The sequence below is a fragment of the Quercus robur genome, chromosome 2 (genome assembly GCF_932294415.1).
Source record: "Quercus robur chromosome 2, dhQueRobu3.1, whole genome shotgun sequence".
In the NCBI taxonomy this organism is placed as follows: Eukaryota; Viridiplantae; Streptophyta; class Magnoliopsida; order Fagales; family Fagaceae; genus Quercus; species Quercus robur.
Window position 1 is genome coordinate 9598196 of NC_065535.1, and position 58228 is coordinate 9656423.

The 58228-nt window shown below is 34.3% G+C and overlaps 6 protein-coding genes, 1 long non-coding RNA gene and 1 pseudogene across 8 annotated transcripts; 1 reads left to right on the forward strand and 7 right to left on the reverse strand.

Annotated features, from left to right (window-relative positions):
* Nucleotides 1-419: 419 nt before the first annotated feature.
* LOC126694560 (uncharacterized) lies at nt 420-1468 on the reverse strand. Its single transcript, XM_050390911.1, has 2 exons — nt 1254-1468; nt 420-1161 (listed from the first exon to the last, which is right to left on the reverse strand). The coding sequence occupies exons 1-2, from the start codon at nt 1466-1468 to the stop codon at nt 420-422; spliced, it is 957 nt and encodes a 318-aa protein (XP_050246868.1).
* A 10000-nt stretch (nt 1469-11468) lies between these two features.
* LOC126694569 (uncharacterized) lies at nt 11469-12049 on the reverse strand. Its single transcript, XM_050390922.1, has 2 exons — nt 11929-12049; nt 11469-11869 (listed from the first exon to the last, which is right to left on the reverse strand). Exons 1-2 carry the CDS (start codon nt 12047-12049, stop codon nt 11469-11471), a joined length of 522 nt encoding a protein of 173 aa, XP_050246879.1.
* A 5859-nt stretch (nt 12050-17908) lies between these two features.
* Nucleotides 17909-19174, reverse strand: LOC126712245 (uncharacterized). The gene is made up of 2 exons (XR_007651089.1): nt 18978-19174; nt 17909-18273 (listed from the first exon to the last, which is right to left on the reverse strand). It is a non-coding gene; the product is annotated as an uncharacterized LOC126712245 (long non-coding RNA).
* A 1668-nt stretch (nt 19175-20842) lies between these two features.
* On the reverse strand, nt 20843-26440 carry LOC126694578 (uncharacterized). The gene is made up of 2 exons (XM_050390933.1): nt 26376-26440; nt 20843-21353 (listed from the first exon to the last, which is right to left on the reverse strand). Exons 1-2 carry the CDS (start codon nt 26438-26440, stop codon nt 20843-20845), a joined length of 576 nt encoding a protein of 191 aa, XP_050246890.1.
* A 9323-nt stretch (nt 26441-35763) lies between these two features.
* On the forward strand, nt 35764-36505 carry LOC126700382 (uncharacterized; annotated as a pseudogene).
* A 1052-nt stretch (nt 36506-37557) lies between these two features.
* On the reverse strand, nt 37558-38323 carry LOC126700388 (uncharacterized). The gene has a single exon (XM_050398518.1). The coding sequence runs from the start codon at nt 38137-38139 to the stop codon at nt 37726-37728; it is 414 nt and encodes a 137-aa protein (XP_050254475.1). The 5' UTR covers nt 38140-38323; the 3' UTR covers nt 37558-37725.
* Nucleotides 38324-42749: 4426 nt separating this feature from the next.
* Nucleotides 42750-44928, reverse strand: LOC126712248 (probable rRNA-processing protein EBP2 homolog). 2 transcript variants are annotated; one of them, XM_050411508.1, is made up of 2 exons: nt 44775-44928; nt 42750-43818 (listed from the first exon to the last, which is right to left on the reverse strand). In XM_050411508.1, exon 2 carries the CDS (start codon nt 43807-43809, stop codon nt 42934-42936), a length of 876 nt encoding a protein of 291 aa, XP_050267465.1. In that variant the 5' UTR covers nt 43810-43818; nt 44775-44928; the 3' UTR covers nt 42750-42933. The 2 variants fall into 2 exon arrangements, with proteins under 2 accessions (XP_050267465.1, XP_050267466.1); XM_050411509.1 differs by having other exon boundaries at nt 44762-44912.
* Nucleotides 44929-48671: 3743 nt separating this feature from the next.
* LOC126712249 (probable LRR receptor-like serine/threonine-protein kinase At2g16250) lies at nt 48672-54701 on the reverse strand. The gene is made up of 4 exons (XM_050411510.1): nt 52201-54701; nt 50969-51094; nt 50267-50289; nt 48672-49797 (listed from the first exon to the last, which is right to left on the reverse strand). Exons 1-4 carry the CDS (start codon nt 54012-54014, stop codon nt 49205-49207), a joined length of 2556 nt encoding a protein of 851 aa, XP_050267467.1. The 5' UTR covers nt 54015-54701; the 3' UTR covers nt 48672-49204.
* Nucleotides 54702-58228: the final 3527 nt, after the last annotated feature.

Here is a 58228-nt window from a genome sequence, read left to right on the forward strand (position 1 = left end):
TGTTGTGGTGCAAAGTGTAACAAGGGTCATAGCTTAGGGTGCAAAACGTGCAGTTGAAATGTTTATGGTGCAAAGTATAATATAGGGTATGGTTTAGGGTGGTAAAGTACAATTTCCGTACCAAAATATTTCATTTCTTTAACTACTATGGCCTTTGGTATGGTATTGACTACTTTGATGCAATATACTGTGAATTTATGAGAGAGAGAGAGAGAGAGAGAGAGAGAGAGAGAGAGAGAGAGAGAGAGAGAGAGAGAGAGAGAGAGAGCGACCAAATACTAAGAATAAGGTTTATAATTCATTAGACCATAGAAATAATGGTATGTGCTAAGAATGTAGAGTTTGAGCAAGAGGTGACATTTGGGTAATAGTTATTTTGTGGACAAATAAAAGGCTTAGTTCTTAGAGATCCAACATTCTTAGACCTTAATTGGAATAAAACCATGAGGAGGGGCAGGAGGGTCGGGCGTTCCCTTAATAGGCCCACATAGAGGATAGTGGCCATTATTGGGCAAAGCATGAGGAGGAGAAGGAGGAGGGTCGGACATTCCCTTGCTAGGCCCAGATGGAGGATAGTGGCCATTATTGGGCAAACCATAAGGAGGAGGAGGGACGTCAGACGTACCCTTGCTAGGCCCAGATGGAGGGTAGTGGCCATTTTTTGGCAAACCATGAGGAGGTGGAGGAGGGTCAAAGGTTACCTTGCTAGGCCCAGATGGAGGATAATGGCCATTATTGGGCAAACCATGAGGAGGAGGAGGATCAAACGTTCCCTTGTTAGGCCTAGATAGAGGATAGTGGTCATTTTTGGGTAAACCATGAGGAAGAGGAGGAGGAGGGCTAGACGTTCCCTTGCTAGGCCTAAATGGAGGATATTGGACATTATTGGGCAAACCATGAAGAGGAGGAGGAGGAGGGTCAGACTTTCCCTTACTAGGCCCAAATGGAGGGTAGTGGCCATTTTTTGGCAAACTATGAGGAGGTGGAGGAGGGTCAGAGGTTCCCTTGCTAGGCCCAAATGGAGGATAGTGGCTATTATTGGGCAAACCATGAGGAGGAGGAGGAGAAGGATCAAACGTTCCCTTGCTAGACCTAGATGGAGGATAATGGCCATTTTTAGGCAAACCAAGAGGAGGTGGAGGAGGGTCAGACGTTCCCTTGCTAGTCCAAATGGAGGAACATGACCATTTTTTGGCAACATCTCAAAATTGTTCCTTCCAAAATCTATATTCTCAAACTTTGATGGAACAAACAGAGAAGGGGGCTCGTTAGGCGCAGATGGAGGGACATGACCTTTTGCCAACAGTCCAAATTTCACCCTCTCAAAAAGAGGTATTTTCCATTTTTCAACTTGCACTAAGTTAGAAGAAACCTTTTCTCCATATGTTGAAAGCCTTCTAGCTTCAATAGGGAAAGCGAGGACAATCACAAAGGTCAACCATACCAATTTTTGAGTGGTTAGCACCATCTTGTTCAATGCTCACATTTCTATCTAATTTGAGACTCTTTATGACCTATTAAATAATGATTGACCCTCTCTTCATTAAATGATGATAATAAATTTTCTTTATATTACAAGAGAGTGCAATTAATATTTTTGTGTGGTTTGCAATTAATATTTTTTTGTGGAGTTGATTATGCAACTATTATTCTTAGAGATAATAATTGCATAATATTAAAGGAGTTAGCAATTAATATTTTTGTGTGGAGGTTTTTTTTTAATTTTTTTTTTATTCTTAGAGATAATAATTGCATAATATTAAAGGAGTTAGCAATTAATATTTTTGTGTGGAGGTTTTTTTTTTTTTTTTTTTTTTTTTTTTTTTTTTTTTTTTTAAGATAGTTTCAACCTATGACATCCACTTCATATTATGCAATTCTTATGCTTAGAGATGTATATGAATTTAAATTTTTAAAACTCTTCATTAGATCTTGTTAAATCATATTTTTCATTAAATTGTAGAATAGATTGTTTCACATACTGTCTCAATCGTAATAAAATTTTATTAATAATTACTGTACTTAACAAATTTCATCTTTACACGAAAAAGATAAAAGATAGAAAAAATCATCTTTTGTTAAACTTTCTCGTGCCTTGCACAAGCAACCGTCTATATGATTATTGGTTGACCTTATGATATTGTGCTACATAAGTTTTTGGAACCTTACACTTTTACATGTTATTATTATTATTTTTAAATGAATTAAAATTCTATTCTATATTCAAACCCACCTTAGAATCTTGGCACATCATATTTTCTTTAAATGATAAAATATATAGTTTCATATTCAAACACAATTATAAACTAAAATATATAATTCCATATACAAACACAATTATAATCAATTCCTATTAATAACTATCATAATTATCAAATTGCATATTTTGACAAAAAATAAAAGAGAGAAAAGATCATTTTATATTAAACTTTCTATGCATTATACAAGTTACCAACTAGTGTATGTATGTATATGAGTTCAAGTTATACCTATTTGTGTGTGTATATATATATGGGTTCGATCTTAAACTTAGATTTGAAGTTGACTCATTTGCTAAATAAACAAATATAAATTACAAGTTTTTTTTGCAAGTTAAGCCCAAATTGTTCATAAATAATTTGATTTATTGACAGCTCTTTTTTATAAACTTCTCGTGTAATAATAATTTAGTAGATCTCATATATATATATATAAAAGAATAGTTTACCAAATTTGAAGAAAAGGACCAATTCAATCAACACTAGTTTCTGTGAACATCTCCAAAGCCTTGGAATTCATCAACTTTGATGTCGTTAATCGTTATCCAACCAAACAATGTTATTTTGCTAGCACATTCAACTATTCAAGTGTTCTACCCCATTTTGTTCAATTCTGTCCAATTAGGTCTATTTTAGTCCAATTTGTTCCACTTGGTTTAATTTGGTCCATTTGGTCAATTTTGGTCCCCCTTTAGTCCATTTTAGACTAATTGGGCCTTAAATTGATTCTTTTTGGGACAAAGTTTAAAATTTAGTTACAAAATTGGTTGTAGCCTTGGACTACAACCTTACTTAATATCTTTTAAATGGAGGTGAATTTTGACAAATCTACTATTGGATTACATCTTCTTCTTATATCCTCCATGCTTGCAAAATTTATAGAAAATTAAAGATCAATAGCTATGTCATCAATAAATTATTTAAATTGCTAATTTTTGTAGTTTAAAATCATGCATTAAATATAAGCATATATATCATATAGTAAATAACATTTGATTGATACAAAATTTGACATGTGTGTTAAGAGCATAAAAAGCATACAATTTAATAGCTAGATTTTCAAAATATGTAATAATATTTATTTTATTTGGTCCATCTCAAAGCAATTAAATATTGTTTACTTGAATTTTTTTTTCAAGGATCATTTTGGTCCTTCTCTAACTCCAAAGTTCAATATATAAAGCAATAGCAAAATGATTTTATTATACAATGTAAAAAGATTCTTATTGTAAATGGAAAAGTGTGAGGCAACAAACTGAAACACAAATTATATAATGTTCTTGATATAGAGTTGATATATGAAGTAACTTCAATTTCTGTTTTGACTGCATTCTTGTCACTAGGGTTCAAGCTTATCAGATGTTTCTCTAGCTCGGGCAGTTTCTGATATACAGTAGACATAGTAAGAGTTGAGCATCATAATCTCAAGTAAACTGATAATGGACCATTTTTCAACATCTTGAATTAACTCCAGCTTCAATTTGTTATCATAGGCATACGTGTACCATTAATACATATGGCATTTGGAATTAGCAATTCATGGAATGAGAAACTTATTGAAGCTTAATTCAATAGAGATGCCGTCATGATTGTTAAAAGTTCGTCATCATCATAGACAATATGGAAACGAATAAAAATCTCTCTAAAAGTCATGTATACAAAGTTATAGTCACTCTGAAAGTCATATATACATATTGTAACATCAGCTTTTAGAAGGTTTTGATGAAGCCACTACATATCTGATGCACACCAGATAGGGTCCACATTTCATGTCAGTTACATACCCACTGATAAAATTAGATAAGCATTACTGACTAGTAAATATCTAGCCGAAGGTTACAAGACAAAGAAATCATGGTGAACAAGAGACTAGCCAATTGCATAAAAGTTTCTAATAAGCATCATATTAAATTCTACTGTTCCACATGTTTAAATTCCCTAGAACTGTTTCAAAATATCTAAGCATTCAATCCACTTCAAATACACAATTATCTCTACAAGTGCCTTCACTTTTGCACACTTATCCAAAAGAAATTTCGTTCACTTACGCACTTGTGCATTCTTATAGAACTTTGTAATTCTTCTGGATGTCTCACTTGTAGCAGCCATATCTCAACAAGTGAAATTTCATCAGAATTATTATCTTCATATATCTTTACCTCCCTTCCTTCATATCTGTATGGATTATTCCTAATCTCTCCCCCCCCCCCCCCCCACAATAGTAAAGGGCGATTGTAAAGTCAAAGTTGTCCATCCCTACAACAAGAGCAAGGAAGTTATTCTAAAATTTCAATACATATTTAGAAGTGATGGAAGTAGTATAATAGGATAATTAGTGTCTAAGTGTGAAGATTAGCAACAATGCCTTTTGATCCATGAATTTCTTGTGATCCATGAGTCTCTCACCCAACTACCAATAAGGTGAGTATACGAATAATAAGCATAAGAAAATATCAGTAAGTGCTTAAAAATTTGGAATGCAACTTTTAATTTTCATTCAAGCATAGTATTAAATATCAAATCACCCTTCATGTCAGTACAAAAAAATGGTTTCCTTGCTCTTGTAAACACCTAAAGGTATGCCAAAAGGAGAAAACTCATTTCATTAAATCACTTGATATATTCATGTTATAATCATTTCATGCCCTGCAATTTGGTTAATCAAAAGGTTCATATGGAGGTCTCCTTTCTTTATTGTTCCCCTACGAATTGGAGACCAGAGAAATTTACGTTGAAATTGAAATTGGGCATTTTATTTTATTTTTTCTGAAAATTAGATTCATCCATCAGAACCAAATCTGTTTCTCCTACCATTGAATTTCATATTCACAATCTAACAACACAAAAAAAAAAAAAAAAAAAAAAAAAAAAAAAAAAAAAATCTTACATGGACCTAATCAAAGGTGAGGTAAGGTACCAAATCTAAAATGGAATTGGGTTGCACAACCATAGGAAGTGTAATACTTGAGATGGGAGGAGGAGTGAGGTCACCATGGCAATGGCTGTTGCTTGGAGAAGAAACATTGGTGTGATGGAAGAGGCCACTGTCTCTAATGGAGGGCGGCGGCTAGGCTTGGGTTTGTTCAATCCCTCTTTCTCGTGGGTTTGTGAACCTCACATCAGATTGTAAATTGCAAATTGCAAAATGAGTTTTGATTTTGAACCGGGTTAGGATTAGGATTGAATTTGAAATGGGTCTTCATTGTTTCTTACATGTAAATTTAATTTTTTAATAAAAAGAAATGACACATCATTAAAAAAATGCCAGGTCATTATTCCGTTGGCCACATAAGCAACATCACTAACAGAAGTTAATAAAATGACTTATATCGCTCATTTTGAAAACTTGAGGGACCAATTATGCTCACTTGAAACTTAAGGGACTAATTGCACTCGCAGGGTAAACTTGAGGGATCAATATTGTAGTTTAGCCTTTTTTTAGTAATAAAGACAATCTAATTAGATTAGGGGTATTTTTAACAATTTAGATAATGATAACTAACTTTCTGAATCCTCTTAATATGTAGAGATACATTGATACACATTGACTTGAGCATATTGGTTTAATAAGTGTAATTTTAAAATTGCGTAAAGGCAATAACTAACTTTCTCTATTCTCTTAATGTATCAACAAAATGAAAGTTGAAAAAGAATAACAAAATTAGTGCACCAAATTTAAAGGACCACTAACATGTGAATTGTTCACCAAATTTGAAGGAACACTATGCATGCTTAGCTTCAAATGTTTAGATAGGTCATAAGTGATACTAGCTTGTTTGCACACGCTATGTGCGTGCTCAGAGGATTTTTTGTTATATAAAAAAAAATTGTTTCATCTTAATTCAAGGTTTATGCAGTTATAAGTGAAATTATTGCATTTTCCAATCACCAAACTTATAGGAGTGTGATGAGATGTAGTTACGGGTGTGTTAATTTTATTTAATTATTTATTTTTACATCTCATCACACTCCCAAGAGTTTTGGTCATCCAAAAACGCATAAATTTCACTAACAAATGCCTAAACCCATAATTAAGATGAATCAATATATGAGGTTTAAGCCAACCTCAAAATGATACACCATTATTAATTAGTACCAAAATAGGAAAAATTACACTTTACCATCCTAAACTATATCCTGATTACACTCTGCACCCTAAAATTTTCGAATGCAGGTTTTGCACCCTGAAAGATGATCCTTGTTACACTTTGCACCCTGAAATCAAGTTTGCCATTAACTTGGATGGAAAAATATGGTTCCACGTGAAAAGTCCTAATTGCCTCTCTTCTGAAGCCTTTAAAAAAAAAAAAAGATAAATTACACTTTACTACCCTAAACTAAACTTCTAATTACACTTTTCACCCTAAACATTGAATTTCCATCCAAGTTAACAACAAACTTAATGTTGTGATGCAAAGTGTAACAAGTATCATAGCTTAGGGTGCAAAATGTGTATTCCAAATGTTTAAATTGCAAAGTATAATATGAAGTATAGTTTAGAGTAACAAAGTATAATTTTCACCAAAATATATTATTTCTCTAACCATCATGGCCTCCAATATGGTACTAACTACTTTGATGCATATACTGTGAATTTATGAGAGAGAGAGAGAGAGAGAGAGAGAGAGAGAGAGAGAGCAAACACTGTGAATAAGGTTTATAATTCATTACACCATAGCAATAATGGTATGTGCTAAGCAATGCAGAGTTTGAGCAAGAGGTGACATTTAGGTTGTTAACGTGTATTAGGGTATGTGGGCTTTAGGCCCACCTTGTTTACTTGTATAGCACACTTACTTGTACTGCACACTCTGCCTCCTATATAAAGGCACTTATGTATATTCTATTACTGAATGAAATGCAATACAATTATTCTGTATTTCTAACATGGTATCAGAGCCACTGCTCTAATCCTTTGGTGTGCTGCTCTTAAGCAGTCTTGTCTTCTTGGGTGTCCTCTGCAGCCGTTTTTGTGAGCAGCACCGCTGCCTTCACCACGACTCCAGTACATCAAAGACCACTGCCTTGCCGCCACCACCGCTTCCGCTTCTCCGATTAGACCACATATAGCATCATTGGAAAGTAGTCTCTCCGATCTGCCTTTCTGTGAAATTTCGTCTTCATCGGACCTTCCACGCGCCACCAAAGTTCTCGGCATCACTTGCACGCGCCACCACGCGCCGCCAAAACGCGTCACGCGCAGCCACGCGCCTCCTGTCTCAGTCACGCGCCGCCATGCGCTCCCACGCGCCGGAACTTGTTCGCTGACGTCATCATCCTGCCTGCTTACGTCAGCCCTAGTTGACGTCACCTACTTACGTCAGCGCCACATCATCTGCTGACGTAATCACCTGTTAGCCTGCTGACGTCATCCGTTGACTTTGACCAGGTTGACCGCTGACTTTTGACCAGAGTTGACTTTTTGCAGTCCGGGTCCTCCTTACCCAGTTTTTCGTGTAGATTTCATTTTTACGCTCCATTTTTGCATATTTTGCTTCTAAATGAGAAATAAGGACAGGTCTTCTTCTTGTTGCAATAATCGTTGCCAACAATCCAGCAAACGTCTTTGCAGTTTTTGCAAACGTTTTAGCCACAATATTGAGACTTGCTATCATCGCAACAAATCAGCTGTGTCTATATCCGCTGCTACTATTGCTAACACTGAGAGTGTCCAACCAATGGCTTCCGTCTCTGCACAGTCTAAGTCTTCAGGACGCACTTTCATCATGTCCACAGATGACCTTAAAAACATCATCGCCAATGTCATTCGTATGGTTGGTAATGCATCTTATTCCTCTTCTCTTTCAGCTTTATCTGGTATGTCTCCTTCCTCTTGGCTTATGGATTCTGCTTATTGCAATCACATGACTCCTCACTCGTCCTTATTTTCTGAACTTAAACCTGCACCACACCCTCTTAATATTCACACAGCAAATGGTTCCACTATGTCTGGTCATAATATAGGTTCCATTTCAACTGCCAATCTCTCGGTTCCTAGTGTCTTTAATGTTCTTGACCTTTCTTACAATTTATTTTTTGTGGGCCAATTAGTTGAGTTAGGTTATCGCATTATCTTTGATTATTCTGGGTGTATTGTGCATGATCCAAGGACGGGACAGGAGCTTGGACCGGTCCCAGAGTTGGGCGTATGTTTCCCGTGGACAACCTTCGTCTTCCACTTGTTGCTCCTGTTTCTGTTGTTGCAGCTGCTGCAGTTTCTTCTACTCCTTCCCTTGCACTTTGGCATGCTCGACTTGGTCATGCATCTTCCTCTCGTGTACAACAATTGGCTTCTAGAGGTTTGTTAGGTTCAGTGAATACAAAAAATTTTGATTGTATTTCATGTCAGTTAGGAAAACAACCAGCTTTGCCTTTCAATACTAGTGAATCAATATCTACTGATATCTTTGACCTTATTCATTCTGATGTTTGGGGGCCTTCCTTTGTCTCTAGTATTGGTGGGTCTCGATATTTTGTTGTCTTTGTTGATGATTACTCTCGCTATAGCTGGATTTTTAATATGAAACATCGTTCTGAGTTATTGCAAGTATATTCTAATTTTGCAAAAATGGTTGAAACTCAATTTTCAAAACGTATCAAAATTTTTCGATCTGATAATGCTCTTGAGTACACTCAATATGCCTTCCAAGCTGCTTTGCATTCCTATGGCACTGTTCATCAACTAACTTGTCCAGGTACCTCTCAGCAAAATGGTAGAGCCAAACGAAAACTTCGTCATATTCTTGACACTGTTCGTGCTATTCTTCTCTCTGCCAAAGTTCCGGCTCCTTTTTGGGGTGAAGCTGCCCTTTATGCTGTTCATGCTATTAATTGCATTCCAAGTCCTATTATTCTAAATCAAACTCCATATGAGCGCCTTTTTGGGTCACCTCCAGACTATCACCACCTTTGCTCCTTCGGTTCTGCTTGTTTCGTTCTTCTTCAGCCACATGGGCATAACAAACTTGAGCCTCAGTCAAGGTTTTGTTGTTTTCTTGGCTATGGCGAAACTCAAAAGGGGTATCGGTGTTATGATCCTGTCTCTCATTGTCTTTGTATCTCTCGCAATGTTGTCTTTTGGGAACATCGCTCCTTTGTCGAGCTCTCTCACTTCCGTGCCTTCCTATCTTCCTCCTCTGTTTTAGATCTTTTTCCAGATGAGGCACATATTCCTTCTGTAACTGCTCCTGATCCTCCTATAGTTGCTCCTGATCCACCTATAGACTTCTCTGTCCAACACCAGATACCTTTGATCCCTTTCCTAGTTCACCCTTTAATGAATAGGTGGAAGATGCACAGGTTGAAGACGAGCTACCCAACCCTGAGCTTGGGTCCCCTGCTCCTGCTCCGCCTGAAGATCTTGCACAAGACATTCCACCTCGTCACTTAACTCGGGTAAGATCCATTCCTACACATTTACTTGATTATCATTGTTACACTGCCCTTGCTACACTGCATGAGCCTCACACCTATCGTGAGGCTTCCACTGACCCTTTATGGCAGATTGCAATGAAAGAGGAACTTGATGCATTATCTAAAAACCATACTTGGGATTTGGTGAATCTCCCCCCTGGAAATCTGTGGTTGGTTGTAAGTGGATCTACAAGATTAAGACTCGCTCTGATGGGTCCATTAAGCGCTACAAATCTCGTCTTGTTGCAAAAGGTTTTACACAGGAGTATGGGATTGATTATGAAGAGACCTTTACTCTAGTTGGTTGTATCTCATTTGTTCGAGCTCTCTTAGCTATTGCTGCTGCCAGAAAATGGGACCTTTTTCAGATGGATGTCAAAAATGCATTCCTTAATGGGGATTTAAGTGAAGAAGTTTATATGCAACCTTCTCCTGGTCTCTCTGTTGAATCAAATAAGGTTTGTTACCTTCGGCGTGCTCTTTATGGCCTTAAACAAGCTCCACGAGCTTAGTTTGCCAAATTCAGCTCTACCATCTCTCGCTTAGGTTACATGGCCAGTCATTATGATTCTGTCTTATTTCTTCGTCGCACTGACAAAGACACTATTTTACTTCTCCTGTATGTGGATGATATGATCATAACTGGTGATGACCTCAGTGGCATTCAAGAACTCAAGGATTTTCTCAGTCAGCAGTTTGAGATGAAAGATCTTGGCCATCTCAGCTACTTCTTGGGTCTTGAAATCACTCATTCTACAGATGGACTTTATGTTACTCAAGCCAAGTATGCCTCTGAACTCTTGTCTCGAGCTGGACTCACTGATAGCAAGACTGTTGACACTCCAGTTGAGCTTAATGTGCATCTGACTCCGTCAGGGGGGAAACCGTTGTCTAATCCCTCTCTTTACAGATGCTTGGTTGGCAGCCTAGTTTATCTCACTGTCACTCGTCCAGACATTTCCTATGCTGTTCATCAGGTGAGTCAGTATCTATCTGCTCCACGATCGACTCACTATGCTGCTGTTCTGCATATTCTTCGATACCTAAAGGGCACTCTCTTCCATGATCTTTTCTACTCTGCTCAGTCTCCTCTTGTTCTTCGTGCATTTTCTGATGCTGATTGGGCAGGAGATCCCATTGATTGCAGGTCCACCACTGGTTATTGCTTTCTTCTTGGTTCTTCTCTGATTTCTTGGCGAAGTAAGAAACAAACTCATATGGCCCGCTCCAGTACTGAAGCAGAATATCATGCCCTTGCTGATACCACATTTGAGCTCCTTTGGCTACGATGGCTTCTTAAAGACTTAGGTGTATCCACATCCTCCACGACTCCTCTTTATTGTGATAACCAGAGTGCCATTCATATTGCTCACAATGATGTCTTCCATGAACAGACTAAACACATCGAGATCGATTGTCATTTTATCCGTTATCATCTTGTCCATGGTGCTCTCAAGCTGATCTCAGTTTCTTCTAAAGATCAACTTGCAGATATCTTCACCAAGTCACATCCTAAGGGACATTTTCGCACTTTGGTTGACAACCTCAAGTTGGTCTCACATCCACCTTAAGTTTGAGGGGGGCTGTTAACGTGTATTAGGGTATGTGGGCTTTAGGCCCACCTTGTTTACTTGTATAGCACACTTACGTGTATTGCACACTCTGCCTCCTATATAAAGGCACTTATGTATATTCTATTACTGAATGAAATACAATACAATTATTCTGTATTTCTAACATAGGTAATACTTATTGTGTGGACTAATAAAAGGCTTAGTTCTCAAAGATCCAACATTCTTAGTCCCTAATTGGAATAAAACTATGAGGACGTGGAGGAGGGTCGGACGTTCCCTTGCTAGGCCCAAATGGAGGATAGTGACCATTATTGGGCAAACCATGAGGAGGGGGAGGAGGGTCGGACGTTCCTTTGCTAGGCCCAGATGGAGGATAGTGGCCATTATTGCGCAAACCATGAGGAAGGGAAGGAGGGTCGAACGTTCCCTTGCTAGGCCCAGATGGAGTATAGTGGCCATTATTAGGCAAACCATGAGGAGGGGGAGAAGGTTTGGACGTTCCCTTGCTAGGCCCAGACGGAGGATAGTGGCCATTATTGGGCAAACCACGAGAAGGAAGAGGAGGAGGGTCAGACGTTCCCTTGCTAGGCTCAGATGGAGGATAATGGCCTTTTTGGGCAAACCCTAAGGAGGTGGAGGAGAGGCATACATTCCCTTGCTAGGCCCAAATGGAGGAACATTACCATTTTTGGGCGAAATCTCAAAATTGATCCTCCCAAAATCTATATTCTCAAACTTTGATGGAGCAAATATAGAAGGAGGCTTGTTAGGCGCAGAAGGAGGAACATGACCTTTTGCCAACATTTCTAATCTCACTCTCTCAAAAAGAGATATTTTTTCCATTTTCAACATGCACCAAGTTGGAAGAAACCTTTCTCCATATGTTGGAAGCCTTCTACATTCGGTGGGAAAAGCAAGGACAATCAATAAGGTCAGCCATAACAATTTTTGAGTGGTTACCACTATCTTATTCAATGCTCGCTTTTCTATATGATTTTGACTCTCTCTCTCTCTCTCTCTCTCTCTCTCTCTCTCTCTCTCTCTCTTAAATGATGATTGACTTTCTCTCCATTAAGGGGTGATAATAAATTTTTTTTTTTTTTTGGAGAAAATGTAAATAAATTTTCTTTATAGTTTATATTACATGAGTTTGCAAAAAAATTTTGTTTGGAGTTGATTACGCAATTATTATAAAGATAGATAATTATGCAATACAGCATTAGTGATAATAAATTTTCATGTACAAAAACAATAATTATTCAATCATGATATTAAATTTTATTTATATTCCCTTTTTTTAAGGAAAATTCTATATATTGCGTGATTAAGCAATCTTTAGAAGAAAAAAAAAAAGATCAAACAAATAATCTTTTATAAAGTTTTTCATACATTGCACAAGCTACCCTTTAGTTAGATGATTTTTTTGTTGACCTCGTAATATTGTGCTATATAAGTTTTTGAAACCTTACAATTTCAAATATCAGTATTATTTTTTTAGATAAATTTAAATTTTATTATATATTTAAACCCTCCTTTAGTGAAACATGATATATTTTTTTAATTTAAGTTATAGAATATATGGTTTCATATACAAACAAAATTATAATCTAGATTATATAATTCCACGTTCAAATAAAATTATAATAAATTCCTATTAATAACTACCATAATTATTAAATAATATATATAATTTTTAATTTGATATAAAAGGTCATCATAATTCATTTCCTTTTTCGTTTTAATTCCTTAAATATTTGTATTAAGTATAAATAACATTACATATGATGCTAACTACCGTAACATTTGCTGGTAACCTATTTCACATTCTTTTTTGTTTTATTTATTTATTTTGGTTGGTTTCCTTTTTCATTTAAATTCTTTTTGTATTCACATTTGATAGTAATTTTTTTTTTTTTCGAGAAGCCATTTGATAGTAATATAATTGTGGATAATTCCAACATGAAACTTGATGGTATTGTCCTTGTCTGCTCACTGGACCAATGGATGGCGTCAGAGTCAAAAATAGCATCGGATAACACTTTGGAATTGCCTTAAAAAGCTACTTACTTTTTTTTCTTCTTCTTTAATGGGAAAAAAACTACTAACTTGAACTTGTGACATTTTGCTGATTTACCAAATTTACTGCTAATGAAGCAGCCAGAGAGTCACCTGTTGAGGCACTCGAAGGGAGTAGAATACCTTTTTTGTTTTTTTGTTTTTTTTTTTAAACAAACACACACATATAAGGGAGAGGGAAAGAAGTTCTAACACAAAGACACACCATAACTCTATTTAAAAACCATGGTAATTTTTAAGGGAGGATGGGGCAAGTTAATGAATACTTGACTGTGCAAAAAATATAGTATTGTTTGGTTGGATAGCGACATTAAAGTTGATGAATTCCAAGCTTTGGAGGTGTTCACTGAAACTATTGTTGATTGAATTGGTCCTTTCCTTCAAATTTGGTAAAATATTTGCATGCATATATATATATATATATATATTTGCGAAGTAGGGCTGTCATTAAACTAAACTATTTATGAACAACTTAGGCTTAATTTGAGAAAAAACTTGTTTATATTTATTTATTTAGCGAATGAGTCAACCTTAAGTCTAAGCTTAAGCTCAATTATTAAATAAGTCGAGCTCAAACATTATAACATGCTCATGAACAAACTCATGAGTATAAGACTCAATTGAACTTTAAAGTATATGTAATATTATATATTAATTTATATGAATACATGTTTGAAATATGCTCATATAGGGTTGAGATTTGATTGGGGAAGTCTATAAATAAGCTCATAAGATATCAAATTTATATTTATAATCTGTTGAAATTTCAACAATTTATAAATATAAATACTATATATGTATATTGAAAAAAGTTAGAAAAGATTATTTATAATTTTTAATAATATGAGGTTAATAAACCTAATTTTTATAAGATTTTAAACAAATTTTTTTTATCTAATATATTCAAACCATATAATTTCAACTATAATTTAGTTATTAAGTATTAGCATTTACTTGTAAAGGAAAAAATAATTAATTGTAGTATTTACTATATATGGGAAAAGAAAAGAAAAATCAAATAGTTTGTAAATAAGTTCAAACTTGTGTTAACAAAAAAATGAACCAAATTTAACCAATCTTGAACTTTTAATACTCAATTTATCTCATTTATAGGTTTATTGCAAAGAGATTGAAGCAAACAAAAGGAGTCCGGGAGAGGGGGGGGGGGGGGCGGGAGTTATTTTATAATGAAATATTTATTTAGATTTTAGACTTTAGACATGCCTGTAATCAACCATAATTAAAATATTGGATAAACGACAAGTCGTTGAGCATAGTAAAGAATCCAATGAGTTGTAACTTGTATATTATTGAGTGCTTCACTACTTGCTTAACCAAAGCGAATTTGATCATAGCGTGAAGTCAATACTATGAGAATTGGAGGAAGAGAAATAGCTCGCAATCAATCAATCAGTCACCACTAGCATATCCAATCGGACGGTCCAAGTAATTTCAATTTGAATCCATAACTTAGGTAGGTGTTTTACTCTTCTCAAAAAAAAAAAAAAAAGTAGGTGTTTTACCATTTTTCTTTATTCAGATATTTTAAAACCCTTATTCTTCAATGATATCCATTTCCATCGCTATTTGATTCAAAGTGGGGTTTCGAATTTTCAACAATGTTTTGATGAAGTCTCTTTGCTTAGCTGCTTTCACATTCAAAACAATTGTTCATTGGTATATATGTGTAAATTTTTGTGTAGGTAAAACTTAGTATAGTTTTTTTGGTGTCGCATCTTAGATTCTCAAATTAAAGTTAATCATGTATTTGTATTGACTAATAAAGTATATGGTTGAAACTTAATTGACTTTGGGAAAAATAGCTTTAGTTTTGCTGCATTAATCAATACAACAATGTGGTTGAATTTAATTGGAAAATCGAAGTTACAGAACCAAAGGAATTATGTACTTTTTGAAGGGGACACAAATTATTTTTCTCTAGCCCTTGGAAGATTCATAATCTCATTAGATAATAGCAATATTCTTTCTTCAATTGGAGACTCCCAAACAATCAAATTGTTTAGCCCACAACTTGGCAATTCATAATAACCTTGGCAATTTATTATTAGAATTGCATTTGTGCTATATGTTGACATATTAGGAGAGAGAGAGAGAGAGAGAGAGAGAGAGAGAGAGAGAGAGAGAGAGAGAGAGAGAGAGAGAGAGAGAGAGAGAGAGAGAAAGCAAATACTAAGAATAAGAAAGTTTATAACTTATTACACTATAAAATAGTAGAGTAGGTGCCGGGCATTGCTGAGTTGAAACAAATAAAATGCTTGGTTCTTAGGGATCCAACATTCTTAGTGCCAAATGGGTGGGGGAGGAGAGCGATACGTATTGGGCCCAGATGGAGGAACATGGATATTTCCGGGCAGCATCTCAAAATTGATCCTTCCAAGTGGATCATGGCCACGGCTAGGCCCAGATGGAGGAACAGGGACACTTCTTGGCAGCATCCCAAATCTCAGCCTTTGAAAATGAACCCTTTTTCCATTCTCAACATGCACCAAGTTGGTTTCTTGATCCGTTGAAAGCATTCTACCCTCAGTAGGAAATGCGAGGACAATCACAAAGGTCACCCATAACAATTTTTGAGTGGTTACCACCATCTTGTTCAATGCGCACGGTTCTATCTCTTAGGCTAGTACTTTTGAAAACACTTGAATATGAGAGTATTTTGGGAAATTAATAACTTAGTATTCACAACTTTGAAGGCTTTTAAACAATAAGTATATATATATAGATGATAAATGAGAAGTTATTTTTTATTTTATAAATTATCTTTTAAAAGTTTGTGATTAGTAAATTTTGAAAAGTTCAATGCGCTAAAAATTTGAAAGTTAGTGTTTTAAGTTTTGCTTAAAAAAAGAGAAAACCTTAAAATTAGATAATCTAGAAAAATGATAAGTTTGTAACTGTTTAATTTTAGGGTAGTTTCACAAAAATTTGGTGGTGTAAAAAAAAGAAAAAGAAGACTTATGGACTAAGACTGCTACGTTTGAGGGTGAATAGAACGTGAAAGAATTTGGTTTTTTGACCTTTTCAATTTGAAAAAGGAGAAGAGATACAAATGTACGTAGTGGGAACTGGAAAGTGAGAAGAGATGAGGCTTATATTTGGGGGTTGGCTCTTATAAAAGAATAGTTTACAAAATTTGAAGGAAAGGACCAATTCAATCAACACTAGTCACTAGTTTCTGTGAACATCTCCAAAGCCTTGGAATTCATCAAATTTAATGTCTTTAATCATTATCCAACCAAACAATGCTATTTTGCTAGCACATTCAACTATTCAAGTATTCTACCCCATTTTGTTCAATTCCGTCCAATTAGGTCTATTTTAGTCCAATTTGTTCCACTTGGTTTAATTTGGTCAATTTTGGTCCTCCTTTAGGCCATTTTAGACTAATTGGGCCTTAAATTAATTCTTTTGGGGACAAAGTTCAAAATTTAGTTACAAAATTGGTTGTAACCTTGGACTACAACCTTACTCAATATGTTTTAAATGAAGGTGAATTTTGACAAATCCACCATTGGATTACATCTTCTTCTTATATACTCCACGCTTGCAAAATTTATAGAAAATTAAAGATCAATAGCTTTGTCATCAATAAATTATTTAAATTGCTAGTTTTTGTAGTTTAAAATCATGCATTAAATATAAGCATATGTATCATATAGTAAATAACATTTTATTGGTACAAAATTTGACATGTGTATTAAGAGCGTAAAAAGCATACAATTCAATGGCTAAATTTTCAAAATATGAAATAATATTTATTTTATTTGGTCCATCTCAAAGCAATTAATTATTGTTTACTTGAATTTTTTTTTTCAATGATCATTTTGGTCCTTCTCTAACTCCAGAGTTCAATTTATAAAGCAATAGCAAAATAATTTTATTATACTATGTAAAAAGATTCTTATAGCAAATGGAAAAGTCTGAGGCAACAAACTGAAACACAAATTATATAATGTTCTTGATATAGAGCTGATATATGAAGTAACTTCAATTTCTGTTTTGACTGCATTCTTGTCACCAGGGTTCAAGCTTATCAGACGTTTATCTAGCTCAGGCAGTTTCTAATATACAGTAGACATAGTAAGAGTAGAGCATCATAATCTCAAGTAAACTGATAATGGACCATTTTTCAACATCTTGAATTAACTCCAGCTTCAATTTGTTATCATAGGCATACATGTACCATTAATACATGTGGCATTTGGATTAATAGTTCATGGAATGAGAAACCTGTTGAAGCTTAATTCAATAGAGAAGCCATCATGATTGTTAAAAGTTCGTCACCATCATAGACAATGTGGAAACGAATAAAAATCTCTCTAAAAGTCATGTATACAGAGCTATAGTTACTTTGAACGTCATATATATATATATATATATATATATTTTGTAACATCAGCTTTTAAAAGGTTTTGATGAAGCCACTACAAATCTGATGCACACCAAATAGGGTCCACATTTCATGTTAGTTACATAGCCACTGATAAAATTAGATAAGCATTATTGAGTAGTAAATATCTAGACGAAGGTTACAAGACAATCATGGTGAACAGGAGACTAGCCAACTGCATAAAAGTTTCTAATAAGCATCATATTAAATTCCACTGTTCCACATGTTTAAATTCTCTAGAACTATTTCAAAATATCTAAGCATTCAATCCACTTCAAATACACATTTATCTCCACAAGCGCCTTCACATTTGCACATTTATCCACAAGAAATTTTGTTCACTTATGCACTTGTGCATTCTTATAGAACTTTGTAATTCTTCTAGATGTCTCACTTGTAGCAGCCATATCTCAACAAGTGAAATTTCATCAGAATTATTATCTTCATATATCTTTACCTTCCTTCCTTCGTCTCTGTATGGATTATTCGTAATCTTCCCCCCAATAGTAAAGGGCAATTGTAAAGTCAAAGTTGTCCATCCCTACAACAAGAGCAAGGAAGTTATTCTAAAATTTCAATACATATTTAGAAGTGATGGAAGTAGTATAATAAGATAATCAGTGTCTAAGTGTGAAGATTAGCGAGAATGCCTTTTGATCCATGAAGTTCTTGTGATCCATGAATCTCTCACCCAACTACCAATAAGGTGAGTATACAAATAAAAAAATATAAATAAGTGCTTAAAAATTTGGAATGCAACTTATTATTTTCATTCAGGCATAGTATTAAGTATCAAATTACCCTTCATGTCAGTACAAAAAAATAGTTTCCTTGTTCCTGTAAACATCCAAAGGTATGCCAAAAGGAGAAAACTTATTTCATTAAATCACTTGATATATTCATGTTAAAATCATTTCATGCCCTGCAGTTTGGTTAATCAAAAGGTTCATATGGAGGTCTCCTTTTTTTTATTGTTCCACTACGAATAGGAGATTTGAGAAATTTACGTTGAAATTGAAATTGGGCATTTTATTTATTTTTTTTTTTTGAAAATTAGATTTATCCATTATAACCAAATCTGTTTCTCCTACCATTGAATTTCATATTCTCAATCTAACAACATATAGAGACACAGAATAAAAATAAAAATAAAAATTTAAAATCTTACATGGACCTAATCAAAGGTGAGGTAAGGTACCAAATCTAAAATGGAATTGGGTTGCACAACCATAGAAAGTGTAATACCTGAGATGGGAGGAGGAAGGAATGGTGAGCTTATGTGAGAGGAGGAGGGAGGTCACCATGGCAATGGTTGTTGCTTGGAGAAGAAAGCATGGTGTGATGGAAGAGGCCACTGTTTCCAGCAGAGGGCGGCGGCTGGGCTTAGGTCTGTTCAATCCCTCTCTCTCGTGGGTTTCTGAATCTCACATCAGATTGCAAATTGTAAATTGAGTTTTGATTTGGAATCGGGTTAGGATTAGGATTGAATTTGAAACGGGTCTTCTTTGTTTCTTACGTGTAAATTTAATTTTTTAATAAAAAGAAATGACACATCATTAAAAAATGCCAAGTCATTATTCCATTGGCCGCGTAAGCAACATCATTAACAAAAGTTAACAAAATGACTTATATCGCTCATTTTGAAATCTTGAGGGACCAATTGCGCTCACTTGAAATTTAAGGGACTAATTGCACTCACAGGGTAAACTTGAAGGACCAATATTGTAGTTTCGCCTTTTTTTTTTTTTGGGTAATAAAGACTATCTAATTAGATTAGGGGCATTTGTAACAATTTAGATAATGATAACTAACTTTCTGAATCCTCTTAATATGTAGAGATATACTGATACACATTGATTTGAGTATACCGATTTAAAGAGGGTAATTTTGAAATTGCGTAAAGTCAATAACTAACTTTCTCTATTCTCTTATTGTATCAACAAAATGAAAGTTGAAAAAGAATAACAAAATTAGTGCACCAAATTAAAAGGACCACTAACATGTGAATTGGTCACCAAATTTAAAGGAACACTATGCATGCTTAGCTTCAAATGTTTAGATAGGTCATAAGTGATACTAGCCTGTTTGCACGCGTTATGTGCGTGCTCAGAGGATTTTTTGCTATATATAAAATAAAAAATTTGTTTCATCTTAATTCAAGGTTTATGCATTTATAAGTGAAATTATTGCATTTTCCAATCACCAAACTTATAGGAGTGTGATGAGATGTAGTTACGGGTGTGTTAATTTTTATTTAATAATTTATTTTTACATCTCATCACACTCCCAAGAGTTTTGGTCATCCAAAAACGCATAAATTTCACTAACAAATGCCTAAACCCTGAATTAAGATGAATCAATATATGAGGTTTAAGCTAACTACAAAATGATACACCATTATTAATCAGTACCAAAATAGGAGAAATTACACTTTACCACCATAAACTATACCCTGATTACACTCTGCACCCTAAAATTTTCAAATGTAGGTTTTGCACCCTGAAAGATGATTCTTGTTACACTTTGCACCCCAAAATTAAGTTTGCCATTAACTTGGATGGAAAAATATGGTTCGATGTGAAAAGTCCTAATTGCCCCTATTTTCAATCCTTTAAAAACAAATGATAAATTACACTTTACCACCCTAAACTATACTCCTAATTACACTTTGTACCCTAAACAGTGAATTTCCATCCAAGTTAACGACAAACTTAATGTTGTGATGCAAAGTGTAACAAAGATCATAGCTTAGGGTGCAAAACGTGTATTCCAAATGTTTAAGGTGCAAAGTATAATATGAGGTATAGTTTAGGGTGATAAAATATAATTTTTTCACCAAAATATATTATTTCTCTAACCATCATGGCCTCCAATATGGTACTTACTACTTTGATGCATATACTGTGAATTTATGAGAGAGAGAGAGAGAGAGAGAGAGAGAGAGAGAGAGAGAGAGAGAGAGCAAATACTATGAATAAGGTTTATAATTCATTACACCATAGAAATAATGGTATGTGCGAAGCAATGCAGAGTTTAAGCAAGAGGTGACATTTAGATAATACTTATTGTGTGCACTAACAAAAGGCTTAGTTCTCTGAGATCCAACATTCTTAGTCCCTAATTGGAATAAAACTATAAGGAGGGGGAGGATGGTCAGACGTTCCCTTGCTATGCCCAGAGGGAGGATAGTGGCCATTATTGGGCAAACCATGAGGAGGGGAAGGAGGGTCGGACGTTCCCTTGCTAGGCCCAGATGGAATATAGTGGCCATTATTTGGCAAAACATGAGGAAGGGGAGGAGGGTCAGATGTTCCCTTGCTAGGTTCGGATGGAAGATAGTGGCCATTATTGAGCAAACCATGAGGAAGGGAAGGAGGGTCGGACATTCCCTTCCTAGGCCCAAATGGAGGATAATGGCAATTATTGGGCAAACCATGAGGAGGGGAAGGAGGGTTTGACGTTCCCTTGCTAGGCCTAAATGGAGGATAGTGGCCATTATTAGGTAAACCATGAGGAGGGGAAGAAGGTTCAGATGTTCCCTTGCTAGGCCCAGATGGAGGATAGTGGTCATTATTGGGCAAACCATGAGGAGGAGGAGTTGGAGGGTCAGACGTTCCCTTGCTAGGCTTAGATGGAGGATAACAGCCTTTTTGGGCAAACCCTGAGGAGGTGGAGGAGATTCATACATTCCCTTGCTAGGCCCAAATGGAGGAACATGACCATTTTTAGGCGAAATCTCAAAATTGATCCTCCCAAATGTTGACACCCTGTTTTGCAACCCGTATTTAACCTCACATGGAGGGTAAAAGGGTAATTTCACATTGGAAATATGCATCTTGATTCTGGTCATTAGATCCTTAATCTCATTTCACCAAAATGATCTTGATGTTGTAACAATCAAATCGACTGGTCATGAGCCCTAATCGGACCATTAGATTGAAAGTTATCATCAAATCAAGTTTTAATGACTGAGATGCACTATTACAAACTGAGTCCGACTATATGTGATTATGAACAATTGATTTCAATTGGTTATAAATATAATCAATTTGAGATCGATGATGTGTCATAATTTGATTGGTTAGGACTACATTTTATGGCAGAGTCGCACACACCTAATTAACTAGATAGTTAAACATTAATTATTCAATGAGTAATTTGTACAATTATCTTTTAATTAGAGTAAATTTAGAACCAATTAAGTCTGAAATGGGAGTGATTGGAGCCATTTAGTGTTAATTGGGAGCTAATTTGAGGAACTATTAATGTTAATTGTGCTAAAACCATTTTCTAACAAATGACCTCTGCTCACCATTTCATCGATATCTCTCAGAATATTTTGCTTGCTCTTCACTCTCATCAATCTCCACATTTAATGCACCAGATTTCCCCGAAGGCTAAAATGAGGTCTAGGTTCATGATTCCTTGTCAACCCATATTAAATGGTCTTCCATTCATATTTCCTCCACCACTACTATATAAACTCCCCCTCTCCTTCATTCCAAAGCAGACAAAAAATCCCTCTCCTTCATTCCAAAGCAGACAAAAAATCTCCCTCTCTTCTCTTCTCTTGAGTTCTAGTAAAGTTGAGTAGTCTTGTCATATCTTGGTCTTCCTGAGACTCAAGATATTGAGTGAGACTCACTCTCCCTTTCCTAGCTCTTCCTTTCCTCCACCCTTAGGACCTCCATCAAGAATCTCCTCCTCTATTATATGGATCTTGCATGAAGGTATAATCCCATTCCCTAACTGTTTGTTTATATTGCCATGTTGAGAATTTAAGATTAAAGCATGATAATTCCCTTGAATATGTTTGAATGTTCTTAATTGTTCTTATGTGTTCTTCATATGTTCTTAGTTGTTCATCACATGTTCATGCATATCACTAGATTTAATCTTCAATCCACATAAAAAATATGAAAAACATGTTTGTTTAGTAATTCTTTCAAATCCTTGAATCTAGGTTATCACTATTCACACACATTCACTAGAGTTTATTTTTCAATCCAAATGTCATGCTTAATAAATTGAATTAGGGTTTATCACATGCACGCACATTAAATTCAACATACAAATTGATTGACATATTGGATGATGTGATATGAATGTTGGCCACCATAATCTAAAAGATCGGTTTCGCCGGGCAAGGTGGGTGCCTAACACCTTCCCACCTTGTAACATAGCCTCCGAGCTTAGGTCAAGGGTTAGTAGATCAAATGCTTATCCATGTAATTTTCTATTTTTAGATTGTAACTAGGAAACAAAGCCATGTACTTTATCTTAGATTGTATCTAGGACCAAAGCCATGTAATTTTCCTATGATCAATGTAAATTGAATTACAGATTAATAAAATGAGGAATTTTTTAATTTTTGGTTTTCTTATTTATTCCAATAATTAAATAAGTGGCGACTCCATTGTAAAACCCTTAATCTAAAGGGGAGAATATAACTAGTCGAACCTCCATTTTGAGAGGCAATAACACGACTCTACCCATTCACGTAGGTTTGGCTAAACTCATTTGTTTTGCATCAAGCATGCTTAAACTTGGCGCATTGGCCTATTTTTATTGTATGCGAATATGTCCTTCTCGCATGAAAGCATGTTTTCATTTGAGGCATCAATCCATTTTTTGCAAGCATGTCTACACTAATGGCAATGTCCAAAAATGTTTTCATGATAACCAGTTTCTAACAAGCTAGAGAAAGAAAGCCATTTTGTAGGAACCAATGATGGCGGACCACGATCTTCTTTCATGTTCCCCAATGGTCATAACATCAAACAAATTCAGTTTCAATCTAAGCATGGACTATGCCCCAAACTAGGGGCATTGGGTAAGTACTTCCAATTCATTTCAATGAATAAATCCATTGCTAATTGAAATTATCTTTTTGCAGGAATAGAGCAAGGACTTATCCAGCAATCCGCATCAACTTCTAGCCAAAGTTATTCTCATTCAAATGATAGGTTTTTCAAAAAAAAAAAAAAAAAAAATCATCATGAATAAATCTTCATCACTTTTACTCCATCTTCATCTTCATCTTCTTCACTTTTTGATAATGAACAAATCTTCATATTTCAAAAAAATAAATAAATAAATAAATTCTTTCTAAATCTTTCAAAAAAAAAAAAAAAAAAAGAAGAAGAAGGAAAAATCTCAAAAACGGCCTTGGGACTAGGGGCATTGGACTCATACCTCTTAGGTTGCTTTCAATCAAAAAAAAAAAAAAAAAAAAAAAAAAAAAAAAACATCAATTAAAATTTTCAATTCCTTGAAAAAAATTCAAGATTTCCAAATTTTTCAAAAAAAAAATTCATCAATCAAAATTTTCAATTCCTTCAAAAAAATTCAAGTTTTCCAAATTCAAAAAAAAAAAAAAAAAAATCTCCATTAAATTCTTCTTCAGGAACAGAAAGCTATCATCCTCTTCCATATTCTCCAGTGGTGCAACATCAAGTCAATTGTCCACCCTCAGCATTCATCGAAGTATGGAATATGTCCCAAACTAGGGGCATTCGCTAGGTATGCCAAAGTCTTTTCAATAAATAACTCTGTTACTAATTGAAAGTATTTATTTTGCAGGTATTAGGGTAAAAGGCCCACACACATCAATATGAATAATACCTTTCAATTCCATTAGACCCCTGGGAAGCACGTCCAAACTTCAATTCCATCGGACCTCTGGGAAGCACGTCCAAAATCAAACCATCGGACCTCTGGAAAGCACGTCCAAATTCAAATCCTTGGACCTCTGGGAAGCACGTCCAAAATTCAAATCCTTGGACCTCTGGGAAGCACGTCCAAATTTCAATCCATCGAACCTCTGGGAAGCACATCCAAACTTCAATTCCATCGAACCTCTGGAAAGCACGTCCAAAACTCAAATCATTGGACCTCTGGGAAGCACGTCTAAACTTCAATCCATCGGACCTCTGGGAAGCACGTCCAAAATTCAATTTCAATGGACCTCTGGGAAGCACGTCCAAACTTCAAACCATCGGACCTCTGGGAAGCACGTCCAAAACTTCAATCCATCGGACCTCTGGGAAGCACGTCCAAATTCAATTTCAACGGACCTCTGGGAAGCACGTCCAAACTTCAATCCATCGGACCTCTGGGAAGCACGTCCAAAATTCAATTTCAATGGACCTCTGGGAAGCACGTCCAAACTTCAAACCATTGGACCTCTGGGAAGCACATCCAAAACTTCAATCCATCAGACCTCTGGGAAGCACGTCCAAACTTCAATCCATCGGACCCCTGGGAAGCACGTCCAAATTCAATTTCAACGGACCTCTAGGAAGCACGTCCAAAATCAATCCATCAGACCACTAGTAAGCATGTCTTGTACTCAATTTTTTTTTCTTTTCCAAAAAAAAAAAAGGCTGCATGCATAAACTACGTTTAGACTTGATCCTCCCACTAAGAGGTACGTAGGCAATCTCCCTTGAGATTCGGTCCACATTTTGATCCAGAACATGACCGTCTGCATTTTTATTTACATGCATCATACATTCACCACGGTTAAATACTGATTGCAAAGTTAGGTGTCTCTTTCATACATTGGAATTCACTTTTCAAGCTCTGCCAATGAGGGGCATTCTGTTGACATCCTATTTTGCAACCCGTATTTAACCTCACATGGAGGGTAAAAGGGTAATTTCACATTGGAAATATGCATCTTGATTTTGGTCATTAGATCCTTAATCTCATTTCACTAAAATGATCTTGATGTTGTAACGATCAAATCGACTGGTCATGAGCCCTAATCGAACCATTAGATTGAAAGTTATCATCAAATCAAGTTTTAATAGCTGGGATGCACTATTACAAATTAAGTCCGACTATATGTGATTATGAACAATTGATTTCAATTGGTTATAAATATAATCAATTTGAGATCGATGATGTGTCATAATTTGATTGGTTAGGACTACATTTTATAGTAGAGTCGCACACACCTAATTAACTAGATAGTTAAACATTAATTATTCAATGAGTAATTTGTGCAATTATTTTTTAATTAGAGTAAATTTAGAACCAATTAAGTCTGAAATGGGAGTGATTGGAGCCATTTAGTGTTAATTGAGAGCTAATTTGGGGACCTATTAATGTTAATTGTGCTAAAACCATTTTCTAACAAATGACCTTTGCTCACCATTTTCTAACAAATGACCTTTGCTCACCATTTCATCGATATCTCTCAGAAAATTTTGAATCTGTGAATGAGGTTAATTTTCCCAGAAACTAGACATCCGGGGCTTCAATTTGAGCACAATAATGAGACAATTCTGATCAGAATTGAGGTAGATATGATTTTTCAAAGTTGGCTCTACAAGCTGTTACAACAGCTACGGGAAAACCGAACTTTGCTTGCTCTTCACTCTCATCAATCTCCACATTTAATGCACCAGATTTCCCCAAAGGCTAAAATGAGGTCTAGGTTCATGATTCCTTGTCAACCCTCATTAAATGACCTTTCATTCATATTTCCTCCACCACTATTATATAAACTCCCCCTCTCCTTCATTCCAAAGCAGACAAAAAATCCCCCTCTTTTCTCTTCTCTTGAGTTCTAGTGAAGTTGAGTAGTCTTGTCATATCTTAGTCTTCCTGAGACTCAAGATATTGAGTGAGACTCACTCTCCCTCTCCTAGTTCTTCCTTTCCTCCACCCTTAGGACCTCCATCAAGAATCTCCTCCTCCATTATATGGATCTTGCATGAAGGTATAATCTCTTTCCCTAACTGTTTGTTTATATTGCCATGATGAGAATTTAAGATTAAAGCATGATAATTCTCTTGAATATGTTTGAATGTTCTTAATTGTTCTTATGTGTTCTTCACATATTCTTAGTTGTTCATCACATATTCATGCATATCACTAGATTTAATCTTAAATCCACATCAAAAATATGAAAATCATGTTTGTTTAGTAATTCTTTCAAATCCTTGAATCTATGTTATCACTATTCACACACATTCACTAGAATTTATTTTTCAATCCAAATGTCATGCTTAATAAATTAAATTAGGGTTTATCACATACACACACATTAAATTCAACATACAAATTGATTGACATATTAGATGATGTAATATGAATGTTGGCCACCATAATCTAGAAGATCGGTTTCGCCGGGTAAGGTGGGTGCCTAACACCTTCCCACCTTGTAACATAGCCTCTGAGCTTAGGTCAAGGGTTAGTAGATCAAATGCTTATCTATGTAATTTTCTATTTTTAGATTGTAACTAGGAAACAAAACCATGTACTTTATCTTAGATTGTATCTAGGACCAAAGCCATGTAATTTTCCTATGATCAATGTAAATTGAATTACATATTAATAAAATGAGGAATTTTTTAATTTTTGGTTTTTTTATTTATTCCAATAATTAAATAAGTGGCGACTCCATTGTAAAACCCTTAATCTAAAGGGGAGAATATAACTAATCGAACCTCCATTTTGAGAGACAATAACACGACTCCACCCATTCACGTGGGTTTGGCCCAACATTCCAAATGAAAATGGGCCGGGGGCGCAGTCTCTCACACCAAAATCTATATTCTCAAACTTTGATGGAACAAATATAGAAGGAGGCTTGTTAGGCGTAGACGGAGGAACATGACCTTTTGCCAACATTTCTAATCTCACTCTCTCAAAAAGATTTTTTTTTTTTTTTTTCCAATTTCAACATGCACCAAGTTGGAAGAAACCTTTTCTCCATATGTTGGATGCCTTCTACATTCGGTGGGAAAAGCAAGGACAATCAATAAGGTCAGCCATAACAATTTTTGAGTGGTTACCACCATCTTCTTCAATGCTCACTTTTCTATGTGATTTTGAGACTCTCTCTCTCTCTCTCTCTCTCTCTCTCTCTCTCTCTCTCTCTCTCTCTCCGACCTTTTAAATAATGATTGACTCTCTCTCCATTAAGGGATGATAATAAATTTTTGTTTTTGAGAAAATGTAAATAAATTTTCTTTATATTAATTGAGTTTGCAATAAATTTTTGTTTGGTGTTGATTACGCAATTATTATAAAGATGGATAATTATGCAAATGTGATAATAAATTATGCAATACAGCAATAGTGATAATAAATTTTCATGTACAAACACAATAATTATTCAATCATGATATTAAATTTTCTTTATATTCCTTTTTTTTTAAGGAAAATTCTATATATCGTGTGATTAAGCAATCTTTAAAAAAAAAAAAAAAAAGATCGAACAAATAATCTTTTGTAAAGTTTCTCATACATTGCACAAGCTACCTTTTAGTTAGATGATTTTTTTGTTGATCTCGTAATATTGTGCTATATAAGTTTTTGAAACCTTACAATTTTACATATTAGTATTATTTTTTTTTAGATAAATTTAAATTTTATTATATATTTAAACCCTCCTTTAGTGAAACATGATATTTTTTAAAATTTAAGTTATAGAATATATAGTTTCATATACAAACACAATTATAATCTAGATTATATAATTCCACGTTCAAATAAAATTATAATAAATTCCTATTAATAACTGTCATAATTATTAAATAATATATATAATTTTTAATTTGATATAAAAGGTCATCATAATTCATTTCCTTTTTCGTTTTAATTCCTTAAATACTTGTATTAAGTATAAATAACATTACATATGATGCTAACTACCGTAGGAAAATTATTAGGTACTCCCGGAATATCATAAATGCGTACTCTCTCATCTCACATGAATGGTGAGTCCTACCATGAATTTAATTAATGGGACCCACCATTCATGTGAGAGGAGCGAGTACGCATTTATGGTACTCTAGGAGTACACAATAATTTCTCTTTATTGATTTGTAAGTTTCAAGGTGTATTTGCAACATGAGCATCCTAATCCGATGGAAGCTATAGTGGAAGTTGTGGGACCACTGGCTTCTTTCACTCTTTTTTTTTTTTTTTTTTTTTAGTGAGAATATTTATCACATTAAATTTCTATCGGTTATATGTTCTACCTCTTCTTTTGATAAACAAATTATATGTTCTACCTTTAATCATGTTATGATATTCATTTTAATTAAAATTATTTTTATGTTACAGATTATTCTAAAGCTTTGAAGCCCACGTTATGAAATTTCAAGATCTTAAAGCTTTACCCTTCAACATGTTATCCTAAGTGCAAAGTCCACACAATTCCTATTATATGATTATATCTATTTCATTGAAGACTATATCTATTCTATTGAAACTTCAAGTGACTCTAGGTTTGGATGCTACTTTTTATTATTATTATTATTATTATTATTATTATTGTTATTATTATTATTATATGTGAATCTCATATTTATGCCACAAATTTTGATTATTCTTTTTTTTTTCATTTACTTATTTGATCATTTGTTTTATTGACATTCGTAAATATTTAATTTTGTAAATTATTTATAAAAGGATTATATGAAACTAAACATGCATAAAGGCTTTTCCCCATTTTTATGGAGTCAAAAATGTTACCAATACGGCGACACCCATTCAGCATGGCAATGATTTCTTAGAATTATATATGTTAGTAGGATTGTAGAGAATGGAAGATAGAATTTAAGGTGAAAAAAACTTCTATATGAACATTATAATTTATGTAGATAACTTCTATATGAACATTAAAATTTTTCTAAATTGGCAAAAAAAAAAAAAAAAACTTTAATTATTAGGAATCTAAATGATATATTGGTATTAATAATGTTTGATATTTTATAGTAATTGTTGTGGAATGCAGATGATTTTTTTTTTTTTTTCACTAAAGCATGTGAAGATCTCATATCTAGTCATCTCAAGGAACTTCACTTCACACATAAGGTTATTGCTTATTCCTTCTTTACTTACATGATGGGTCAAGAAAATAGTGCTCATAAGCCTCTAATGATGTATTCTATCTCCTCCAAATACCTTTTTTTAAATTTTTTCACTTCAAAATAAAGTATTTTGGTTGTAGGTGTCATTGATATAGTTCATTTTAAGTAATTATTCAAAAGTAATGCTATAGACACAAACTATTTTACAACATTTTTACAAACTGTTGATGTGGCTTTAGTAATTTTCAAATAATCATTGATAAACATAAATGTGATGTTAGTGGCAGACCCATATTAGAACTAATAAGAATTTTTCGTATTAATAGTTTGTAAAAATGTTGTAAAATAGTTTGTGGCTGTAGTATTACTCATTATTCAATACTCTTGACATACAATTATAATACTTCGTCATACTACTATATGCATAAAAATAGTTTACACTCTCATTACTTAGTAAAATAATTATCATAAATCAAACTTTTTTTTACCAAGAATTTACTATAAATAAATATATATTTCCTAAATTATAAAAAATTTAAAATTTTACTTCACTTAAAATTAGATTAGCAAGAGTTTCAAATAATATTTATTTTGATTATATATCATTATTTTATGTTTTAATATGTAGAATTTATATATTATAGTCCATGTTTATACAAAGTGACTTAATATATGTTTATATGTATTATATGTCATAATATTAATGGGTTTTATCATGTGGCTTACTAATTATTAATATAGTTTCAATTTTTTACATATATCTTTTTAATTAAGCCGTACATGGCATGGGCAAAAAGGCAAAAAAAGAAGAATCTCTCACGTTCTCTTTACCCACAAGATTAGCCGATAAATCTTCCACCACCAAAATTTTCTGAAAACTATCCTAAAATTAAACAAAAAACCTCTCATTTTTCTAGGAAATTATTATGTACACTCGGAGTACCATAAATGCGTACTCCCTCCTCTCACATGAATGGTGGGTCCCACTAATTAAATTCATGGTGGGACCCACCATTCATATGAGAGGAGGGAGTACATATTTATGGTATTTCGGGAGTACCTAATAATTTTCTTTCTAAGATTCAAACCTCATCTATGCCAAAATTCAGTTGATGTCTTGGCCTAATGATAGGGAAATTATTGTGTATTCCCGGAGTACCATAAATGCGTACTTCCTCCTCTCACATGAATGGTGGGTCCCACTAATTAAATTCATGGTGGAACCCACCATTCATGTGAGAGAAGGAAGTACGCATTTATGGTATTCCGGGAGTACTTAATAATTTTCCATCAATAAAACCCATTATAGAACAAAACCATCCAACTAAACATTTACACAAAAAACTAAGAATACAAAAAATATAAGCTATGACGAAGAGAGCATAGTCCGAATGAGGAGTTTGAGGGAGGTGACGCAAAAATATTTATAATTAATTTTTTTTTTTTTCCGATTGATTTTATTCCCTATGATCTAATCTCAAGTTGTAGATATACTTGAAGATAAAGAAAATAAAAAAATTGTTGATAATTTATACACACAAAAAAAAAAAAGAAGTGAAACTGATTACTGAAGATAAGAACCTAAATTACTGCAAAATTTGATTTCTAGATAATTCATAAAGTGAAGAGGAAAGATAAAAAAAAAAAAAGAAAGATAAGTTGATATAAACAATTAAGGGAAAAAAATAATATGTTAAACTTAATAAATTATAGGAGAATAAGATAGAAAAAAAAAACTATTATATCTATGTTTTATTCTAAAAAATATGTAAAAATAAGTGAAATAACGTTGTTGTTATTCTTGACTGTGTAGTAATATAATTTAAGTAAAAAATAAAGTAAAAAATAAATTAATAATAAAAGGATAAGATGAAAAATTAGGATTGTAATCAAATTAAGATTTTTATCAACTTATAAATTATAGGAGAAGAAGATAAGAACAAAAAAAATTATATCTATTTTCTTAAAAATCTAAAAAAAAATAATAATAATTCTGTATTTTGGTGAAGCCACTTGGCACAATCATGGCTTTTAAGCCCAACTTCTATTATATAATATATGATTTCATCAATTTTTTTAAAAAGAATACCTAAATGAAATTTTCATATAGGTACTAAAATTTCTTTTAGGAGTAGTTTAAATTTTATGTAGTGTTTTTATATCAGGGGTACTTTTGACAATAGAGTGTTAGTTCCAAAATTTGGGATTGGCTCTTATTGATCCAAAACCCAAAAATATGCATCATCCAATTCCTTTAAATGTGTGCAATAATAAAGGTTCCTAATTGATAATAACCAAGTTTGTAGTCAAAATTTATCCAATAAAAAGGATATTAATGGCTTCTAGAGGCATAAATAAGTTGTAATTTATTAAAACTTAATAAAGTTCACACAATTAATAGTGCTTTAAATACACAAAAGGGTATTATTATTCTATTTGACACGTCAGAATTTTCCACCCATAAGATAACAGCAAAGACCAAATTGACACGACACTAAAAAAGTTAAAAACCAAATTGACATAATTAAAAGTTTAGGAACTGAATTATGAAATTGTGTAAAGGATAAGAACCAACTTTATAATTTACCCACAAAAAAAAAACTCAGATATCAATCTTCTATATACCATCAATACACACGGACTCAACATCACAAACTCTTCAGCCGTGTACATACATCAACTTCTTCCTTGCAATGAACCCAACCTTTTTGCATTGTTTGTAGCCGAATAAGTTTATGGTTTGCTAGAAAAAAAATCGTAGAAGGACTTGATCAATTCAAATTTGAATAGCACAATTAAACTTAAAAAAAAAAATGGGACACGAATAAACAATCAAAATAATACAAAAATGAATTAGAATCGTCAAACTTAAATGAAAATCATAAACAAACCCTAATTCAACTGAGACGTTAAGATATTAAATTGTATTTAGCATTATTCTTCAATTAGATTTTTTTTTTTAATATTTAAAAACATGATAAGGCATCTCAGTTTAGCTCTTTTAGCTTGAATTTAAAAATATACACCACTACGCACCATTGTGCGATAGTAACTCAACAAGTATATATCTCACAATTGGTGAATCTATGCAATATCTACAATGTAACAACTGTTCCAATACCAAAGAGTGAAATAATTATTAAAAAAAAAAAACACACACACACAAGCTCCAACTACAACTATCTTCTTAAACCCTATAAACATTCATGACCTGTTTATCGTCAACAACCAAACAACTCCAACTCTCAATAATCGTGACCAATCACAACGTACCAAATTTGGGGAAAAAAAAAACCATTTTCCCATATACATTTTTCATGAGAAACAAAGAAAAGAAAAGTTGTGATCTCTCTCCATAATTTGCTCTTTGATTTGTTATACCAGTGATGGTTTTGAAACCCGGATTATTCAAAGAACTATAAAAGGGAGAGGTTTAAGGTTTTTTAGAGCGGGCCAAAGTCGAATTGAAGTCAAATCATAATGGCATCATAATTAATTTAAAAATAAATAAATATATTAAATTAGTAAAAATATAAAAATGGACTAAAATAATTCAAATAAATATAAATGTCTATATTTCAAACAATGAATATATATATATATATATATATGAAATTAATATACTTACACTTTTTGTTAGTTAGAATTTAATATTCAACTATTTTTATTCAAGTCTTTATCTAAATTATCTTAAAAAAAAAAAAAAAAAAGCATGTCTAGCCTATTTGATTACCCAATATTCTTTTTATCATGCCCAACCCCATTTATCATTTATGAAATTAAAAAAAAAAAAAAAAATTACAAAAACTAGAAGAGGGCGGACATTGGTTTGCCCACCCATTAAAAAATGAGAGATGCTACGTCTACAACATTTTTACAACATTTTTACAACAAATCATGGGTGGTTAGTTGTTATTGGTTCAAATTTAAAACTAACACTAAGATTACTTTTTTGCCCCAACAAAAACAACCAGTAACAACTTGCCACTTAGGATTTGTTGTAAAAATGTTGTAGAAATGTTGTAGACATAGCATTTCTCTTAAAAAATTGATTAAGTACAAACACAAGCCCAAGGCAATTTAAGAAAGAAATAAGTGGTTGACTGCTTGCAAACATTTGGTACACCTTCATCGTGACAGTCAAGCAAAGAAGACCTGCAAAATTGGGGAAAACGCAGCGAGAGCGAGAGCAAGAGAGAAGAAGAATAAGAAGAAATAGCAATGCAATCTCATGGTTTAACAGCATCTCATGGTGGTTGAAGCTTCAACGATGGCTGCAAGTACCCCCAAAAAAATCTGTGATCTGAACTTGTGAGAACCGTCCACAGTTTTCAAACCCAGGAGGTTTTTGATTTGGTTTTTTTTTTTTTTTTTTTTTTTTTTTTTGTTGGGCTTTTATTTTTTTTTTTTTTTTTTTTTTTTTTTGTTTTTTTGTTTTTTTTTTTTTTTAATTTGTTTGTTTGCTAAGAACCCCACGACAATTATCCATGGCTTCAAATCTGATAATTTCGTGGGGGCTTCTTGGTGGGAAGGATTGGATTCTACATTGGCATAGGTTAGGATGATAGGCTCTTATCTATGGAAAAAAAGAGAAATTGCAGATATATATATATATATATATATATAGAAAAAATAAAGTAGTGGGTGTTCTATTTCCAATAAGCAACAATGGTACGTTATGATAAACCTCTTGATTGGGGAATAGGAAGAATCACCACTAATCAGGAGACACAAATTTGAAGAAGGGCTGAATTAATGCTTAATTAGTTGAAAGAATAGCAAAATGTTAATTACAAAGGAAGAGATAATGTGTACCTAGTATGGATTCAGATTTTTTTAGCATAGTGGCAATTGAACACGTATGAAGAAGTGACTCAGTTAAATGAGGAGAGGAAGAGACCAAGAAGGGAAGAAAGAGAGTTCGGCGTTAGAAAGGTGAAATTCTGAAGTTTTGAAAGCGTGAAAGACAGGAAAAGCAAAGGAGGAGGGGAGACACGGAGGAGTTAGCATTAAAGACTATTTGGCTTAGGTTTGGCCTTTATGATGGACGACATTAATAGCATTGACGCAAGATTGGACTTTATGGTACAAATAGGGTTGGAAATCATTTCTCTTTAATAGTATTTTAAAATTATGGAAAAATTTTAAAAAAAGTATTTTAAAATTATGGAAAAAAAATTAAGGAAAAAGAAGGGTAATGACATGATTGCTAATGTGGCTCAATGGGAGCGTAACAACATTAAATGCTACGCTTCAACTTTTAGTAATATATATATATATATCAAGTAGCTTGTGAGAATAAGTACAAACTTGTTTAACAAGAAAATGAACAAAATTTAAACAATCTTAAACTTTTTAATACTCGGTTTAGCTCCTTTACAAGTTTATTACAAAGAGAGTGAAGCTAAAAGAAAAAGGGATGGAGGGAAGTAATTTTATAAGGAAATATTGGATAGACGACAAGTCGTTGAGCACAATAAAGAATGTGATGTGATGTGTTGTTGCTTAACTTACCAAAGTGAATTTAATCATAGCGTGAAGTCAATAATGTGAGAATTGGAGGAAGAGAAATAGCACGCAATCAACCAATCAATCACCACTAGCTTATCCCATCGGACGGTCCAAGTAATTTCAATTTAAATCCATAACTAAGTAGGCGTTTTACCATATTTCTTTATTCAGATTTTTTAAAACCCTAAAACCCTTATAAATTCTTCAATGATATCCATTTCCACCACTATTTGATTCAAAGTGGGGTTTCCAATTTTTCATCAATGTTTTGATTGAAGTCTCTTTGCTTTAGCTGCTTTCACATTCAAAACAATTGTTCATTGGTATCTATGTGTAATTTTTATGTGGGTAAACCTTATGTACAATTCTTTTGGTGTTATATCTTAATAATGTAATTGCATTGAGTAATGAACTATATTGTTGAAACTTAAATATCTTTGAAAAAATAACATTGGTTTTGCTGCATTGGTCAATACAATTATGTGGTTAAATTCAATTGAAGAATCGAAATTACAGCATCTAATTATCTAAAGACCTGTACCTAAATTTTACTAGAATGATATGAGTTTTTCATATTGTATGTTAAGATCTTGTACTAGGGAATGGGTTTTAATAAAATTTGTTCATGATTGAAATCTACCCATATGGATTTTTTTTTTTCAGGTTAGTTTTAATCTAAGAATATGAACATGTTTAATTTTGGAACAACATTTTGCAAACGAATGAATGTGAAGGAGCTAGTTACGAATGTTCCCGTGTATGGCATAGTCAGTGGTAATGTGTGATTCCCTCTTGTCAAAAACAGTGATTTGTAGTTATTGTAGTTGGATATTGCTATAGGTGAATCTTAAATGGAGTTTATATTACTGTGGTTTAGATGGATCTGCTGGAGGACTAAGTTTGATGCTTAAGCGTTGGGCTACCAAAAAGACAGCCGGGTCTACAAAGAATGGACGAGACTCGAAACCGAAGAATCTTGAGTTGAAGATATTTGGTGGGGAGGTGAGTTCTTGACATTGTATTGAATTTGCATTGCTTAAACATGCTCGATTGAGAGAGCTTATTTTCATTTACCTATTGGTCCTAAAAAATAAATTGGGTAAAAGTACAATTGTTTCTAGAAAAAGTAGAATTTTAAAAAGTTGTAAACTATGAAAACCAAACACTAGTATCTGTATCACCAATTGAAAATGCAGTGATTTGTTCATGTTTTGGTACACAGGGTGATTCCTCGGAACATTATAGTTCGTCAGAGACTATGTTGGAATTGGGAAGGATCATACCCTATATGCCTTGAAAGAAGGGTGTGTTAAGTTTGAAAGACACAAGCTGAGCGGCCGCAAGTGGGTGCATGTTGTACCAGAGGATGGACATGTTCTTCACCCTGTCCATGCAACTACTGCTTCCCCAGATCTGAAGGCAGCCTCATAAAGGTCCTATTGTCTTTACTGATATGATTTAGGCTGAGTTTTTCTTGTTTGCCACAAATGACTGATATCCATGAATGCTACATGCTTTGATTCATAGAAATGTGAGGGTTATAAATAATAGTACTTGTGGGTATTTAACCGCATGAGTATTGCAGAAAGGTTTAGGTCCGAATTTTTGCACTACTCTTTCCCTCCATTGTTTGAAGAAACCTTTAGTGGTTCAATTTTTTTTTCCTTGTGCCTGTCCCTGTGAGAGTAACATGAGGCAGACTTTGTGATATTTAAGCACATGCTTTTTGGGATCTCTCTGTTAAGATGAGAAGGCAGGAGTGCAATTTTTTCCTGCACTTGAGCAGCGTATGGTACAACAAAAGATGGGAATTGCTAGGTTAATTAGCATCATCCATTTACCATAATAAAAACTGGTAAGCGAAAAGCTTTAATCTTTATGACTCAGCAGCACTATCCAGTTCTTCCCATAAAACTCGGGTAGCAAGTAGCATCCCACTCTCCCTCACTTGTAAAGGTAGGAAAATGGAACAGAAAATGCAAAAAGATATGAGAGAAAAGAAAGAATTATATCCATAGTAAAAGGGAGAATCCTTTTTCTTTTTTCCTCTGACGAGGAACCCCATCAAGATATGGGCGAATGGGACCACCCTTGAGCAGCAAACCTCGGATGTCTACACACTCCCACTAAGCAGGTATCGAGTTAATTGCGAAATACCTCAGTTAGGAGTTGAATCAGGGACTTCTGGCTTCTGGGTTTATAGTTAGTCCAAGCACTCTCCCCTATTGTTGAGGCACCCTGGGTGGGAGCAGTAAAAAGGAGAATCCTATCCTATGAATGCTTCTTCCAAATTTGCTCTTTATACCCATTATCTTGCTTTACCCCCTCTTCCATGCAAGGGAGAATCAAACTCTAATCAGAAAATTATAACCATCCAACTGGAGGACATTAGTCACATTTTCTACTTTGTTAGAATTAACTGAAGCCTAAAAGTTTTATGTTAGTAAAGCACACCTATCCTCCAAAGTGTATAAACAAAGTAGTAGTACAGACAAAAATCAAAGAAAATTTTCATGCCATAGACCACCAATCCTATGATCATTTCTTTTATGATACCATCAAAATTTCCTTAGTACAGGCTCATCAGAGTTACAAACATATTTTAATTCCCCAATTTATCATATAAATTTACATTGCAGACCCATGCCACACTAGACTAACCGCGAGGACCTCAGCAATTCTGCCTTCCATTCTTTGTTAACCTTTTCTATAAATTCTTCTACTCTTCTCCTCAGCTCATCATCATCATCCTCTTCTTCATCCTTGTTATGACGGATGTTGCCACTTTCCTCCTTGTCAACAACAGGTGCTTCACGGAAATATGACACTTCATCAATATTTGTCAACATTTTGTCATCATCAAAGACCTGCTTACCGTACGTTCCTTGTTTATGATTTGTGCTTGTGTTTATGACCACCGAAAGAGGAATTTCTCCTTGTTGACCAAGCTCGGAGCTGGATTTCGAGACCACGAGAAGAATGGCAATGATCAAATTGCAGAAACAGAAGATGAAGAGAGAGTTGGAAGCAGCCTGAGTGATCAACTCCAACATGGAATCAAACATGGTTGTACAAATTGAGATTAGAGAGATGGTCACTAATATTAGCAGACTGGAAGATGTTAAAGCCTATTTTAAGTGTGTTATTGAAGAAGTGTGGGGAAGAAGCTTTTTGTATCAGAGGTTTGAGTACATGACTTAGATGACTCAAAAATCAATAAACTGAGTAGATGGAGAGGTGTAGTCTGAAAGCTAATATATTATAATGAGAGATGAAATATTATATGCTTCTGTTTAATCATAATATATTAATGTATTTGGAACCCTCTTATCCAATGTATTGTGGGGCTTTTATTCATTAACTAATTAGGAGGCATTGTACTGCCAAAGAACCTCACATGGGACTTTCTTGGTCACTCACACCCACTAAGTAATCAGTTTGACATCACCATCCCAATCGCATATTTTGGTTTTCCTTTTTTCTTAAAAAAAGAAAAGGAAGAGCAATAACGAAGATCCTGAATTATTTTATGTTTCACCCTATAGGCCTATAGAAAGGTCTCCTTCAATTATGTTTGGTAAGTTGTTTTCATTCTTGTTATAATAATCATATAATAAGTGAAAGTCTAGCAATATAAAAAAATGTCGACATTTTTATAATACCTTTGTTTTCAATTGTAATGAGTCCCGGTAAAACATTACTTTATTTTATATTAACTTATAATGAGTTGATACATCAGACATTATAAAAATGTTTGTGACATTTTGTTACGGTGATAGAAAAACTCATATAATAATAGTTTTTTTTTTTTTTGTGAGAATCGTATAATAATAGTCCTTAGTCAATAATTGTAGGGTGAATGATGTGGCTGTTCAAATCCAATTAAATATATGTACAACTTACAAATTAAAAGAATTTTTTTGATATATACGATAGAATTTGAACCTATGACATCTGCTCCATGATGATTGTCTTTTATCATTAGGCCAAGACATCAACTGAATTTTGGCTTAGACGGGGTTTGAATCCTAGAAATCTTATTCGACAACAAGATAATTTACAAATTGAAAATTTTGATAAGATGACCTAGATCGTTAAATCTAAAGCTAATGTTCTTTGGGTTTACAACTTAAGTAATCAAGCTTGAATATTACTATCTCTGTCCCAGTTTGTTTATCTTTTATTCCATTTTGGGATGTCCCAAAATATTGTCCTGTTTCTAAAAATAAAAATTATTAGTTTATTAATGTTCTTATTATACCTCTACTTTATTTTCAAAACTATTTGAAAAGAAAACTAACTAATATTTAAAAAAAAAAAAATTCAATTTAATTGGGGCACCTTTTTAGTTGCTTCATTAAGAACAACTCTTTTTTAAAAAGCTGATAAATTTATTTAAGGGTAGTTTTGTAAACTTATACATTTTTATAAGGCAGACAAGACAATAAATGATATTCACTTAAAAAGTTTGACTTTTCAAACAGAACAAACAAATTGTGACAGAGTGAGTATAAATTATTATGACAATTAAGTAGTTCTAGTTAATTAGTTACTTTAGACAATAATACTATAATGTTGTTTAATTTAGTTTATAAGTGTTCTACCTTTTCATAAAAAAATATTTGATTTGGAAGTGCATACAAATGTTTATATTTAGTTCAACAGAATAAACGTTTAGTTTTAAGTTACTCAATGTTTATCTTATCATGATGTTAGTCATGATAAGATAAAATGGTATGGATTGAGAATAGGTGTGTATTTTTTTTAAATATAAACAACATATGTTTAGGATGGAATTCATAAAAGTGAATAAGATTTATTAAACGTTGTTGAGGTCCAAATATTATAAGTATTGAAATCCAAAACTAACGGGCCCTCAAAGATAAGAAAGGCCTAATTCATGAGTCAAGACCCATTTAAAATGGGTGAAAGAAAGCCCAAGCTCATGAATGGATAAGCCCTAGGCCTTGGGGAAGGAAGAAAAAACAAAGGAAGCTTGGCCCAACTTTTGTGAAAAGAGCTCCCAAGGAACCCAGAAAGAGACTGGACCAGGATACCTTAAAGCTGCCAGAACAAGAGAGGGGATCCTTAGGAAGTGTAGGAAAGAATTAGCTAGGAGTTAGATAGCTCAAGGAAGCATGCTCGTGGATACAAAGAACTAAGAAAGACATGTCCTATCAACCGCCTACAACTCAGAAGAAAAGTTTTGGAAACAAATAATGACTTAAGAACCAGCACCTGATGAAGGGAAGTCTGGTACCTCGGGAAGAGCAGAAAGGTGAACCATGAAGAAAGGTGGTTGGGATCCTTCAGGTTGACAAAAATGAATCTACCTATTTGAAGAAAAATAACAAAGGGTGAGGCAGCCAAAAAAGGGGCTTTGAAAAGTCTCTCTAGAAGCCTTGAAAAGAGAAATAAAAGTTAGCCTCATTAGGATCCCCCAAAAGGGGAAGGTCAGCTAGAAACTTTTTAGAGGGAAACCTCAAAAAAAGAATATAATGAGAAAATGAAGAAAGGACCAGTCACCAATGTTGCTGACACAACATTGGTTCTAATACCCAGGGCAGCAAATGGAGAGAATTAATGGCACACCAAAAACCCTAGGAATGTACTATAAAAGAAAGATCAAGTCATCAGCAAAATTCATTCAGCAACAATTAATGAGAGCAAAAGAAGCATTAGAGAGAGTCATTAAACCTCAGAAAAATAGAAAAAAGAGAAAGATACTGTGAGAGATCCTGTGATAAGTGCTTGAGAATACACTTGGATTCAAGGGAATTCAAATCTCACAAGTCTTGGAAGCTTACAAAGAGCTATCTAAGTCTGTGACTTTTGAACTTATTTAAACCTCATGACATATCCCAGTGAGAAATAGATTCCAATGTACTAAAAAACTCAATATAATGACATATCACTTTATTTTCTGAGAATCCCTAATGCCCTTACTTGCTTTTTTATTATTATTTATTTCTTTACTGTTCCTCAGCCATTTATTTTACAATATGTATATGTTTGCATGTATGAGTGTATATGTGTTGTAGGGCCCATATTTTGTGCATAAATTGATTCGTAATCAGCTCAATATAGCTGCGATAAACCAAGCACAGTCCACCAAACAACAAATATAAAACTCTTTGGAGGCTCAGGATCCTTGTAACCACTTGAGCCTGGGTAATGACCAAAACAAGAACCCACAAACGTTTAATATGTAAAATACTTAGAAAGTTTAGAAAGACTTTTTTTTCATTCATTCCAAACAGGGTCGTTGGTAATTACTAATATAAAATTCTAGATTCTAGAAACCAATCAACACATGAAATTCATAGAGCTGCGAAAAATAAGTTTTGCCGTTTTAAAATCTTATCAATCTGGTCAGCAGTTGGAAGAAATAGGGTAGGAAATTCAGAGAACTATAAGGTATTGGACTTTCTTACTATAATATAAAAGAATATAAAAGCCTCAATTTGTATCAATAAGCGTGAGTTTGGATCGGGCGTTTTGCTCAATCCGTGCATTTTGCCGTTTTAAAATCTTATCAATCTGGTCGACAGTTGGAAGAAATAGGGTAGGAAATTCAGTGAACTATAAGGTATTGGACTTTCTTACTATAATATAAAAGAATATAAAAGCCTCAATTTGTATCAATAAGCGTGAGTTTGGATTCGACATTTTGCTCAATCCATGCATTTTGCGTTCTTTTAGTAGGTCTCATGGATACTATTTACGAACCACCAAACTCAACAAATCGCAGATTTCTAGGTAAATTTAGATTCCACACTACTATTTACATCTTTAAAAATTATTTTACTACAGTATTTTTAGCAAAAAAATTTCAATTTTTAGCAAATAGTGTGTTTTGCATTTTTTTAGTGGATCCCATGGGTATTGTTCACAGACCACCAAACTCAGCAAAATGCAGATTTCTAGATAATCTTGCTAATATTGAGAATTTTTTTTGTGTCGCCTGATAAATTATATAACTACACTATTGAAAACTCAACCAACACAAGTCTTGTTACCCATGTTATAACGTCATTAACATAGTAAGAATGCTGACATTGACAATGGTTTAGCATAAAATTGTACACAAATTAGTTGCTGGTCGAGCAATGCTTGGAGTAATATCTTTAACCTTGCTCTGCACAACAACCAAATGACGATTGATGCACATTCAACAATGATTGCCCAACCAATAAGTTGACTCTTAATTTAAAAAAAAAAAATGAAGTCTCTTGTTGATAAGTGATGGGGCATAGTATTTTCAAATACAACAGAATTGATGAAGCCAAAAAGCACATCCAGCTAAACAAATTAGAAAATAATAGATTAAAGAAAAAAGGAGGTGTCAAGCCTGATTCATAAGGTTAGTTTAACATCCATGTTCCTGCATACAAAGCCAGCATCCAATTGGTCTATTGACTTGAAATGTGACAAATTGTCAACCGAGTTTTGACGGTTAAATATAGTACTACAAGACAATCGCCATGCATCCACAATCTTGGTTTCTCCATAAAGAAAGCTAAACAAATAATAAGATTATCAGGCTCCACCAAAAAAATAGAAAAAAAAGAAAAGAAAAGAAAAGAAGGAACCAGATATGTGTTATATCACTAGCCAGGGCTTGTGTGAGACTCGAAAATAAGGTATAAATATGCCCACAATGTTAACACTGAGCTTGAACACCAGAAAGCAAACTGCTACTTGAAGAGAAATACCATTAAAACAAAGGCTAAAGGGTCCCAAAATTGAAGTTTACATATATATTAGAATCAGTAATAGAGCTCTGTAGGCTACAACAAGCCCCTCCCGGAAAAACTGAAATCTTAGAGCAAACCTACAATAAAAATCAAAGTTGTATATTACCTCTTCCTTTTCTTATTTCCAGTAACCTTGCCTCCATTGAAGCTTCTTATATCATCTGTGGTCTCTGCTGTGTTCTGCTTCTTCAGACCTTTCCTCCCACCAGACCCAAACTTCGAATTTCTGAATTCCCTTTTCTTCTGTTTATTTGGGTTTCCAACTCCTCGTTTTGCCTTCCCTCCAGAACGATCTCCTGGAGCAACACCTGGTCTTTTCTTATTTGACCTCTCAAAAGTTTTCCCATCTTCAAAGGGCAAATTCATATCAGCATCTTTTTCACCCACAGCAAACCCACTCTGTTGCCTCTGCTTCCTCCACTTCTTGACAGACTCTATCTCTTCCTTTTTCTGCTTAGCTCTCTCTTTCTGCTTCTGGGCCTGAATCTCTTTAGATAGTTTCTTGGACTCCCTAGCCTTCCTTCTCTCCTCAGCCTCCTCAATCTTCCTCTTCTCTGACAAAAGCTTACCTTTCACTTTCTCCATGTGGGAGTCTGTCTTCACCATTTCAGCATAATAGTCAGGGGGCCTGAAACAATTGATCTTCATTGACTTAAGCTTCTCAAAGGCTTCCTTAGTTCCCTCCAATGCTTGCATAACGAAGGCAGCCTCTCGTGTCAGGTCATCATTCACATCCACCTCTTGCTCTTGGTTAACATCGATGGAAAGCCTGTGTATCCACCCCGCATTTTCAGGCCAGCAAATATCTCCAAGTTTATCAAGGAGACCATCCCTGTTGTATATCGAGTTCTTTGAAGGTTCAGTCAATTTCACATCTTCATCTTCTTCCGACCCTGATTCAAATTCTGATGCTTCCTCATCGCGATCTTCCTCTCCATCCTCCTCAAACATAACCGGTTCTTTATCAAATATCCCCATTCAATAAACCTAACATATATTACAGAGGCACATACTTGTTAGCAGGAAAAAATACGTTGCATCATTACTTATTTGGGGGGGAAAAAAGAAGGGGGGAAATATATCAGAACCATCACATGAGCTAAATAAATTCACAAGAGTAGTATTGAATTTTTTATATAAATGTGTACTCCCTTTTATAGTAATTGTAGGGCAAGCCAAAAATTTTGAGGCTACAATTATAGTAATCATAGGGTTTTCATTTTCGCTTGTTTTTGTTTTTGTTAACCTTTTTTTTTTTTGTATGAATGCGAAAATTTTATTCAACAAAGACCACAGTAGATACAACACAACCAAAACAAAACAAGCAGCCATGCTACACACACCTAACAAAACAGAACGAAAACAATACAGCACCATACAAACCCCAAAACTTTTACCTTTCAACCCAACAAGCAGAACCCAAAAAACAATAAACCGATCAGATAGTTGATAGTTAACTAATTTTACTAACGATCCCAGGCGCGCGTGTTTAGAATGCAGCATCCATTCAACCATTATAACAGCAAGCCATTTTCTAATAAACACCTTTTTTCATGTTCCAATAGTTTACCAACTAATCAGACTAAATAACAAAGAACTAAGCAAATCCTGAATAGTTTCCAACAACATAAGGTGACATTGAGAACCTAACCAGCATAATCACAGACCCAAACACTAATATCAAAATTAAATTAAATACAAGCCATAACAATCAAAATAATTTCATCAAGTATACACACACAAAAAAACTACCAAGTTTCACAAAATGAGACAATATTACACACAATCTTCATACAACACCAGTACCAAGCTAAAGCTGCAGACAAGAGCTAAAGCAAGAAAACAAAAAATATATATAAATGAAACAAGAACAATCTTAATGGAACAGGTATAGTTAAAGTGAGAAAAGAGAATGGGCCATAGAAATTACTCGGAGATCGAACCTGAAGAGAGAGAGCTGCTTTAGGGTTTTGCGTTTTGTGGAAACAGAGAGTATAGACTATTGAGGACGAGAGAGACAAAGGGTTTTAGGTTAAGCCGTTTAGGGCGATGGAAATGGATCGGGTTCAGGAGTTTTCTGGCCCACCCAAATTAGATAATAATCATAATATAATAAAGGTTTGAGACTCTTTTTTTTTTCTCTTACTTTTTCCCCCTTTATTGATTTAAATAACTAAAATATCTTTATTTTGTTAATTTATTTACACATAAAAAAATATTTTCTATAATATAAGTAATTGTGCAGTTTTTTTTTTCTCTTTTTAAATATGATTTAATTTGATTCTAAAAAAAAAATTAGTGTAAAATGCTTAAAATTTTTCAAAATTATCAATTTCAGGTTAACTCAATTTGATATGTGTTGACAATCCTTTTGGAGAAGCCAAATAGAAAGAAGCCCAGCAACACAGGCAAAAAAGAATTGGTAAATGGATAGGTCTTGAGGAAGCAAACAGGCTTAAAGAAGCTCGGAAAGAGAGGAATAGCAAACCTATGGGCAGTATATGATGTGGAAAAGTGAGAATGGGCCACAGCAAGCCCAAAGTAATGCAAACAAAGAAAGTAAGGGGTTGATGGCAGACTCATGAGCCCCAAGGATAAAGGATAAGGCAATTGAGTCGGGGAAGTCCAAAGAAGTTAGTAAAAAGCTCATGGGAATGTAGAGTTAGGAAAAGGGCCAAAGAAAGCAAATGGGCCAAGTATGCCAAGAGAAAACAAATGGGATGCAAGAGCCTGCAAGCAATACAATTGAAAAGGCCCAAATGACTATACTAAGTCATAAGTAACAAGCCCAAAAAGGCCCAGCAGCCTTGGACCAGATATCTTTATTTTGTTAATTTATTTACACATAAAAAAATATATTTTCTATAATATAAGTAATTGTGCAGTTTTTTTTTTCTCTTTTTAAATATGATTTAATTTGATTCTAAAAAAAAAAATTAGTGTAAAATGCTTAAAATTTTTCAAAATTATCGATTTTAGGTTAACTCAATTTGATATGTGTTGACAATCCTTTTGGAGAAGCCAAATAGAAAGAAGCCCAGCAACACGAGCAAAAAAGAATTGGTAAATGGTTAGAAAAAACCATTAAACCCAAACGGTAGAAATAATGGATCACAGGTCCATGAAATAGACAAATAGGTCTTGAGGAAGCAAACAGGCTTAAAGAAACTCAGAAAGAGAGGAATAGCAAACTCATGGACAGTATATGATGTGGAAAAATGAGAATGGGCCACAGCAAGCCCAAAGTAATGCAAGCTAAGAAAGTAAGGGGTTGATGGCAGACTCATGATCCCCAAGGATAAAGGATAAGGTAATTGGGTCGGGGAAGTCCAAAAAAGTTAGTAAAAAACCCATGGGAATGTAGAGTTAGGAAAAGGGCCAAGGAAAGCAAATGGGCCAAGTATGCCAAGAGAAAACAAATGGGATGCAAGAGCCTGCAAGCAATACAATCGAAAAGGCCCAAATGACTATACTTAGTCATAAGTAACAAGCCCAAAAAGGCCCAGCAGCCTTGGACCAGATAACATCATAGCAGGAATAGCAAAGTGATATGGCAGGAAACAATGGCAAGGCTACAGAAAGAGTAAAATGATGGGTTAAAGAAAAGGAAGCCCACAATCCGGCAAAGCCTAGCCTCAAAAGGAGCAAAGGCGCAGAAAATATAAGATCAGCAAACAGCCCACGCCATAAGAAGCCAAGAATGACCGACAGAATGTGCAGACAGGTCTCCAGATCACGGCAAGCGCGTGAGCACTAGGCAAGCTTTAAACGAACATAGAAGTAAAGCACATGTAAGAGCCAAGCATCACCAGCCTATACCCAGCCAATATAGGACGTGGTAAAGTCATGGGTTAGAGGTAAGAGAGCATGGTCTGGCGGTAGGGAGAGGGGAAAACCCTATTCTGACGTTCCTACTCAAGCTCTTTTGGGGGAAATGTCATGCTGGGATGACATACCGCCCAAAAGAAGTAAGGGTAAGTGGGAACCACTAGGTGCATGCCATGAGAGATAGAGAGAAAGCACCCACACCGTAACAGGTAAGGGTGCCACGACAGACAAACAAACAAAATAGTCCTCTTTGTCTAGTGGTAGGAGCAACACAGCTAACATAGATAAACCAGTGGTGGTCGACAAGTACACCCAAACCAAACAAAGGTGGTTAAGGGCTAAAATAGTAAAATCCGATCACGGCAGGCACTATAAAAAAGGGGATCCTAGCCGTGCACAGGGATCAGGATGAAGGGGAGGAGAGGAACTTAAAAGAAAACCACGGAATAGAAAACAAGCATTGAGAAAAGAGAGGAAAAAGAAAGATAAAAGAAAAATTAGAAAAAGAAGGAAAGAAAAAACAGAGAGTTGGATCAGCAGGCATGTACCAATGGGTTGATTCCCTCTCTCTCTCTCAAAGTCTTGCTCTCTATCAAAGGAAAAGAACCACTGTTGAACATAAACCATTTAGGTCCATTCCCTCAAAGCAATTAATTTCACTCTCTGAGGAGATTATTTGCATTGAGGAAGTAATTTCCCTTCTCGGTTTCAAGCTTCGTAGTGTCACTCGATGTGGCAGACTAACTTTCCTCTCTTCTTAATCCAAGAAACCAATTATTATTATTTTCTATTATCTTTTTTTGTATACGGAGGGTACTTCCTACTGCTCCCTTTTTTATTTATCTTGACTAGTTTTCCTCTTATGTTACCTTTATTATACTTGTCTGTCATAACTCCCTGTAATAGCTTTGCCTACCATGGGTATGTGATAAAAAACTAGCAAAAGGGGCATAGTTTGTGCATAAGCCGGATCAAAGTGAGTTACAATTAGACCGATTTCAACTCTCTTACTTAGAATACTTGGACCCAGTACTGCAAGAGACAGCCCAACCCAGCCCAATATTGTAAAAAATGCCCACTACAATATGATCCATCCGATTCATAATAAGATAATGGTTGTATTTGGTATAAGTTTGGGTTTTTTTTTTTTTTTTTTTTAATAAATGGGATGAATTTAGAATAAAATTTCTTAAATTTTACTAGTACATAAAATAGTAAAAAGTTTTGGATTTGAATTTGAATTTTTTTTTAATTAGGAAAAAAAAATCATCTCAAACCCCACCTGTTTTTGTTTTTTGTTTTTTTTTGATAAACAAACACACACACACACACACACAAGGGAGACAGAAATGAATTCTAACACAAAAGTATACTATAACTCTACCTGTTGCGTGTGTGTGTCTTGGTTTGGGGCTCATGGGCCTAAAAAAAGAATACCAAAAATAGATTATTGATCTTTAAAGTTTAATGAGTGAGCATTTTTTCATTTTTGGTCTTTATGTTAATTTCTATTGTTGATACTATTACTAATGAACTTAAACAATGATTTTTCACTCAACTAGTTTGATTGAAGAAAATTTCTTTTTTGATAATCTTATAGTTACAATTATGGGGAATGGGGGATTTGAACCATATTTCTTATAAATGAGAGCATAAAGATAAAATGCCACTAAATTACGAGACTCTTGGTGGTTGAAGAAAATCTCTAAGGATGCATTGTCCCTTCTTCATCACTTAGTTTTTTTTTTTTTTTTTTTTTCATTATCTCTATCTGTAGCATATTAATTTTAATTTATCTGGATCAAAACAATAACAAATGATTCAAGCACTTTTTCAATCCCTAAACTTTTCCACCGGAAGCTCTCGAGCTACAGCCCCAGTCCACAGACCACCAACGCCACCACACATTGTCAATCCGCCATGCTAAGAGTTGCCTGAACTCAAAATTAACTTCTTATTTTTTTATGCTGGAATGTGTTGTACACTTGTACCAACATTCAAATAGCTATCCATGCTGGAAGTCGTGGCCACCATATTCCAATTTTTAACAACAGAAGAATGTTCATAAGTTACAAAGGTACATATCAAATTGCTCTTGATACCTGAGCAGCTCGGAAATACAACAATGCGTTTTTACGGTTAGGTAATTTTCTTTTAGGTATGTAAAATACAACAATACCGCAAGAAATTCTAACCCATTACAATCTAATATTCTACGTATGGCATCAATGAGAAAGCACCATTACACAGGAAAAATTGCTGCTTGTGTAGACAATAAACAAGCTTTCAAAACTGATAAGAGTCTGGTTCAATATACAGCACACACTTCATTAGCCATTTTCATTGGCCTCAACAATATTTGCACCATCAGATAATCTTCATCAGATAGGTCAAGGTATACATACCACATTATCTTCATCAAATGGCTTTTGGACCCAGATGAAAGGCTATTGGAAAAGGTTGTAGTCCAAGAATGCTGTTGAGCAGGCAGGAAATTGGGCAGCCTGCAATATCATCAATAAAGAGCAACAAACACCTTTTCGGCTTAATGTTCATCTTGCCTCTCCAAGTCTTGCATTTCAATTGGTTCAGGGAAAATTTCACTGGATAACCTTTTATTTGAAGATGAGTATTCCTGTCCGCCACTGCCATGGGAGTTTTCCCTCACTGGCTGTTTTAGACCACCGGTGCCAGTCTGGCCTGGAATGGTGGCACTCTCTGATGAGCTGTGCCGCCAGCTACCAAAGATCGCAGCACTCCAAGATCTATTAGATGACGTTGTTCGCAACCTTGCAGAACTGGAACTCTCCTCCCTAACCACTTTTAAAGGGTTTTCCAATGCTTTAAGGATATGTTTCATTGCAGGGCGTTTGGAAGGCTTGCTGTTAAGGCATGACCTGGCCACAATTGCTACAGCCCATACTTCTTCCAATAGATCTTCATCTATTATCAGAGATGGGTCAACAATTTTAGTTACCAGTTCCTTGTCGTATATGCTGATGTAGGGCAGCGTCAGTTCCAACCACTCTCTTGTAGTAGCATCATCAAATTTGCTGATGCCAACCTTACCCGTTACAAGCTCAAGCAAGACTTTCCCAAAACAGTATGCATCATAAGCACAGGATGCTGATGATGAGCCTGTCCATCACCAAAGAAATTAAACAAAAAACTGTTTAGTTTTTCTTCTCCAATCATTATGCAGTTGAAAGAGAAAGAAACACTGAAATGCCAGATACATTAAAAGTCTACAAGGCCCACTCTCCTCACCACTCTTCTAAGCTGAAATACTTTCTTTGAATAATAGACTTGCTTCAGTAAAGCGTGAACCACCCTAAACTTTTAAGACGAAGGGGAAGTAACATATATTCTCTGTGAGGGTAGTAGCAAGCTCATTGCTTAAGCTTCAGATTATTCTCCCGGAGGTCTAGACTATTGGGCCATGAATTAATAGACACGAGTTTACAGTCCATTCCAAGAGGAATGGCTAGGTAGGGTTTATAAAGGATGATCGACCAAAGAGGAAGCATATTTAAATTATGTTTTAGTATGTTGACAAATAGATAAAATAAATAAAGAATATCCAAAAGATGTAGGAGAATATACACACCAGAAGGGCCTTGTTCAGAGATTCTGCACATGAGACAGAGAAAAAAGTGTTACACCTTTGGACAGAACACAATAAATATATCTAACCATGGAAACAAATTAAAGTAATAAAAATGGCAATGTGCACAAAAGACAGATTTAATTTTAGTCCAAACTAAATCGTAATTATATTGGATTAAACATTCCTTTTAAGTAATTGATTTCATGGAGGCAAATAATCAAAACCATACATATATGTGTGTGTGTGTGTGTGTGTGTGTGTGTGTGTATAGGATTTACATCCATTTAAAGTTGCTATTCATGCATCTAATAAACTACCTGCAACAAAGTGAGAGATGAACAGATTCAGTCCCACATCTCATGAGTTATCTATTGTACTACAAGTAGTAAACTGCTAAGTTGACCCATTTCATGGCCCCAATATGTTATAAATATTTCTAATATATTCTGATTTATTTTCTTCTTGAGTTTTTTAAGACAATAATTTCTGGAGATCAATCAAGATTATGACATGCCAGGTTGTTGCTGCTAATGATGCTCTTCCAGACCATCTATTCTAGGTTAAGCTCAGCAAATGTTGAAGCAAAAGAAGAATCCCTTTTTTTTTTGGGGGGGGGGGGGGGGGGGGGTGGGGTTGTTCTGCACCATGTGGCATGCAAAACTTGAAAATGCAAAGAAAATATATAATTGATAAAGTACTTACTGTGGCTTCCGCAAGAACCTAGTGAGCACATTCTGGTGTGAATCCCCTTGAGCATGAACTTCACTCAAACTTCCAAGCCGCACTTCAAATTTATCATCAAGCAGGATACTGCTTGCTTGAATATCTCTTCAACCACCAAAAATATTATTTCATTTAATATTTGCACCACTGGGCATAATAGTTCTAAATAAAGCTAGAAAAGCTAAGAGATAATGTTTGCAAAGCAATTAATTTCTGACTAAAAATCAAATTGTGGTTGGAATTGACTCAAATGAAAACATGTGAAAAGTACAGTATATAATTTTGCTAATTGAGATTGACTGATTTGAGCAAATAATAATAATAATAATAATAATAATTGAAAATGACCAAAATGAAAGCGTTTAAGAAGCATTTCTATATAATCTTGTTAGCATGCTACTGGAGCACATCTCTTTTCACCAGTGTATACTGCTAATTCTTTCCATTAAAAGGAACTAAAGGTCCAATTTGAAGCCATCCTTTGTGACTATATAAGCAGCTTTACATAAAGAACAGAAAACATCAACTTATGATACAAATTATCAAATTTTGTACATCATTCAGATGATGTCCTACTAAACTCGCAGAAAAGAGCTCAAAAGATTCAAACTTTCTCTGTATGATGATTTGATATGATATTCGCCCCAAAAAGGAAGACGATATTCACTGTCAGGTTTTTGGCTATCAGCATGCACACTCAGGTTTTTTCTTCATTTGAATAAATTGGGTTCAAATTTGCAGCTAAAACTGAGTTAAATTTAATGCAAAAGCTCCAGAAAGGTTGGGACCAGTACACAGATGTCAAGAAATCTAAGTACATACTTCAACCTAGAATTGTGGTTTAATGTTTATTATTTTTTGGAGAAAATGATATCACAGTAAATCAACCAATCCTAAATGGCCCAAAAGCACCACCCATAAGGGCCTTTCCCTAGGACATGATTGAATAGCCAGCTAAGCACTTACTTCGCTAGCAAACAAGCAGGTTAATTGAGAAATTAAATCAGAGAGCTAATATGGGACAAGCTAATTTTCTTGACAGAACAAATAATTGCAATCTATGTTGCCAACAGGCAGATTCATAATATGAGATTTCTAAATCACCATATATGATGGATGATATCAAAAGTAAGAAAGTCAAGAAATTCAAAAGGTTTCACTTATATGAATGAAGAGAGATCAACGATAGCCATAAGAAAGTTCAATGATACCTGTGAACAAGGGGAGGGTTGCACTCATGATGTAGGTAGGATAGGCCCTCAGCAGCTCCTATCGCAATTTTCAATCTTGTGATCCAGTCCAGAGACTGTGAACTGCCATCCTCAGAGATAAAGCTGTGTAAGGAATTAGCCAGGTCTCCATTTGGCATACTTTTGTACACCAAAAGCTTCTCACTCTCATGCTCCAAGCAGTGCCCCAATAGTGGAACCAACCGGGTATGTGAAACCTTGCTGAAAAACTCCAACTCCATCATGTATGATTCTTTCTTGAAGGAACGCAAATCTACCCTTTTGATGACTACAGGAATCCCACCTTCCATAAGCCCCCGGAAAAGGTCTCCAGAGTGGCCATGTTTGATAAGATTTGCTTCACTAAAATCACCAGTGAAGTGGAGCACCTGCTCGTAGGTAAATATTTCTCCAACACCTGTCAAATTGGCAAGATCCTTGGGTAGAGAAACGTTGTCTCCTTCTGGAACAGACCCTACATTTGCAGTCCTTTGAGTTGCAGTGCCCTTATCACACATTCTCAGGAGTAGTACCATGACCAACACTAAAAGTGCAATGAAGCCAATCCCACCAACTAGGCCCCCTACTATATATATCCATCGTTTCTTGGTCTTTGAATTATGTTCTGTTACCTGATTCTGTTCTGGGTCTCCAAAATTATCAAAAAGTAAGCCTCTGTCGGTATAGAACTGTCTACAATCATCCGCACTCCTCTGATTTTGCACCAACTGTAAACAATTTCTATCAAGAGTAGCACTTCTTTGACCAGCATCAACTACCTTGCCTTGAAAATAGTTACCGGAAAAATCAACTGAACTAAACTTCCCAACATATGATAAATTCAAAGCACCATAAAACCGATTGTTTGAGAGATTGAACACAGCAAAAGTAGCGTTTTTATTTGAACCAAGACTCATAAATATACTATCCGGGAATGGACCCTCCAAAACATTGACCCCAATATCCATCCTCCTCAATCTCCTCAACCTTTTCAACTCCACAGGCAATGACCCGGACAAAGCATTCTTGCTAAGATCAAGCTCTACTAATCTAGACAAATTACCCAATTCACCCGGTATCGAAGTGAAACTATTATCAGAAAGACTCAAGTATTCAAGACTTAAAAGATTACCAAGCCCATCTGGAATTGACCCAGATAAGTAATTTGAAGAAAGGTCAAGCCTTGTGAGTTTAGCAAGAGACTCAAAACCAGAAGGCAATGACCCAGTAAGTGAATTCCGTGAAAGATCAAGAATTAACAGCTCAGATAAATTTCCCAATGAAGAAGATATACTACCAGTAAGGTTATTACCTGACAGATACAAATACCTCAGTGTACTCAATCCACCGAGCGACGGAGGGATCGACCCAGTAACTGAGCTAGACCTTAGATCGAGCACTTGGAGTGCTTTAAGTCTTTGGCCGAACCAGTCAGGAATAGGCCCCGGAAGCGAAAACCCTGAAGCGTTGAAAGACACCAAGCTTGTCAAATTGGCCAAAGAGTCCACAGCGAACTGTTGATTTAGAATCCCAAAACGGCTTCGTCTCAACCCGGACAGGTTGATTGCAGTGACCCGACTGTTATTGCACCGAACCCCGGTCCAGTTTCTACATGGGTCGAGCTTGATGGGCCAGTCCTTGGCTCTGAGCCCCAAAGATGACCGAAGCGCAAGCAAAGCCGAGCGTTCAAAGCTTGAGTTGAGGTGCTCTTGTTGTTGAGCTACAACGCATTGGAACAACACGAACGTGAATATTGCTAACTTAAAAAGCAGAGCTCGTTGAGATTCTTCTTCCATGGCTTAGTTTGATAATGCGGAGAAGAAGAAAGTACAAGAAGAAGAACTGAACTAGTTCATGTTCATCGAGGTGGTGGTGTATGAAGATGAAGGTTCGTTTTGGTGTGTAATAATTTCACATGTACACAAAAATAGTACCAGATAATGCCTGTATTTAATGTACTCTGCGAAATTCCAACCTCCAAATCACGAGCTTTGATTCTGCATTCTATGTTGTTCTAAACAACCCAACTGAATTCTTAACTAAAATATCTATATATAAAGTTACAAACTTTTCAAAACTTTTCGCTATATAATATTAATTTGCAATACATTTAAAGACTAAAACGTGTATGAGGATTAGGCTTTGGAGTTAAGGAGAGAGAGAGTGTGTACAAGATATTAATGGCAAAAGGTGGTACCCCAGCTGCCAGGGCTCGCTGCCACAGCCAAATTCAATAACTGTGTCACTTTCAGACTCACCGGAGCTAATTAATGAAACGTGACTTTGAGCTGTGTTAAGCTCTTCTGGTTTAACCAATGGCTATATAGAGTTATGGAGTTTTGGGTTTTTAGTTGACTTTTAAGGCTAGAAGAATGGTAATAGTAAAAATGCCGGTTTCAGATATTGAAGGTGGTCACTGGTGTGTGGGTGTGAGTTGTTTGTTTGATTATAATAGAGAGTAGAGAGCTTTTTTTATTTTTTTCGGGAATAGTAGATAGCATTTTGAATGTGACAGAAGTGTCTTTGATATCTGACAATTCAAAGCTTATATAAATTTTTCTTTCTTTTTTCTTTGATTGGAAACTTTGAAATTGATTTTGTCGCCGACTTGCCGTAATAGTGGCAACCTTACTGAATGATTTAAGAGATTAATACGTAGCCAAAAAAAAGAGAGAGAGAGAGAGTGACATGAGATGAGATGAATTATTGGGTTTCCTTTATTTGGGTGAAATTCCTAGTTTAGACATACTTTTCATCATGCACATGCTGTATGGTTGGTCCAATCTTTTTTTTTTTTTTTTTTTGTTGTATGATTGGTCCAATCTATTGGGCTAATGATACTAAGCTTTCACTTGTGGAGTGGAATCAGATTTAATACTTTTCTAGAGAAAAAAAAAAGATTTAATACTTTTCTAATGGTATCTTTTTATCTCAAATAATCAAATGGCAGTTTAGTCCTTCCAAACTCCATCCCTATCTGCTCCTATTTATCTTTTATAAAAGTTGATTCTAAAAAAAAAAAAAAATCTTTTATAAAAGTATCGTAGAATTGATTACCACAAAAGATGTGATAATGCTCAAGCTTAAAGTTTGAGTAAACATCACCTTCTATGATCTTTTGAGTCTTAAAAATAAATAAGGGGAAATCTATAAAAATCTATATATATATATATATAGTTTTTTATGTGACAATTAAATTATGTTTTTTTTATTATATTAAATCTTAAAATATATAAATCATAACGGGTTTGACTTATTTTCAGTATTTTTGTTTTTAAAATAAAATGAGAGCTTCAGTTAAATTTTTTTTGGAAGTAAGCCAAAACCAATTATGACAATCTAAATACTTCATCCATATTTACCAAATATCATTACCAAAATAACCTATTTGGTGAGAGAAAAATTGTCACTAACACCTATTATACCCCTACAACACTATTTTGTTATGAGTGATTATTTTCTTTTCCACACTAGATAGAAATTATAAAGAAAGGGAGAGGACAACATCCAAAAAAAAAAAAACTTTAAACATAATAGTGAAGTAGTGACTTCGAAAAACATATTTTATAGTGTAGTTTTTAACATGTATGATTATGAACATATTAGTTAAGATTGCCAAGGTTTATAAAATGTGAGATTTTAAATAGCAATATTAAAAAGTAAATGTTTAATTTGTCATAAGTAGAAAACTGTTGGGGGTTTTATTATTGGGATTTATCTAAAGAAACACAGGGTCTGTTTGGACACCGCTTATTGTTGAAAACTGAATACACTATAACAAAATAATTTCTAAATGTGTGAATAGTGCTGTGGGACCCAGTTTTAAAGAAAAATTTGCTGAAATCCGTACTTGTGGGATCCGTGAATAGTGCACGGGACCCACACAAAAAACGCAGCCTCCAGCACAAACACAAACGCGTTTTTATATCCAAACTAACACAAAATATGGATTTTGTCAAGATTCTTAAGAATTGTAAGGGGATGTTTGGTACATACACTTAAAAACTGAAAATATGTGTTTAAAAACATAATAGTGATTATCTTCTTCTCCACACTAGATAGAAATTATAAAGAAAGGGAGAGGACAACATCAAAAAAAAAAAAAAAACTTTAAACATAATAGTGAAGTAGTGACTACAAAGAACATAATTTATAGTGTAGTTTTTAACATGTATGATTATGAACATATTAGTTGAGATTGCCAAGGTTTATAAAATGTGAGGTTTTAAATAGCAAAATTAAAAAGAAAATGTTTAATTTGTCATAAGTAGAAAACTTTTGGGGGTTTTTATTATTGGGATTTATCCAAAGAAACAAAAGGTTTATTTGGATACCATATATTGTTGAAAACTGAATATATTATAATAAAATAATTTTTAAATGTGTAAATAGTACCGTAGGACCCAATTTTAAAGAAAAATTTGTTAAAATCCATACTTATGGATCCCGTGAACAGTGCACGGGACCCACACAAAAAACGCAACCTCCAACACAAACGCAATCGCGTTTTTATATCCAAACTAACACAAAATATGGATTTTGTCAAGATTCTTAAGAATTGTAAGAAGATGTTTGATACATACACTTAAAAATTGAAAACATGTATTTGAAAATATGCATGAAAATACGTGTGAGTGAAAAAATATATGAAAATACATATATTATTGTTTAAAAATTGAAAACGTGTATTTAAGTAAGCATACCAAACTTTCTAGTGTCAGTTTATTAATTGCGCGTGCTCAGTCCGTGCAAAGTACAAACTCCATATGGTTTAGTTTATTATTTAAGATTTGTAATAAAAATCTAACTATAATAATTCATATATATATATATATATATATAGAATTTAAAGAAAAATTTGTCGTTTGAATTTGACGTACCACCAAACGAACAAAAAAAAAAAAAAAAAAGTAGAAATTTGAAATTCCTAATAATCCTAATAAGTGGCAAATATTCCTCTTAAAAAATGCTAATTTTTTATTGGGATTTGGGACCATATCCACTCTTAACATCCATATTTCCACTTTCCATGCTCGTATAAAAATACAAACATTCCTTTGCTTGCTTTTAGCTTGCTTGGCCTTACCATTTTACACATAATTATTTTAATTTATATATTTTTTAATTGAATTAAAAATATATTTTATATTTAAATCATCCATTAAAATTATTGTATATTATATTTTATTTGAATGGTAGAATATATAATTCCATATAAAAATACAATAAAAACCTATATATATATATATAAACATATAAACACAATAAAATAATAATTGTGGGTACCTAAGGCATGCTTAGACATGCTTGTAACGTCCTAGGCATGCTTGGCAACGTCCTTGGCTGACCTCGGCATGCCTTGCAACGTCCTCGGCATGCTTAGCAACGTCCTAGGCATGCTTGGCAATGTCCTTGGCCGATCTTGGCATGTTTTGCAACGTCCTAAGCGTCCCACATCAAAGAGAAATCCCCCCACTTTCTACCTTATAAGCTTTGAAGCGAAGGAGTAGTGTACCACTATTTCTTCTCTTCGATGTGGGCGCCTAGGACGTTGCAAGGCATGCCGAGGTCGGCCAAGGACGTTGCCAAGCATGCCTAGGATGTTGCAAGCATGCCTTAGGTACCCACAATAATAATAATAATAATAATAATAATAATAATAATAATAAAGTGTTACGTTCACAACATTTTCACAACAAATTATAAGTGTTATGTTATTATTGGTTCTAATTTAAATCTATAATTTAAATTATTTTTTTGTCCACCTATAACAACCAATAATAACCTATCACTTAAAATTTGTTGTGAAAATATTGTGTACATAGCATGTCTCTAATAATAATGTCTAATACTATAATATATGATTTCATATACAAAATAAATCATGATAAATGTCTATTAATTGCAATTATAATTATCAAATTTTCTATTTGAAAAAAAAAAAGTGAAATAAATATCACATTTTATTAAATTTTTCAGTGCATTGCATACATTATCGACTAGTTATATA

Coding starts and splice junctions, on each gene's coding strand:
- LOC126694560 (XM_050390911.1), bottom strand. CDS start 1,468: ATGGTGCTAACCACTCAAAAATTGGTATGGTTGACCTTTGTGATTGTC. Junction 1,162..1,253: donor CCTAACGAGCCCCCTTCTCT/GTTTGTTCCATC, acceptor CATTTGGACTAG/CAAGGGAACGTCTGACCCTC.
- LOC126694569 (XM_050390922.1), bottom strand. CDS start 12,049: ATGTTGGCAAAAGGTCATGTTCCTCCTTCTGCGCCTAACAAGCCTCCT. Junction 11,870..11,928: donor TGAGATTTCGCCCAAAAATG/GTAATGTTCCTC, acceptor CCACCTCCTTAG/GGTTTGCCCAAAAAGGCCAT.
- LOC126694578 (XM_050390933.1), bottom strand. CDS start 26,440: ATGGAGGAGGAGATTCTTGATGGAGGTCCTAAGGGTGGAGGAAAGGAA. Junction 21,354..26,375: donor GAAGAACTAGGAGAGGGAGA/GTGAGTCTCACT, acceptor ATCTAAGCCTAG/CAAGGGAACGTCTGACCCTC.
- LOC126700388 (XM_050398518.1), bottom strand. CDS start 38,139: ATGTTTGATTCCATGTTGGAGTTGATCACTCAGGCTGCTTCCAACTCT.
- LOC126712248 (XM_050411508.1), bottom strand. CDS start 43,809: ATGGGGATATTTGATAAAGAACCGGTTATGTTTGAGGAGGATGGAGAG.
- LOC126712249 (XM_050411510.1), bottom strand. CDS start 54,014: ATGGAAGAAGAATCTCAACGAGCTCTGCTTTTTAAGTTAGCAATATTC. Junction 51,095..52,200: donor AACCCTCCCCTTGTTCACAG/GTATCATTGAAC, acceptor TGGTGGTTGAAG/AGATATTCAAGCAAGCAGTA. Junction 49,798..50,266: donor CTCTGAACAAGGCCCTTCTG/GTGTGTATATTC, acceptor GGTGATGGACAG/GCTCATCATCAGCATCCTGT.